Source organism: Ranitomeya imitator, chromosome 5, assembly GCF_032444005.1.
Source record: "Ranitomeya imitator isolate aRanImi1 chromosome 5, aRanImi1.pri, whole genome shotgun sequence".
Classification (NCBI taxonomy): Eukaryota; Metazoa; Chordata; class Amphibia; order Anura; family Dendrobatidae; genus Ranitomeya; species Ranitomeya imitator.
Window position 1 is genome coordinate 276,690,333 of NC_091286.1, and position 72,089 is coordinate 276,762,421.

The 72,089-nt window shown below is 42.5% G+C and overlaps 1 protein-coding gene across 1 annotated transcript; it reads right to left on the minus strand.

The window, feature by feature from the left end:
• Nucleotides 1-3,583: 3,583 nt before the first annotated feature.
• FAM162B (family with sequence similarity 162 member B) lies at nt 3,584-43,074 on the minus strand. Its single transcript, XM_069767975.1, has 4 exons — nt 42,906-43,074; nt 30,354-30,462; nt 16,760-16,868; nt 3,584-3,769 (listed from the first exon to the last, which is right to left on the minus strand). Exons 1-4 carry the CDS (start codon nt 43,048-43,050, stop codon nt 3,692-3,694), a joined length of 441 nt encoding a protein of 146 aa, XP_069624076.1. The 5' UTR covers nt 43,051-43,074; the 3' UTR covers nt 3,584-3,691.
• Nucleotides 43,075-72,089: the final 29,015 nt, after the last annotated feature.

Consider the following 72,089-nt stretch of genomic DNA (forward strand, 5'->3'; position numbering starts at 1 on the left):
TAATGGCCAGACCGAACAAACCAATCAGACCTTGGAAACCTATCTGAGATGCTTTGTTTCTGCCGATCAGGATGACTGGGTGTCCTTTTTGCCTTTGGCTGAGTTCGCCCTTAATGATCGGGCCAGCTCGGCTACCTTGGTTTCGCCATTTTTCTGCAATTCTGGGTTCCATCCTCGTTTCTCTTCATGACAGGTTGAGTCTTCTGACTGTCCTGGTGTGGATACTGTGGTGGACAGGTTGCAGCAGATTTGGACTCATGTAGTGAACAATTTGACCTTGTCCCAGGAGAAGGCTCAACGTTTCGCTAATCGCAGACGCCGTGTGGGTCCCCGACTTCGTGTTGGGGATCTGGTTTGGTTATCTTCTCGTCATATTCCTATGAAGGTTTCCTCTCCTAAGTTTAAACCTCGTTTCATTGGTCCGTATAGGATTTCTGAGGTTCTTAATCCTGTGTCTTTTCATCTGACCCTCCCAGATTCTTTTTCCATACATAACGTATTCCATAGGTCATTGTTGCGGAGATACGTGGCACCTATGGTTCCATCTGTTGACCCTCCTGCCCCGGTTTTGGTGGAGGGGGAATTGGAGTATATTGTGGAGAAGATTTTGGATTCTCGTGTTTCTAGACGGAAACTCCAGTATCTGGTTAAATGGAAGGGTTATGCTCAGGAAGATAATTCCTGGGTTTTTGCCTCTGATGTCCATGCTCCCGATCTTGTTCGTGCCTTTCATATGGCTCATCCTGGTCGGCCTGGGGGCTCTGGTGAGGGTTCGGTGACCCCTCCTCAAGGGGGGGGTACTGTTGTGAATTCTGTGGCAGAGCTCCCTCCTGTGGTCACAAGTGGTACTTCGGCTGATTCTCTCTGGGAGCTTCCGTTTGTGGAGGAAAGTGGTACTGCGGCTTCTGAGTTTCCTCCCTCAGGTGATCTGGTGAGGTCGTTAGGTGCTTCTCTACTTAACTCCACCTAATGCTTTGATCCATGCTTCCTGTCAATGTTCCAGTGTTGGACTTGTTTTTTCCTGGATCATTCCTGTGGCCTGCTGCTCTGCATAGCTAAGTTCTTCTTTGCTATTTGTTTGCTATTTTTTCTGTCCAGCTTGTCTAGTTGTTTTGCTGGAAGCTCTGGGACGCAAAGGGTGTACCTCCGTGCCGTTAGTTCGGTACGGAGGGTCTTTTTGCCCCCTTTGCGTGGTTTTATTTAGGGTTTTGTGTAGACCGCAAAGTTATCTTTCCTATCCTCGCTCTGTTAAGAAAGTCGGGCCTCACTTTGCTGAATCTATTTCATCCCTACGTTTGTCTTTTCATCTTAACTCACAGTCATTATATGTGGGGGGCTGCCTTTTCCTTTGGGGTATTTCTCTGAGGCAAGGTAGGCTTATTTTCTATCTTCAGGCTAGTTAGTTTCTCAGGCTGTGCCGAGTTGCATAGGTAGAGTTAGGCGCAATCCACGGCTGCCTCTAGTGTTGTTTGGAGAGGATTAGGGATTGCGGTCTGCAGAGTTCCCACGTCTCAGAGCTCGTTCTATTATTTTGGGTTATTGTCAGATCACTGTATGTGCTCTGACCGCTATGTCCATTGTGATACTGAATTGCCTATCACAACAGTCACCGCTCTGCTTTCCGGCCGCTGTGCTCACAGCCAGTACAGAGAAGCACAGCGCCGGGGACAAACGGGAAGGTAAGTATAAAGCGTTTGTTTTTTTACTTTTAGGATGGTATCCAGGGTAAACATTGGGTTACTAAGCGCGGCCCTGCGCTTAGTAACCCGATGTTTACCCTGGTTACCGGCATCGTTGGTCGCTGGAGAGCTGTCTGTGTGACAGCTCTCCAGCGACCAAACAGCGACGCTGCAGCGATCCGGATCGTTGTCTGGATCGCTGCAGCGTCGTTTAGTGTGAAGGTACCTTTAAGGTGTGGAGGGCAAATCTGCCTCCCAGAGCTTCCAGCAAGACAGAATTAATTCACACTGATAAGCTGGACAAACATAGAAAGCACAGAATGGATAAGTCCACAATCTATGGACAGAAAAGAGCAAGCAAAAACTTAGCTTAGCTGAACTGGTCAGGATAACAGGGAACTCCAAAGAGATGTGAATCCAACCAGGAACCATTTACAAGTGGCACTGGCTGAAGAAAGAGCCAGACTTAAATAGCCGAGCAGAAGAGACGATAAGTGGAGGCAGCTGATGACAGCTAACTCCAAGGAGCAGCCATACCACTAGAAACCACAAGAGGGAGCCCAAGAGCAGAACTCACAAAAGTGCCACTTACAACCACCGGAGGGAGCCCAAGAGCGGAATTCACAACAGTACTGGCTATTGGGCAAGCTGCAGCATGGTGATATAACTACTCCCACTCAGGCAGGAACAATGATTATCAACACCGCAGTCGCTACAACGACTCCCAAAGGCACAGCACACGGTATGCTGCCACCAGCTCGGTTTAAACGGGTCCGAAGCTAACCCAAAACAGTAGCATAATTCCCTTCAGAAGACTTTGGGTACATTTTAGAGCAGGAAGAACGAAAACTAGTAATTTATATATTTTACTCCGAAATTAAGGCAGTGTTTATAAAAAGGCATATAAAGATGTTACAATATAAAACAATTGAAAATATGTACAAAGGTAATTATAAAAATAACAGGGATTAAATAAGAAATCAACACTTACATGTGTTCAGATCATGGCAGGCAGAACCAGGCTAGTGGGCAGAGCTCCCATATGTCCCAGTTCATCAGGGCTAGCAGTCAGGGATCATCAGGTAAAACTAACTGCTGGGGGCCTGGCAGAAACTTATAAACCGCAGCCCATGACATCACCAACAGGACTGGTTTACTCAGACCCTCCTCTCTCCTCAGCCTTATAGTTTTCTCCAATAATTCTTATAATTTGTGTATTTTCGGTCCAGAACATGTCAGAATCATAACACACCCAGCATTCACCTTATTTTAAAACTGGCTTTCTAATGAGACCAAATTTGGGCTTGATGGGATGCATAGTTCCAGATAAATCCGTACTCTGTCCCTGTTGGAACTAGAAGCCCGTGTTTACCGTGGCGGATAGATCCGCCGATGGACGTTAACAATATGTACTTTTTATTTTCCTAGCCTAAATCGTTGGCCCAATATCTTGCAATATTAGGACAAAGAGCCTGATGTTTTAAAAGGGAGATCCGACCAGTTTCAGCTGGTACAACTGTCTATGCATCTATACCTATCGTAAAAATTCCTTTAGGAGGGGCATGAGGGGTTTGGGAGCTGAAAGTCAGGAATGTAGCAAGAAGCAATAAAAGCTCTTCTACACCCATTGAAAAGAAAAGCTAAACCCTGAAGTGAAGGGAGGTCAACGCCCACCCTATAGGTGCTGGCAGAGAAACTAAACTTATTATATACATTTTCCTCATACCTAGTTAGATATATTACACAGTTTGACGTATTTATATGTACTACGGGTTTCCGGAAAAAAAAAAGAAAAACCAATAATGAACAGCACACTTTAATTGTAGAAAAGTATAGTTTTGCATTGTGCATAGTGGAAGTATACCCAATGAGCTTTGAAGAGCAAATATATCATTGACCCTAAATAGGCAGAAACCAGAAATACTTTATTAAGTTGCAATATTGAATATGATTATAAAGTTGTGCTAAATTCAGGATTACTCTTTCTTTTTATCATGATCTATTGCACAGGTTTACTTTTCTGATTCTTTACGCCACTTTTCTTTCTTGGCTAGGTTCAGACTGGTGAGTGACTCATGACGTGCAGCAGCCTGCAATATAGAACCACATGTAAATTCAGAGATCAGGCTCGCTAGTTATCATTATTAGAGATGAGTGAATTTGTTCGGGTCCCTGCTTATTCGACAAGCTATAGCGCTTACCGAATAAGCTGCAACGGGAACCCGGATACCTGGATTGCGCCGGCTGATCAGCTGTGTGGCTCCACAGCTGCATGTGTTGCGGCTGTGTGACAGAAATTACACATGCATGGAGAGTCTGTTTGTTGGGCTCTCCATACATGTGCTGTGACAGTGACACAGCCATGACAAATGTAGCTGCGGAGCTGAACAGCCAGCACGTTCCATGTATCCGGGTTCCCGCTGCAGCTTATTCGGTAAGCGCTATAGCTTGCGGGATAAGCAGGGACCCGAACAAATTCACTCAACTCCAATCATTATTTTTATTAATAGAGATGTGCCTGGGTGTGGGTTACCACTAGAGTTTAGCGATTTAAAAAAAAAAATTTGGTTCTAATTACGATCGGTGGCAAATATTGAATTTGCAATATTCTCCGAACACAGAAAAAACGTAATTGGAGTCACTTGGAGTAGAAATGACTGAAGATGTTCTGAATTGATTGTCAAACATAAATTTGGCATGAATAGGGTACCAATATGGCACAAATAGGGCAAATTCTGATTTAGCAACCGATTCCGAACATATTCGCTCAACTTTAGTTACCACATATAAATACATACATAAAAGACAAAGATGGAAACTTGTGGTTGTCTTCATTAAAAAAGGAAATTATATCTCTGCAGAGCTGCAATGACAGTTCTGCTGACTTCTGAAATCAAATATTCTAAGATTTTCTGTTTTAATAAGGGCAGATTGAATACAATTTGGTCTACTAACTGGTGCTGAGCTAGTCTTCCTAATTTCTATTTGGGCAAATTCACTCAATAAGAATCTTATAATCTTGATGTGAATGGAATCTGGCGGGAATAAGTAAAACATATATATTCTTATATTCACTGCTCCTTGGCCTTCCCCCTTTGCTTCCCTTTGTTCCTATCAACTCCTTTTTGGCCATATTTTCCTTCTGTCCATTTTGCCGACCTCTTTCTTTTGATGCTGCCATTGACTTGGCCCTATGTGGTTACATACAGCCGGTGAAATTAGTGTTATTATTATTATTATTATTTATTATAGCGCCATTTATTCCATGGCGCTTTACATGTGAGACACGTCAACAATTTTCTAAGTAAATACATTTCTAAAGGTGCTAATGACATGAAATTCTCATCAGATGTCGGTAACATCTCATCCAATCCACACAGGCAAAGAAATAAAAAATGAAGATAATCGAGCTCAGCAAACCATGAATATGCTTTAATTCATACAAAGTGCATAAGAGAGGACTAGATCAGCAGTACAGCCAGAAGGAATGCAACATCAACACATTCCGGATGACGGCCCACCCTTAGTCATGATGCTTGACATTGAATGAGTATATCCTTATACGAGGAAACTCGTATGCTGTGTTCCGGTGAACACATCGGTGTACTAATTAATTTTTCTCAATTGAAACTTGTGATTGCACATACATGATATACAAAATTTACATTGAAAATACACATTAAAAAAATACAAAAGTGCAGAGATTACGTATTTTTTGCATGTGTATTTTCTATGTAAATTTTGTAAATCGTGTGTGCAGTCACGAGTTATAATTGAGCCAATTAATTAGTACACCAATGTGTTCACTGGAACACAGCACAACATATAAAGAAATGCTCATTCAATTTCAAACATCATAACTAAGGGTGGGTTGTCACTTGGCTGTACTGTGGATCCTGTCTCTGTTATGCACCTTATATGAATAAAAGCCTATTCTTGATTTGTTGACCTGGATTATCTTCATTTTTTTGTTCCACGCCTTGATTTTCCAGGCCCCAAACACCTTCACAATGTCCTCTACTGTGAGCTGGATCTTATCTTGCAAATAAATCAAACCATATATGTTAATAAATAAAGTTATATGTCATAATGAGTAATGACACAGCGAAAATGAATAAGCTTACTGACTTGTACTTCATATAAATGCTTGCATGTCATTGACATTAATGACGTGGGGCCTAGTCAGTGGCAGCAGAGGTGTATCTAGATTTTTCAGCACCCAGGGAAATAATTAAGTTTGTTGTCCCCCTTCCCAGGCACATATGCGATTTGCACACTTAGGCTGAAGTTACACTACCGTAGAATACAGGCAGGTGCTATGCGAGAAAACATTGCATAGCACTCAGACCAGTGTTAATCTATGGGGCAGCTCTCATCACCGTTTATTTTCTCGGGCGTATTCAGCATGCGTGTTAAATCACAGCATGCTGCTATCGTCACTGAGACTCGGCCAAGACTCGCCACTGCAAGCCTATGAGTGTGAGAAAAAAAAATAGCACAGCACTCGGACCATGCAAGTGCTGTCCGATTTTTACGCACCACTGTCCTTTGAAAAGCCGGCTATTCATGTGCCGCATACAGTAAAATCACACTGATAGGTTAGAATAGAATAGATATATACACATAGAATACATAGATATATAGATGTCAGTAACACAGACACACATATATATACAGTGGGGCAAAAAAGTATTTAGTCAGTCAACAATGTGCAAGTTCCACCACTTAAAAAGATGAGAGGCGTCTGTAATTTACATCATAGGTAGACCTCAACTATGGGAGACAAACTGAGAAAAAAAAATCCAGAAAATCACATTGTCTGTTTTTTTAACATTTTATTTGCATATTATGGTGGAAAATAAGTATTTGGTCAGAAACAAAATTTCATCTCAATACTTTGTAATATATCCTTTGTTGGCAATGACAGAGGTCAAACGTTTTCTGTAAGTCTTCACAAGGTTGCCACACACTGTTGTTGGTATCTTGGCCCATTCCTCCATGCAGATCTCCTCTAGAGCAGTGATGTTTTTGGCTTTTCGCTTGGCAACACGGACTTTCAACTCCCTCCAAAGGTTTTCTATAGGGTTGAGATCTGGAGACTGGCTAGGCCACTCCAGGACCTTGAAATGCTTCTTACGAAGCCACTCCTTCGTTGCCCTGGTGGTGTGCTTTGGATCATTGTCATGTTGAAAGACCCAGCCACGTTTCATCTTCAATGCCCTTGCTGATGGAAGGAGGTTTGCACTCAAAATCTCACGATACATGGCCCCATTCATTCTTTCATGTACCCGGATCAGTCGTCCTGGCCCCTTTGCAGAGAAACAGCCCCAAAGCATGATGTTTCCACCACCATGCTTTACAGTAGGTATGGTGTTTGATGGATGCAACTCAGTACTCTTTTTCCTCCAAACATGACAAGTTGTGTTTCTACCAAACAGTTCCAGTTTGGTTTCATCAGACCATAGGACATTCTCCCAAAACTCCTCTGGATCATCCAAATGCTCTCTAGCAAACTTCAGACGGGCCCGGACATGTACTGGCTTAAGCAGTGGGACACGTCTGGCACTGCAAGATCTGAGTCCATGGTGGCGTAGTGTGTTACTTATGGTAGGCCTTGTTACATTGGTCCCAGCTCTCTGCAGTTCATTCACTAGGTCCCCCCGCGTGGTTCTGGGATTTTTGCTCACCGTTCTTGTGATCATTCTGACCCCACGGGGTGGGATTTTGCGTGGAGCCCCAGATCGAGGGAGATTATCAGTGGTCTTGTATGTCTTCCATTTTCTAATTATTGCTCCCACTGTTGATTTCTTCACTCCAAGCTGGTTGGCTATTGCAGATTCAGTCTTCCCAGCCTGGTGCAGGGCTACAATTTTGTTTCTGGTGTCCTTTGACAGCTCTTTGGTCTTCACCATAGTGGAGTTTGGAGTCAGACTGTTTGAGGGTGTGCACAGGTGTCTTTTTATACTGATAACAAGTTTAAACAAGTGCCATTACTACAGGTAATGAGTGGAGGAAAGAGGAGACTCTTAAAGAAGAAGTTACAGGTCTGTGAGAGCCAGAAATCTTGATTGTTTGTTTCTGACCAAATACTTATTTTCCACCATAATATGCAAAAAAAATGATAAAAAAACAGACAATGTGATTTTCTGGATTTTTTTTTCTCAGTTTGTCTCCCATAGTTGAGGTCTACCTATGATGTAAATTACAGACGCCTCTCATCTCTTTAAGTGGTGGAACTTGCACTATTGCTGACTGACTAAATACTTTTTTGCCCCACTGTATATATATATATATATATATATATATATATATATATAAATATATATACAGTACAGACCAAAAGTTTGGACACACCTCACTTAAAGATTTTTCTGTATTTTCATGACTATGAAAATTGTACATTCACACTGAAGGCATCAAAACTATGAAATAACACGTGCAATTATATACTTAACAAAAAAGTGTGAAACAACTAATATTATGTCTTATATTCTAGGTTCTTCAAAGTAGCCACCTTTTGCTTTGATGACTGCTTTGCACACTCTTGGCATTCTCTTGATGAGCTTCAAGAGGTAGTCACCGGGAATGGTTTTGCCTTCACAGGTGTGCCCTGTCAGGTTTAATAAGTGGTATTTCTTGCCTTATAAATGGTGTTTGGACCATCAGTTGTGTTGGGCAGAAGTCTGGTGGATACACAGCTGGTAGTCCTACTGAATAGACTGTTAGAATTTGTATTATGGCAAGAAAAAAGCAGCTAAGCAAAGAAAAACAAGTGGCCATCGTTACTTTAAGAAATGAAGGTCAGTCAGTCCAAAAAATTGGGAAAACTTCGAAAGTGTCCCCAAGTGCAGTGTCAATAACCATCAAGTGCTACAAAGAAACTGGCTCACATGAGGACCGCCCCAGGAAAGTAAGACCAAGTGTCACCTCTGCTTCTGAGGATAAGTTTATCCGAGTCACCAGCCTCAGAAATCACAGGTTAACAGCAGCTCAGATTAAAGACCAAGTCAATGCCACACAGAGTTCTAGCAGCAGACACATCTCTACAACAACTGTTAAGAGGAGACTTTGTGCAGCAGGCCTTCATGGTAAAATAGCTGCTAGGAAACCCCTGCTAAGAACAGGCAACAAGCAGAAGAGACTTGTTTGAGCTAAAGAACACAAGGAATGGACATTAGACCAGTGGAAATCCGTGCTTTGGTCTGATGAGTCTAAATTTGAGAACCACCATGTCTTTGTGCGACGCAGTAAAGGTGAACAGATGGACTCTACATGCATGGTTCCCACCGTGAAGCATTGAGGAGGAGGTGTGATGGTGTGGGGGTGCTTTGCTGGTGACACTGTTGGGGATTTATTCAAAAAAGAAGGCATACTGAACCAGCATGGCTACCCCAGCATCTTGCAGCAGCATGCTATTCCATCCGGTTTGCGTTTAGTTGGACCATCATTTATTTTTCAACAGGACAATGACCCCAAACACACCTCCAGGCTGTGTAAAGGCTATTTGATCAATTTCACATGCTGTTGTGCAAATGGAATAGACAACAGATGAAAATTATTGGCAATTATCAAGACACCCCCTTTAAAGGAGTGGTTCTGCAGGTGGGGACCACAGACCACATCTTAGTACCAATGCTTTCTGGCTGATGTTTTGGTCACTTTTGAATCTTAGTTTTGATTTCACACTCATGGTAGCATGAGACGGATGCTACAACCCACACAAGTGGCTCAGGTAGTGCAGCTTATCCAGGATGACACATCAATGCGAGCTGTGGAAAGAAGGTTTGCTGTGTCTGTCAGCGTAGTGTCCAGAGGCTGGAGGCGCTACCAGGAGACAGGTCAGTACACCAGGAGACATGGAGGGGGCTGTTAGAGGGCAACAACCCAGCAGCAGGACCGCTACCTCAGCCTTTGTGCAAGGAGGAACAGGAGGAGCACTGCCAGAGCCCTGCAAAATGACCTCCAGCAGGCCACAAATGTGTGTGTGACTGCACAAACAGTTAGAAACCGACTCCATGAGGAAGGTCTGAGTGTCCGACGTCCACAGATGGGGGTTGTGCTCACAGCCCAACACTGTGCAGGACACTTGGCATTTGCCACAGAACACCAGGATTGCCACATTCGCCACTGGTGCCCTGTGCTCTTCAAAGATGAAAGCAGATTCACACTGAGCACATGTGACAGACATGACAGAGTCTGGAGATGCCGTGGAGAGCGATCTGCTGCCTGCAAGATCCTTCAGCATGACCGTTTGGCAGCAGGTCACTAATGGTGTGGGGTGGCATTTCTATGAAGGGCCGCAGAGCCCTCCATGTAATTGCCAGAGGCAGCCTGACTGCCATTAGGTACCGAGATGAGATCCTCAGGCCCCTTGTGAGACCATATTCTGGTGTGGTTGGCCCTGGGTTCCTCCTAATGCAGGACAATGCCAGACCTCATGTGACTGGAGTGTGTCAGCAGTTCCTGCAAGAAGGCATTGAAGCTATGGTCTGGCCCGCCCGTTCCCCAGACCTGAATCCGAAGAACACATCTGGGACCTCATGTCTCGCACCATCCACCAACGTCACATTGCACCACAGACTGTCCAGGAGTTGGCAGATTTATTTTTTTGAGCAGTGTATATTACATACATACATAGATAGAAGAAAAGCTGGCAATTCATCTGCTGTGATCTGTAAAATTACTGCAGGAGCCGACAGGATAGAAGAGACGGATCACATACAGTAAATGCAAAGGGAATAGGTAGATATATAGATGTCAGTGACAAATACAGCTAGATCAGTGTGTGTGTGTGCAAATTGCTGGACATGTATTTAATAAACGATTATTGGGCTCCCGTGCAATTTTCGTAACCAGCAGAGGGAAAGCTGAGGGCATTAGGGGAGATGTTTATAGCCTAGGAAGGGGGTATTACCCATGGAGCTTCCCAGGCTACTAATCCATCTCTTCTATCCTGTCAGCTCCTGCAGTGATTTTACAGAACACAGCAGATGCATTGCCGTATGTAAAAGCTCATGTTAAAAATCGCATTGCAATCTGATAGAAATCGCACTGCATTCAGATGTAAATCGGATGCTAGTTGTGAAAAATTGCATTGTACTTGCATGGCACTCGCTTGACACTCGTATACACTCATGTGACTCGGCAGGGAGACTCGGAACTATTTTTCATATGTTTAGTGTGACTACGGCCTTATTCACGTGCCGACGAGTTGCTCTCCCTAATTCTCTCAATGTTCAGGGAAAACTGAGAGAAGCAGGAAGAAAAGCTACTTGTCATATGACCATCAGTAGGAAAATCCCATGTGAGTGAAATTGCCATGTGATAACTGCTAGAACTAGCCATCAGTACTGAGTCGTTATAGTGAGTATATTACACGCTGTTAGGATTGGCATGCTACAGGGCTTCATTTTGTAATTATAGGGCTTGTCCAGGTCTGAGATGAAAGTCTTAATTTAGTCTATGTGACTGACGGCTTCTGAATTCTTACAGTGTATGCACTGCACACTTTTAGGATTCTCCCTTACCAGTGGCAAGAGTGGACGGTCATGTCAGCACAAGTATACAGTGGGGGAAAAAAGTATTTAGTCAACCACCAACTGCGAAAGTTCTCCCGCTTAAAAAGATGAGAGACGCCTGTAATTGACGTCATAGTTAGACCACAACTATGAGAGTCAAAATGAGAAAACAAATACAGAAAATCACCTGATTTGGCAAGATTTAATTTGCAAATTATGGTGGAAAATAAGTATTTGGTCACCTAAAAACATGCAAGATTTCTGGCTCTCAAAGACCTGTAACTTCTTCTTTAAGAGGCTCCTATGTCCTCCACTCATTACCTGTAGTAATGGCACCTATTTGAACTTGTTATCAGTATAAGACACCTGTCCACAACCTCAAACAGTCACACTCCAAACTTTACTACGGTGAAGACCATAGAGCTGTTGAAGGACATCAGCAATAATAAGAAAATGGAAGACATACAAGACCACTGATAATCTCCCCTGATCTGGGGCTCCACACAAGATCTCACCCTGTGGGGTCAAAATGATCACAAGGACGGTGAGCAAAAATCCACACGGAATGACCTGCATGGAGCTGGGACCACCGTAACAAAGGCTACCATCAGTAACACTACACCACCAGGGACTCAGATCCTGCAGTACCTGATGTGTCCCCCTGCTTAAGCCAGTACATGTCCGGGCCCGTCTGAAGTTTGCTTGAGAACATTTGGATTATCAATAAGAGTATTGGGAGAATGTCATATGGTCTTATGAAACCAAAGTAGAACTGTTTGGTAGAAACAAAACTTGTCGTGTTTGGATGAGACAGAATGTGAGTTACATCTAAAGAACATCATGCCTACTGTGAATCATGGGGGTAGCAACATCATGCTTTGGCACTGTTTATTTGCAAAGGGACCAGGATGACCGATCCGTGTGCATGAAAGAATGAATGGGGCCATGTATCATGAGATTTTAAGGGCAAACCTTCTTCCTTCAGCAAGGGCATTTAAGATGAAACGTGGATGGTTCTTTCAGCATGATAACAATCCCAAGTATACTGCCAGGGCAATGAAGTAGTGGCTTTGTAAGCAGCACATGAAGGTCCTAAAGTGGCCTACCCAGTCTCCAGATCTCTACCCCATAGAAAAGCTTTGGAGGGAGTTGAAAGTCCGTGTTGCCCAGCGATAGGCCCAAAACATCACTGGTCTAGAGGAGATCTGCATGGAGGAATGGGCACACATACCACCAACAGTGTGTGCCAACCTTTTGAAGACTTACAGAAAACATTTGACCTCTGTCATTGCCAACAAAGGATATATAACAAAATATTGAGATTAACTTTTGTTGATGACCAAATACTTATTTTCCACCATAATTTGCAAAATAAATCTTGCCAAATCAGACAAGGTGATTTTCTATATTTGTTTTCTCATTTTGACTCTCATAGTTGTGGTCTACCTATGATGTCAATTACAGGCCTCTCTCATCATTTTAAGTGGGAGAACTTGTACAATTGGTAGCTGACTAAATACTTTTTTTCCCCCATTGTATGATTTGTATACTTCTGGCAACATTCTGGCTAGATGTGGACAGCTTTGCTCCGTTAATTTTCATTGAGAGAGAACATGCATGTCTAGTCAGCACATGACCACATGCATGCAAATTGCCATCACCAGAGACTCCTGACAGCATGCTGTGTGCACTCTGATTGTTCAGAGGTTTGCAGTCACATAGAATGACTGCAGACATATCACAAACTTGGACATCCCCTTTAATACTACTAACATAAATAAAAATATTAGAATTGGTTAGCATCACCAAAAAACTGCATCCAGGTACCTGATAGATTACTTTGTCTCTGATTGGAGTAATTCTCTTTCTTTTCTTCATCTTGTACAGACTCCATGATGAGTTTTCTCATCCACAGCTCTTCTCTGCATACTTCCATTTTCTCCTGTATTCCATGTACAAAATATACCTCCCACACTGTCCCTCTTATGGTACATGCCCTGCACCCTGCCCCCTCTTCACACTGTCCTCTTTATACTTCACACCCTATAGGACCCAGTGTCTATATTGTGCCCCCCCATCAAACTCCCCCTCGTCGGTATACTGTCCTTTCTTGGTGGTGCCCTTAAACTGTCCGACCATGCTACCCCCAACCCCCAACACTACTCAGTCTTTATTCTGTCTTCTCAAACATTTCCCCTCCCTCTTCATACTGTCTCCTCTCACATCCCGCATGCTAACCAAACTATCTCATCATATATTTACCCCTTCACTCCATACTGCCTCCTCACACATCACCCTTACTCCCCACACTGTCTGCACACCTCCCATTATGCTTGTTCCCCGTACTGTGTCTGCACACATCCAATCACCCTTGCTCCCATACTGTGTCTGCATACATTTCTCTCTTCACTATTCATGCTGTATCTGTACTGTGATGCAGTGACCCATGTAACAGGTAGGGGGCGCTGCATGGTCTCCCCAGTATGCACACAGAGGTGTATTGAGGCCATGAGAGTGCATGGCAGTTGCATGCATGGCTGTGGTAATAAGACAATGCCGGCATTGTGATGAATGGATGATATGTGTGTCGCAGAGGAGAATACTCTGCGCTGCCAGCCTGAAGTGATGTGGTGTTCTGGGACCTATAGTCCCACAAGTATGATGCATGTTGTATAATAGTCATGGGAGGTTTGGCAGGGCTAGTTATGTGAAATGGGCGGGACAAACTAGCCACACACCCACACTCCCACCCAGGGGAGTGGTTCAAGGTATATAATGTGACCAGGGTGTGGGTCACATGGGCCTGTGGATGGTCGCTGTGAGTTTCCTGTTTGAAGCCTGTGTTGGAAGACCTGGGAGGAGGCTTCCTGAAGAGCACATGATGGGGCTTCAGACCTGGTGGCCTGGGTATTGGACAGTCCCGGCTGGGGATGGACGTCTTGAATAGTACCCGAACTGGCCACCTGAGTAACCTGGGTGTTGGGAGGTCCTGGGAGTAGGACCGGATCCCTGAACAGCATGAGGTGAGGACAGGTATCTGCAGAGCCAGTGACAGCTACTGTGTGGGGAAGCTACAGTTCTTCGGTGGGTCTGGACTGACTAATGTGTGACGACCAGGCAAGTTGGTGATCCCCGTGAGGCAGCCTTCCCAAGAGAGAGGACTGACAAGGAGTCAGCAGGTGGGGCAGGAGCTCCCAGAAGGTACCATAGTTTGTTGGTGCTAATTGTGATATGAACTGTGTGGTAACCCATGGCAACTGGTCAAAGGTGGACCAGCGTGTTTAGTTACCGCAGACTAAAGATCTGAGACTTGATGTTGTGTCCTGGTCCAGTGTGTAAATGGACTGCTCATGATGTGGTTTATGATACTTTAATAAACCAAATGAACTGTTTTGTTTGGAAAAACCGTGCCCGTGTACGTTAATCCCGTGCCTAGCGAGTGTCCCCCAACACACTCAGTAAGAGCAATCTTACAGTACCCATACCCCAACTCGCTTCCCACACTGAGTCCCTATACATTAACTCTTTGCTCCCTGTACTGTGTTCTCACCTGTCATCCCCATTTTGTGTCTGCACAATCCCCCCACTCACCATACTGTCTGCACCCATCTCCCCTACTCACCATACTGTGTCTACACCTGTCCCCCATACTATTTCCTTATACATGCCCCATCTCACCTCTTGCTTTTCACACTGTCTTCAAATTTCTCCCGATTTCCATATTGTGTCTGCACCTGTCTCTTCTTTGCTCCCCAAACTTGTGTCCTCAAATTTCCCCACTTGCACTAAATCTTTCCCAACCTGTTACGCCTAATCTCCCCACCCCTCCCCCACACTAAATTTCCCTAAGTCCTCTCCCCCACACAGTAAATATTCCTACACACAGTAATACTCCTCCACAAACAGTAAATCTCCCATCCAACAGTAAATCTCCCACAGGGCAAATCTCACCCACGCTAAACCCCCTTACACTAAATCTCCCCACACTAAATATCCCCCGTTACACTGAATCTTCACTGTCTTAAGCTCCACTGTAGCACTTACCATCAATGTTCTTCATGCCTCTGCTCGCCAGCAAGTGACGTCAGCACTGTAATCACATGATCTGATCACATCACATCACCCTTACCTGGCGGTCAGAGCTTCAATTGTACTTGTGCCTGAAAGACACTAGTACAGTTGTTCACTGGCAGCCGGCTCACTGCACCATCTCTTAGCTGGCTGTCAGCTTGACAGCCAGCTCAGAGAACGGTCGACTACCAGTTCGGGGGCGCAAAATGAAGCGGCACCCCCAGCCGGCTGTGCCAGGGGCAAATGACATGCCTGCCACCCCTAAATACGCCACTGAGTAGTGTCAACCATCAGAAAACCCAAAAGATTTAGAAGGCCAAAGAGGAGTTATCATAGGACTGGGTGGGGAGCTATGGCAGCAGTACAGGTAGAGAGGGGACAAGGAGAGAAGAGTATAACATTTTACTGCCAGATGGCTGATATTTTTTTGGATTCACACAAATCAAATTTGTTTTTTTTATAATTGAATATTTTAGAAAGTGCATAACAAAATCAGTTACTCTATTATCAATTTGCTCATGCCTACTTCTAACCTTCCTGGATGAAGGACATTATAAGATCTCATGAAAGCTTTTACTTATGTGTCTGTCGATAATCTGTCCACTCGTTTTAAGGCAGGTGGCATAACACATTCACAAGATATGATAAACAATGTAACACATGTTGGCACATACATAAACACATAATATTTAGGCAGCTTTATCGCTAGCAACCACTGACTTGCAGCAAATAGTCAAATGTATATGACCTTTAAGGTATGTTCACACTTCCCTTTTTTGCATGGAATTTTGGAGCAGATTCTTTTCCAAAATCCACATGAAAACCGTTTTGAATAAGCTTCCTATGAATTTCAATGGAAAAACTTGACTATATGTAAAAGTAAAGGTATGTTCACACAGGATTTTTGATGAGGAGTTTATGGTTGAAAAATCAAAATTCAGATACTACATTTTTTTAAAGGTTTTTGGAGAGGTTTTTTTTTTCATATGTTTTTTATTGATTTAGTAGTTATATTTGGCAAGTTTTTTTTTGTTAATCACCTCAAGGAATGATGTTGCTTTTCTCATGTGGGAAATAAAAACAGAACCATGTACATTGTAGTCGTGCTTTCTCATTGAAGTAAATGGAAAATTTATTCAAAGAGCCCTTGGAATAGAATCCGTTCAAAACTTCGCTTAAAATCTCTACACTTAACCGGAAAATTGAAATAAGTTGTCAGTTGTGAGTCAAAGCTGAAAGGCTAACATAAGTAATATTTTAATAGTCTAATTTTCATATACCAGCAGGTGGCGCTTGACATCATCAGATTTTACACTTCGGACCAAGCGGGTTTACGTTGTCTAATGGTGCTTAGTGATTTTTAAATCCTTTAATGTAGACTTGTTTACTGTGGGATTGTACGATGGCTAATAATTGTGGGCCGAGCTGCGCATCTAGCTGTACATCCAGATAAGATACATAGAGAAGTGAATGGCCTCTCAGTTTACTTACCTTCTTACCGGATGCAATCACAGCAAAGCAGGCTACGATAGTGATTGCAATCATAAAGTAGCAAGCCTGAATGCGTGCCTTGTTCCGAGCCCGGACCAGCATTTCCAACCTATATATAAGATGGAAGTATAAAGCAGTGAAGGCAACATTTACTTTATGTCTTTCTCTTAATTTATATATATATATATATATATATATATATATATATATATATATATACAAAATTACCCTACAAATATAGCTCTTATGGACAGGGTCACCATACTTTTTTGCTTTAATTATTGTATTTAAGTCTTTAACTTTGTTACTTATGACTTGTATATGAACTGTTGAATTGTAAAGTGCTGTGGAATGTTTGCACTATATAAAGTTTATTATATATGTTTGTATATACATTGCCGTTACAAAAAACTTTTTTAAAGGTCAGACTTTTGGGTGAGAGAATTTAACCTTATTGATGGAGTAAAAATACAGATATCTTCATTTATGTGATCAATTTAAATGACTGGAAAATGTGTTCTTAAAATATAGCATTTATTGAATGTATTAAGTGTTATTTTCCGCTGCTATTTTTGTTAATAGCAGACTGTAAATCGCTGTGAATATGATGGCGCTACATAAGTAAGCATAATAGATAAATGTTATGTTTTTTATTTTTTCACTCTACTGTAGGTAGGCTCTTAAAAAAGGATATGTGAGATCTAAAATTCAGAAAAGTGTTTAAACTCAAAAATTACAAAAACATTAATTATTTAATGACCGTCTCATAGACATCTTTACGGGGACCTTTTAACCCCTTGCGATATTCTGTTTTTGCATTTTCTTTTTTTCGCTCCCCTTCTTCCCAGAGCCATAACTTTTTTTTTATTTTTCTGTCAATATGGCCTTGTGAGGGCTTCGTTTTTGTGGGGCAAGTTATAGTTTTGAACGTCACTGTCAGTTTTACTATATAATGTTCTGGAAAATGGGGAAAAAATTCTAAGTTATTTATTATTATTATTATTATTATTATTTATTTAACTGACCTGCCATTATCATTCTCCAGGTCATTATGTGTTTGCATATACCAAATATTTATAGATTCTTTTTTATTTAAGTAGTGAAAAAAATAAAAAGATTGTTAGAAAAAACAAATTGGCGCCATTTTCTAAGACCCATAGCATTTATTGGAGACTGGGTGGGGCTTATTTTTTGCACGCTGAGCTGACATTTTTATTGATACCATTTAGGGGTAGATACAATGCTTTGATCACCTGTTATTACATTTTATTTCAATGATGCAATGACCAAAAAAAACATAATTTTTCGATTTTTTTTCTCATTATGCCTGGTTGCTAGGCAACCCCACATGTACTTATGCTGGCTAACAGATGTAAATCATTCAGCTGCGGCAAGAAAATCGAAATCTCCGAGCACTAAAAAATACTCGGAGGACCCCGGAGCGTGCTCAAGAAATCTCGGGTAACGAGTATATTCGCTCATCACTAGACTGTAGCCAACCTCCCTGGATGTGGCCGCAGGAGGAAAATTGATGCTAAATCGAAGAGATGGATAATACGAATGGTAACAAAAGAGCCCAGAAAAACTACTAAACAAATTAAAGGTGAACTTCAAGCTCAAGGAACATCAGTGTCAGAGCACACCATCTGTCATTGGATGAGCCTAAGTGGACTTCATGGGAGATGACCCAAGGAGGACACCATTGATGGAAAAATATCATAAAAAAGCCAGAGTGGAATTTGCCAAACTACATGTTGACAAGCCGCAAAGCCTCTGAGAGAATGTCCTATGGACAGATGAGACTAAAATGGAACTTTTTGGCAAGGCACATAAACTGTATGTTCACAGACAAAAAAATGAAACATATCAAGTAAAGAACACTGTCCCTACTATGAAACATGGAGGAGGCTCTGTTATATTCTGGGACTGCATTGCTGCATCTGGCACAGGGTGCCTGGAGTATGTGCAGGGTACAATGAAATCTCAAGACTATCAAGGGATTCTAGAGAGAAATGTGCTGCATAGTGTCAGAGAGCTTGGTCTAAGTTGCGGGTCATGGATCTTGCAACAGAATAATGACCCAAAGCACACAGCTAAAAACACCCAAGAATGTCTAAGAGGAAAACATTGCACTATTCTGAAGTGGCCTTCTATGAGTCCTGACCTAAATCCTAAAGAGCATCTTTGAAAAGAGCTGAAACATGCCATCTGGAAAATGCAACTTTCAAACACAAGACAACTGGATCAGTTTGCTCTTGAGGTGTGGGCCAAAATGCCTGTCGAGAGGTGCAGAAGTCTCATTGATAGTTGCAGGAATCGTTTGATTGCAGCGATTTCCTCAAAAGGTTGTGCAACAAAATATTAAGTTAAGGGTACCATAATTTCTGTCCATGCCTATTTCATGAGTTTTATTTAGAAAAAAAATTCTGTAGAAGCATGGTTGAAAAGCAATGTCTGACTTTCATTTGTTCATTTTCAAGTTTTTTTTAAATTTATTATTACCTTTGTCAGATTCAAGTTATTTTTGTGACCATTGTGGGTTTTTCTGTTATTAAACGAGGGGTACTAACAATTTTGACCATGTGTGTATAATCAATAAAGGGTTATATGTAGTCTTATAGTGCATAAGTTAGATATGGAGAATTATTTACAGTTTAAGGATAATAGTTTGAAATTACTATGGCATGCAAACAAGAGAAATAACAGTGTATTCCCTATAAATATATCCATAAACCAAATTGTAATGCTGTGATCTTGCCAAGAAATAACATGTGCTGGTATGAAGAAATGATTAAGTGCTTAGTGTCATTTTACCTCAGAAGACAGTAGCCAGGTAAGTCCTGTGGAGTGGTCACCTTAGCGTCCCCTCACGCAAATATGCCTACATGTGTACAGTCACTTAAAGACAGCCAGGTTAACCACTGATATCAGAGGGAGCATATGTCAATTTAAGCAGAGCTGCATGCTTTCGTGTTATTTGTCTTCCTGTTTCCAATTTTGAGACATATATGTTGTTTTTCATTTCATTTGTTTTTCATTTCATTTGATTTTCACAATTTTCATGTTTTGTACAGATAACCTTGATAAAGGCCAGAAAGACTGAAATGTTGACTTGCAATCTGTCTCACAAGTGTTGGCTCAAGAAACACACTACTTCAAATTTACTCTTATTTGATGCCAAAGGTTTTTTCTACATTTGGTTAAGCAGTATGTATGTAAGTGTAGGGGTTGCAAAAGACAGTATTATTACCCACACTCTTCCCGGTAAATTGATGACTCTTGTTTACTGTGTAAATACCATTGTAGTTTGCATACTGTAAGATGTGCATTATGTTGTATCTTAGGGAGAGTGCAGTTAGTAGTCAAGAAAAGCACATCCAGCCTATGAATGGCAGCGCTTCCCAGGACTCACATTCAAAGATGATATTTCATATTTTTTTATTTCATAACTTAAAATAGAAGAGATACAACGCGTTTCGGATACAGTATATATCCTTCTTCAGGTTTCATAAAAACACAGTACAAATCCTACTAGTATAAAATTCAATTGACAAAGGACACTAGATTGGGCACAATAGTGTATATAGTTAATTAATAGGAGGAGTCTGCTGTGGGTAAGGGTACCGTTACACTATACAATTTACCAACGATCACGACCAGCGATACGACCTGGCCGTGATCGTTGGTAAGTCGTTGTGTGGTCGCTGGAGAGCTGTCACACAGACAGCTCTCCAGCGACCAACGATGCCGAGGTCCCCGGGTAACCAGGGTAAACATCGGGTTACTAAGCGCAGGGCCGCGCTTAGTAACCCGATGTTTACCCTGGTTACCAGCGTAAAAAAAAAAAAACAGTACATACTTACATTCCGGTGTCTGTCCCTTGCCGTCTGCTTCCCGCACTGACTGACTGAAGGCCGTAAAGTGAAAGCACAGCACAGCGGTGATGTCACCGCTGTGCTCTGCTTTCACTTTACGGCCGACAGTCATAGTGCGGGAAGCAGACGGCAAGGAACCTGACGGACACCGGAATGTAAGTATGTACTGTTTGTTTTTTTTTACATTTACGATGGTAACCAGGATAAACATCGGGTTACTAAGCGCGGCCCTGCGCTTAGTAACCCGATGTTTACCCTGGTTGCAAGCAAACGCATCGCTGGATCGGCGTCACACACACTGATCCAGCGATGACAGCGGGAGATCCAGCGACGAAAGAATGTTCCAAACGATCTGCTATGACGTACGATTCTCAGCAGGGTCCCTGATCGCTGCTGCGTGTCAGACACAGCGATATCGTATGGATATCGCTGGAACGTCCTGAATCGTATCGTCGTAGCGATCAAAATGGCACTGTGTGACGGTACCCTAAGTCAGGAGCATTTCGTGAATGTAAGCAGAAAGCCAGGGAGCCCAAGACATCCTGTAGGGCTTTAGAGCCCGAGACAGTGACTCCGCAACGTTCAAGTAAAGAACCCAGTTGGTCCAGGGCCAGATAGTGTCTGAAGGCTACAGCAGGAACACGATGCAGGGCAGCACCAGGACGTGGTGGCTTACTACGTGGGCAGATGCCCTTATGTCTAGTGCGAAACAGACCGGGGAACCCCTAAAGTTAGTGAAGCTGCACAAGAGCGATGCTGCAGTACCGAATGGGTCGGTATGTCCCGGAGACACCCTGGGAGAAATGAGCGAAGGCACAGGGAAAGCGAAGGATGCATGCTGTGTGGCACCTTATGACATGGCTGTAACTGAAATGGACATAATGCATACTGAAGCAAGTAAATTTTGTCTCTTTCTGCATAACAATGCCAGTAGCAGAACTTCAGCCGAGCAGATGGGACCCTGATGGTGCAGAAGGTGTAGCAGAAGGTGCGCTGCAAAGGGGACATTATAATAATGTGGCGGGAGGCCAGGCCGTGATTGAGCAGTCTATGTCAGCCACGACTATGGCCCTAGCTCTCCCTCACACTAGTACTTGGATAAGAATAGAGTAATTAACCAAAGCCAGCATGGGTTTGTATAAAACAAGTCTTGTGTCAGCAAAGTATCTCATACTCCTTATTGAAAAATGACCAAATATGGGATTGACAACCTACGGTTACATAGATTCATAACTGGTTCAGTGATCATACTCAAAAAGCGGTAATAAATGGTTGCACATCAAATTGGAAGAGTGTTGCAAGTGGGTACCACAAGGCTCTGTCCTGGCCCCAGTGTTGTTTAACATTTTTATAAATGATCTAGATAATGGAACTGAAGGTAAACTAATCAAATTTGCAGATGATGCAAAGCTTGGAGGGATAGCTAACACTAAAGAAGACAAATTATTCAGGAGGATTTAGATAGGCATGTACAATGGTATTTAGCCTCGAGAAATGCAAGACTCTACATCAGGGTGAGAGAAATGAAAATTACATCTACAGAATGAGAGGAATAGAACTAAGCAATAGCACATGTGAAGAAGACTTTGGTAAACTAATAGATCACAGACTGCACATGAGTCAGCAGTGTGATTCAGCAGCAAAAAAGGCAAACACAGTTCTGGGATGTGTTAAGAGAAGCATAGAGTCTAGATCAAGTGAAGTAAATATTCCCCTCTACTCCTCCTTGGTTAAACCTTATTCTTAACCTTCGTCAGGCTGCATAATTTTACAACGTTAACAGGCTGCAGAGGTACAACTGTACCTTCATATATATTTTATTGAAATTTGGCCAATATATTCTGGACCAAAACTGCAGAGATGTCACAAAATTTCAGCCCTCTACGGCTTTTCGAAAAAAAAAAGTTATTGCAATTTTAAAACGGAATAGTTACAATTGTACCTACTCAGCCGGACGAAGGTTAATACAGTGTCCAGTTCTGGGCACATTATAAAAACTGGAGCAAGTTCAGAGAAGAGCTACCAGGATGGTGAACAGACTAAACTACGTCCTACGAGGAATGGTTAAAGGATTTAGGAATGTTTAGTTTGCAAAAAAGAAGGCTAAGAAGGGACTTAATAGCTGTCTACAAATCTGAAGGGATGACACAGTACAGAGGTATTATCCTTATTCTCATTTGGACATGGAAACACGAGAAACAATTAAATTAAACTGAAAGGGAGAAGATACAGATTAGATATTGGAAAAAACTTTGACAGTGAGCTTGATCAATGAGTGGAAGAAGTTGCCACAAGAGGTGGTGAGTTCTCTTTCAATGGAAGTCTTCAAACAGGCTGAACAGACATCTGTCAGAGATGGTTTAGTGAATCCTACATTGAGAAGGGGGTTGGACATGATGACCCTGGAAGTCCCTTTCAACTCTAACATTCAATGATTCTATGGACTCCTAAAATGCTCAGTGTAATTTTAAGGTGCAAAACTTAAAAAAAAAGATTGTGCTAGATGTGTTAAGAAATTACACCAACTTAATCAGGTCCAAGCTGTCCACTTTTTACTATATGGAGTTTGCATTGTGAAATAAACCGTCCAACTGCTTAACCCCTTAGTGACAGAGCCAATTTGGTACTTAATGACCAGGCCAATTTTTGCAATTCTGACCACTGTCACTTTATGAGGTTATAACTCTGGAACGCTTCAACGGATCCCGCTGATTCTGAGATTGTTTTTTCGTGACATATTGTACTTCATGTTAGTGGTAACATTTCTTCGATATTACTTGTGATTATTTATGAAAAAAACGGAAATATGGCGAAAATTTTTAAAATTTTGCAATTTTCAAACTTTGTATTTTTATGCCCTTAAATCAGAGAGATATGTCATGAAAAATAGTTAATAAATAACATTTCCCACATGTCTACTTTACATCAGCACAATTTTGGAAACAAAATGTTTTTTTGTTAGGGAGTTATAAGGGTTAAAAGTTGACCAGCAATTTCTCATTTTTACAACACCATTTTTTTTTAGGGACCACATCACATTTGAAGTCATTTTGAGGGGTCTATATGATAGAAAATAATGAAGTGTGACACCATTCTAAAAACTACACCCCTCAAGGTTCTCAAAACCACATTCAAGAAGTTTATTAACCCTTTACGTGCTTCACAGGAACTGAAACAATGTGGAAGGAAAAAATGAACATTTAACTTTTTTTTGCAAACATCTTAATTCAGAACCATTTTTTTTATTTTCACAAGTGTAAAAACAGAAATGTAACCATAAATTTTGTTATGCAATTTCTCCTGAATACGCCAATACCCCATATGTGGGGGTAAACCACTGTTAGGGCGCACCGCAGAACTTAGAAGTGAAGGAGCGCCGTTTGACTTTTTCAATGCAGAATTGGCTGGAATTGAGATCGGACACCATGTCACATTTAGAGAGCCCCTGATGTACCTAAACAGTGGAAACTCCCCACAAGTGACAACATTTTGGAAACTAGACCCCTTAAGGAACTTATCTAGATGTGTGGTGAGCACTTTGAACCCCCAAGTGCTTCACAGAAGTTTATAACGTAGAGCCGTGAAAATAAAAAATCGCTTTTGTTTACACAAAAATGATCTTTTCGCCCACAAATTCTAATTTCACAAGGGTAACAGGAGAAATTAGACCACTAAAGTTGTTGTGCAATTTCTCCTGAGTACGTCGATACCCAATATGTAGGGGTAAACCACTGTTTGGGCGCACCGCAGAGCTTGGAAGAGAAAGAGTGCCGTTTTACTTTTTCAATGTAGAATTGGCTGGAATTGAGATCGGACGCCATGTCGCGTTTGGAGAGCCCCTGATGTGCCTAAACAGTAGAAATCCCCCACAAGTGACCCCATTTTGAAAACTAGACCCCCCATGGAACTTATCTAGATGTGTGGTGAGAACCTTGAATGCCCAAGTGCTTCACAGAAGTTTATAATGCAGAGCCGTGAAAATAAAAAATATTTTTTTTTTCCACAAAAAAGATTTTTTAGCCACCAAATTTTTATTTTCACAAGGGTAACAAGAGAAATTGGACCCCAAAAGTTGTTGTCCAATTTGTCCTGAGTATGCTGGTACCCCATATGTGGGGGTAAACCACTGTTTGGGCGCACGGCAGAGCTCGGAAGGAAGGAGTGCCGTTTTGGAATGCAGACTTTGATAGAATGGTCTGCGGGTATTATGTTGCGTTTGCAGAGCCCCTGATGTACCTAACCAGTAGAAACCCTCCACAAGTGACCCCATTTTGGAAACTAGACCCCCCAAGGAACTTATCTAGATGTGTGGTGAGAACTTTGAATGTCCAAGTGCTTCACAGAAGTTTAGAATGCAGAGTCGTGAAAATAAAAAATATTATTTTTTTCCACAAAAAAGATATTGTAGCCCCCAAGTTTTTATTTTCACAAGGGTAACAGGAGAAATTGGACTGCAATAGTTGTTGTCCAATTTATCCCGAGTACGCTGATGCGCCATATGTGGGGGTAAACCACTGTTTGGGCGCACGGCAGAGCTCGGAAGGGAAGGAGCGCCTTTTTGGAATGCAGACTTTGATAGAATGGTCTGTGGGCATTATGTTGCGATTGCAGAGCCCCTGATGTACCTAAACTGTAGTAACCCCCCACAAGTGACCCCATTTTGGAAACTAGACCCCCCAAGGAACTTATCTAGATGTGTGGTGAGAACTTTGAATGCCCAAGTGCTTCACAGAAGTTTAGAATGCAGAGTCGTGAAAATAAAAAATATTATTTTTTTCACAAAAAAGATTTTGTAGCCCCCAAGTTTTTATTTTCACAAGGGTAACAAGAGAAATTGGACCCCAGAAGTTGTTGTCCAATTTATCCCGAGTACGCTGATGCCCCATATGTGGGGGTAACCCACTGTTTGGGCGCACGGCAGAGCTCAGAAGGGAGGGAGCACCATTTGACTTTTTGAGCGCAAAATTGGCTGTCGTATTTGGAGACCCCCTGATGTACCTAAACAGTGGAAACCCCCCAATTCTAGCTCCAACCCTAACCCCAACACACCCCTAACCCTAATCCCAACCTCATCCATAATCCTAATCACTAACCCTAACCATAATCACAACCCTTACCCCAAAACAACCCTAATGTCAACCCTAACCATAACCCTAATCAAAACCCTAAATCCAACACACCCCTAATCCTAATCTCAACCCTAACCTCAAACCTAACCCTAATCCCAATACACCCCTAATCACAACCCTAACCTTAACCCTACTCCCAAACCTAACCCTAATCCCAAGCGTAACCCTAATGCCAACCCTAACCCTAATACGAACCCTAATCCAAACCCTAACCCTAATCCCAGCTCTAACCCTAACTTTAGCCCCAACCCTAGCCCTAACTTTAGCCCCAACCCTAACCCTAGCCCTAGGGCTACTTTCACACTTGCGTCGTTTGGCATTCCATCGCAATCCGTCGTTTTGGACAAGAAACGGATCCTGCAAATGTGCCCGCAGGATGCGTTTTTTGCCCATAGACTTGTATTGCCGACGGATCGTGACGGATGGCCACACGTCGCGTCCGTCGTGCACTGGATCAGTTGTGTTTTGGCGGAGCATCGGCACAAAAAAAGTTCAATGAAACGTTTTTTTGTACATCACATCCGCCATTTCTGACCGCGCATGCGTGGCCGTAACTCCGCCCCCTCCTCCCCATGACATAGATTGGGCAGCGGATGTGTTGAAAAACTACAGCTGCTGCCCACGTTGTGCACAATTTTCACAACGTGCGTCGGTATGTCGGGCCGACGCATTGCGACGGCCCCGTACCGACGTAAGTGTGAAAGAAGCCTAACCCTAAGTTTAGCCCCAACCCTAACCCTAAATTTAGCCCCAACCCTAACCCTAAATTTAGCCCCAACCCTAACCCTAAATTTAGCCCCAACCCTACCCCTAACCTAACCCTACCCCTAACCCTAACCTAACCCTACCCCTAACCCTACCCCTAACCCTAACCTAACCCTACCCCTAACCCTACCCCTAACCCTAACCCTACCCCTAACCCTACCCCTAACCATAACCTAACCCTACCCCTAACCCTACCCCTAACCTAACCCTATCCCTAACCCTACCCCTACCCCTAACCCTACCCCTAACCCTAATTTTAGCCCCAACTGCTGTTCTCCTGCCGGCCGGCAGATGGAGACAGATGGCGGGCGCACTGGGCATGCGTCCGCCATGTTCTGCTGCCGGCGGCCAGGAGGAGCAGCAAGAGGATCCAGGGACCTAGGTGAGTATGCTAGGGTCCCCGAATCCCCCTATTTCTCTGTCCTCTGATGTGCGATCACATCAGAGGACAGAGAATTACACTTTACTTTTTTTTTTTTTTTTTTTGCGGTCGCCGGTAAACAGTTAATTACCGGCGATCGCAAAACAGGGGTCGGTAATACCGACCCCGATCGTGCTCTTTGGGGTCTCGGCTACCCCCGGCAGCCGAGACCCCAAAGATTCTCCCGGTGCCGGCCGGTGGGCGCACTGCGCATGCGCCCGCCATTTTGAAGATGGCGGCGCCCACCGGGAGACACGAGGAGCATCGGGGGAGCTAGGTGAGTATTGGGGGGCCACCTGGGACCCCTTTTCTCTGTCCTCCGATGTGCGATCACATCGGAGGACAGAGAAATTAAAAAGAGATCGCTTTTTTTTTTTTTTTTTTGCGATCGCCGGTAAACGGTTAATTACTGGCGATCGCAAATGCGGGGTGGGTTAAAAAACCCCCGAATCATGTTCTCTGGGGTCTCGGCTACCCTCGGCAGCCGAGACCCCGGAGAAAATCGGCCTCTGGGGGGCGCTATGGACTTTTTCCACAGCGCCGTTAATTAACGGCGCTGTGGTTTAAGTACCCTTAGCGGCCGCCGTTAAAAGGCGTATCGGCGGTCGCTAAGGGGTTAAACCAAATGTTTTAATATGGTCAGGTGGTCCACATTTGACTCCACAAAAATGTTTTACAATATCCTTGCCTTGTCATCGGCACCAGGAGTAGGGAGCCACTGTCAGACACAGCTAAATTCATGATGACAGACGCAGTTTTACCTGACCTCCCTTCTTGATTGCTTTATACACAGTACAGAAAGCGCTAATATTGTTTGTCCTCTTGTCCCAGTATGCAGGGGTTATTGGTCTTTGCAGACTCACTAGATCTCTACAGCCAGGAGACTGCATTTTTCCTGTAACTGGGGTAAAATTCCATCCACAGTTACTGGGGAAATCAGCACAAAAAAAATCATAAAAGTTAGGACTGTTAACACCAGAAATAAAGACACAATTTTTTTTGACTTAACAGACTGAGAAAAAAAAAATGTATGATTTAAAAAAAATCACTAAAATGTTCCTGGTTGAAAAGTAGTCCAGACTTGACATAGTTAAAAACTGTTTTGTATCATTTCCTTTGGATGGCATTGCAATGCAGTTAGTAGCATACACAAGATGATCCTGTACAGTGAACGCTACCATGTAATTCCGGGGGTCCAAAACTAACATTGATTTAACTCTAAATGCCCTTTGATGACATCTCGTTTGAGTATCCCAGCATGCACTAGGGATTCTCAAACAAAGTGTCAACAAAATGGAAGTACTGTAGATCAATAAAAATAAAGCAGTGAAAGTAAGGAGAAAATGGTTCGGACTTTGTAATTAAACTATATTTGAAAAGAGGTTAGATTATTAATTACATTAAATAGAGAGACTTTTAGGATTAAGTCACTGTTAGTTTCGGGCCACCCCTTTACGCCTTTTTAGGCTGCAAATTAATATCTGTGATTTTGAACATAGATTGTTACCATTACTGGAAATTGAGTTATTGGCTTTAGATGAAAGAGAAAATGTCCAAATAGAGGATGTGCTAAGATGAACGCAGCCTTTCATGTTTAGATAAGATGCAGATTTTGGCAAGATTTAAATGCAGACACAGCTGCTAATTGTACAGAAGGCAATGTGTCACAGTGATTGAGGAGACAGTCACCAGGAGTATTAGTGAAAGTAACAAGGAAGCTCCTTTTTAAATGTAAATATACCAAACTTGCATAAATAGAAATTCCATGAATTAAATGCATTATTCTATATAGCCAGACTGTTCAAAATGGACACACATGATTTTTTTTTATTTTTCTTTATACTCTACTGGAAACAAGGATTTTTTTTCAGGCCTTTCAGGACCAAGTGTTATTAAAGCATTTTGATTTTTGAATAACTCTTTGTAAAGTTAAATATTTATTTTCATACTCTGACTCAGATAAGACACAGTTATATCTTTTAGATACTGTATACCACCCTAGATTACAACACTAGAGGTAGTTTGCCTTAAAGGGGTTTTCCAGGACTATTTGACTTTTCCACTATTGGCCTATGATTACTTCCGGAACAGAGTAGTCACAGAACGCTCCTGCCGACGATTCAGTGGCTTCCGCTGATATCATGTCAAATGAGAAGTGGATTCTGCTCTGCTCTGCTCTGTTGATGGTTTGTGACTGCTGACATCATGCTGAATGATAGCCTGCTGTTCACTATCTGCAGGGAGCCAGCTGTCAATCAGCATGATGCCTGCAGTCATGCACCAACCGTTCAGCCCGAAAGATGAGCTGATGTGCTGACCTAGAGCAGCTGAATCGCCAGCAGGAGCGGTCAATGACTGCAAGCATCGGGTATAACAGGCAGGTAGTTAGCAACTTCCTGTCTGTTAGAATTTAAGCCCATATTAAAACAAAAAATGGATAACCCCTTAAGTGACTGGATTTCATTCACTGCTGAATATTCTGTGGTGCTTCTTGATGTTTCTTACATAGTTCTGCAGTCTATTAGCTTAGTAATTTTATATAGGAAGATGACCCACAGCTGACTATTCTAAAGGTACCTTCACACTGAACGATATCGCTAGCGATCCGTGACGTTGCAGCGTCCTTGCTAGCGATATCGTTCAGTTTGACAGGCAGCAGCGATCAGGCCCCTGCTGCGATGTCGTTGGTCGCTGCAGAAAGTCCAGAACTTTATTTCGTCGCTGGACTCCCTGCAGACATCGCTGAATCGGCGTGTGTGACGCCGATTCAGCGATGTCTTCACTGGTAACCAGGGTAAACATCGGGTAACTAAGCGCAGGGCCACGCTTAGTAACCCGATGTTTACCCTGGTTACCAGCGTAAAAGTAAAAAAAACAAACACTACATACTTACCTTCCGCTGTCTGTCCTCGGCGCTGTGCTTCTCTGCACTGGCTGTGAGCGCCGGCCGGCCGGAAAGCAGAGCACAGCGGTGACGTCACCGCTCTGATTTCCGGCCGCTGTGCTCACAGTCAGTGCAGGAAAGCACAGCGCCAGGGACAGACAGCGGAAGGTAAGTATGTAGTGTTTTTTTTTTTAACTTTTACGCTGGTAACCAGGGTAAACATCGGATTACTAAGTGCGGCCTTGCGCTTAGTAACCCGATGTTTACCCTGGTTACCGGCATCGTTGGTCGCTGGAGAGCTGTCTGTGTGACAGTTCTCCAGCGACCAAACAACGACGCTGCAGCGATCGACATCGTTGTCGGCATCGCTGCAGCGTCGCTGAGTGTGAAGGTACCTTAAGCCTGCATTACTTAGAAAGTTGTTTACGTCTGCTTTTTGATTATTATTCCATCACTTCTACAATGTATTAGTCTAGTAGGTGTCCCCTTATATATGAAGGTAACACATTTTGATTCTTACGGAATTGTTGATGGAATGTCATCTTCTGACTTGTATCTTCCAGTCCACTTTAGTATCTTCTTATCAAAACTATTTGGCTTGTAGCGAGAAATATTACTCTTTATGTCATCTGTAAATAAGAAGACATCAGGATAACTAGAGAAAAGGTCGAAGTTTGATTCTACTATCCCTATGTGCCTTCACTGACTATATGATCATAACTAATGCGTATGGTACCCACGCTGCATTATGGCACATGGAGTCCATTATTATTAAACTGTACCATGGAGCAATATAGGATTTCATGTGTCACAGTTCAATGCTCTGTGGGCTGATTATCTGGAGGATCTGTCATGTCTTGAGATACTGCTTTCATATTACTCCCAATAGCACAAATGCACTTTGCCTTTTGGCTAAAAGGAGTAATCAAAGATACATGAGATTCTCCCCTACTCATTATGCCCATCTCACAGTGATTGACAGACTCTTATGTATATTATAAGAGAGCAGACATAATGCTCTTGCATAAAGCAGAATATTCAGCTGACAGCTCCATTTAAATTAAGAAACACTTCATATATGGAGCATCTATTGGAACATGTCATCATTTTTTGTCCAAATTCCATATAAGCTACAATATGAAATGAGAGGCATATGATGGTATAGTTATTTGCTGAAATTACAGCAGGGCTAGGAAATTAATAAAACATAATTTTTAATGAGTTTGCCTAAAAGGTTATCAGCCAATATGTACACAGGACAAACAAACATTCACTAATCAAAGTGCAAGTGCTCATGTTTAATACTGCTCTAGTTAAAAAAAAATTGGTTTGATCTTGCCAACACGTCAATATTTCGTAAACCCACTTCAACCAATTATTTACTGAGATGGGAAAGCCATCACACATATGCACAAAAGAAAGGTATCCTGAAAGGGCAATACTTGAGCTTGAAGCAAAATTGCTCAGGTATTAAGGACTTTAAAGCCAGAGCAGATGACCTGAGAGAGAGGTTTTTGAGAAGGGGCTATCCTGATCGGGTGCTGAGGGAGGTAAATCAGTATGCACAACGACAAAAAAGGGAGAATTTATTGGTACCTAGAGAGAAGGACAATGATATAGACAGGAAAATTCATCATATTTCCACTTTTTACAGTGGAGCACCATCAGTGAGAAACACGGAGGCACAAGGTCCAATTCATTATAGAACCAATATATAACTTAACTAACTAAAATAAAAGACACAGACAAATTCATTGGATAAAATAGGCCGCGATATTTATTAAGGGTTACCAATAACAACTACTTTAATAACCAATTAAAATCAAATGCTTAAATCCATTAAGAATTCATAAATAAATAATAATCAAATAATTTATATGACCTTTAAAAAGAACCAAGTCCACCCAGCATTAGCTGGGCGACTATTCCTTCTAACAAATATCGCGACGGGAATTTTTACATTTATTAGGGAGGGAGGGAGGGGCACTTTTCTTTCTTGCTGCACACTGACTGACTGTATTGCGCAGAAGAAGGGCCTTATATACCTCTGATTTTCCCGCTCTTTTCAGTCCTGAGCCAATCAAATCAGCGTTTTTTCCCGCTCAAACCAACTGCCCCTTCTCGCATTTTCTCCTGGCAGTTGCTGGTGACCTGTAAAGGACTTCAAAGCTCGGTAAGTACCATTCACATCATAGCCCTAATAGAGAAGAGGGGGGAGTGGGAGAGACCAATAAGGAGGAACAATGGGGGGGGAAAACATAGTACCAGAAATAGACAGTAATGAATGGGCCTGTGCCCCCGTGTGTCCCCCTAGCTAAGCGCTTTGGGGGGCCTTTTCATTCTCATGAAATACTGGAATATACTGCAGATGGACAGGAATATACTGCAGATGGACAGGGATATTGTGGATGTGATTGGGGAATCACCACAGATCTACAGGAAGAGCAAGTCTCTAGGTGACAGACTAGTGCACAGTCACCTTTTGAAACCTTGTGGAAATGGAACCTGGTTATCTGAGAAACCAAAGGGGTTCTACAAATGTGGTACTTGCATAGCTTGTGACTTCATCCAAACTGGAAGGGAATCTTATAATGATAACACACATGAGAGATTTCAGGTGAAGCACTTCATTAATTGCCAAACAACAGGCATTATATACAAAGTAATATGTGGCTGCGGTAAATCCTATGTGGGTAAAACGTTTAGAGAATTTAGGAGATGGGTGGGGAGCATTTGGGGGACATACACAGTGGAAAGGATACACCATTGGCAAAGCACAGTAATGGATTTCATGGGGGAAATTGTGAGGCCATCAAATTTATGGAGATTGACAAAATGGAACTTCCAGTGAGAGGGGAGATTTTGATAAGATGGTGTTACAAAGAGAACGCTGATGGATATTTTGGCTAGATACACAGCAACTTCATGGATTGAATGAATAATTGAAATATAGTTGTTTTTTATAAATTGTTATCCATGGTTTGGGGAAAAGGAATGGGGAGGTTGGAATACCAAGAGAAATGTAATTGATCTCCTCCAATGCTACGGGGGAGGGGGGGAGGGGTTACAGCTTCCTGATCTCATTACTCCCACCCCTCCTTTCCTCCCCCTATTTAATCCCCATCCCCTTTCCCAACATCTCTTTTCTTCCTTTGACTCTGTGAACTAATTTATCTTACACCGGTCTGGTATCTGTGATGAAGTATTGGTTCTAGATGTTGGAGGTTAGGCTGTTTAAAACAGATTTGTTTATATCAGAAGAAAGCCCCGTTTCATGACAATACTGGACAGTATTTACAGTAAAATCCAGTATGGTAGCTTCATTCTCTTTTTACTGAAAACCAACTGTGAAACATGGGGATACACATATAATAATGGAAGAGTGAGGGTACCTTGCCAATGGGATTGTCCCACATAAGTTTGACATTTTCTTACTAGACTTAATTTTACAGGTATCCCCCATTTTTATGAAACATCCCTCATGCAGACTATACTTGCCTGAGAGGGATGTGCTGAGATACCGTTGAAGATATGCGCCGATCATGTGATTTATAAAGAAATATGATTTTAGGTGATCCGGCTGCAGACCCTGTGCTCATGTGACCGGAAGTGACGCCACCAGATATGCATGCGATCCACAGTGACAACGATGCGCCTCAGCAGGTGGAGAGGACATGAAGGACGCCGTATGCGTTCCACCAGTCAGAGGTTGAAAACCGGAAGTGGAAATGGAGGTACACGCTAGATGTGATTTGCGTTCCACCGGCAAAAGGCTGTGGATCGTAGACCAGAAGTGTAGATAGAGGTACATGCTATAAGTCCAGGTGCTGCACAGGAAAAAGGGCATGTAGCACAATAAGAGGATATGACATCAGATGCCGCTCTAGCATTGGGACATTTCACTGATCCTATTTAATGATAGCAGACAATTTGATGGGATGAAACCAATTTTCCCTAGATAGGGGTATTGACACAACTAGTTAGCCAGCTGGGTACACTTGTCACTGCAAGTGCCCTTGCCATATATTTTTCTTTTTCCCCAATGAACCCCCTAAACAGGGGGAGAAATGCGTTAGGAGGCTACGCCTTTCATATGGGTAACTGATGATTAGGTTTACACTTGGGTGCTGCCCTTGTTAGGGCGGGAGTAAAACAGAGGCATGACAAGAAGTAATATAGTGACTGGTATATTTCTCTTTTCCTTTTCTATTCCCTATTATTCAGAGAAATCACTACTGCCCCCACTCCCCCTTCCTTCTCCTCCATGGTGGACCTATAAAAGAAAGAATGAACAAGAAATTTTGTTGTGAGATTAAACCATTTTTTTTTAACTAGAGCACTGTTAAACATGAGCACTTGCACTTTGATTCGTGAATGTTTGTTTGTCCTGTGTACACATTAGCTGATAACCTTTTAGGCAAACTTATTAAAAGTTATATTTTATTAATTTACTAGCCCTGCTGTAATTTCATTGTATCTCATTGGGTAGGTCTATTTTGATCAGTTACAATTTCTGATCTTTTGCTGAATTATTATAGTTATTTGTTGGTATATTAAATATGATCTCCTCTTGGCAAAAACTTGAGTTATACCATGGGCTTTTTAGGCTATGTTGCAAATTGGTGTGCGGATTTTTCCACAGCGTTTTTGAAAAATCCATAGGTAAAATACACTGCGTTTTACTTGCGGATTAACCGCGCATTTACTGCTGATTTCCTGCTTTTTTTGTGCGGATTGCACCTGCATTTTTACATCTGCGGATTCCTGCGGAGCAGGTGTAAAATGCTGCAGAATCCGCACAAAGAATTTTCCACAGCATGGGCACTGCGGATTTTTTTTTTTCATAGGTTTACATGGTCCTGTAAACCACATGAAAAACTGCTGCGAATCTGCAGTGGCCAATCCGCTGTGGATCCTCAACAAAATCCGCAGCGTGTGCAGATTCCCTTAGAGGGCTAAAATATCTTAAAAATACATTTGAAAAAAAATATATATATTATATATGCATATATAATCACACACACACACGTTCTATTCTCTTCTATAGTATATAAGTATATATGGATATATATATATTAGTATGGCTATATACACAGTGGGGGAAAAAGACATGAACAGTCTATAATTTTAAGGGTAGGTTAATTTTAACCCCTTAAGCCCCGAGGGTGGTTTGCACGTTAATGACCGGGCCAATTTTTACAATTCTGACCACTGTCCCTTTATGAGGTTATAACTCTGGAACGCTTCAACGGATCTTGGCAATTCTGACACTGTTTTCTCGTGACGTATTGTACTTCATGTTATTGGTAAAATTTATTCTATATAACTTGCGTTAATTTGTGAAAAAAATTGAAATTTGGCGAAAATTTCCCAATTTTCCAACTTTGAATTTTTATACCCTTAAATCACAGAGATATGTCATGGAAAATACTTAATAAGTAACATTTCCCACATGTCTACTTTACATCAGCACAATTTTGGAACCAAAATTTTTTTTTGTTAGGGAGTTATAAGGGTTAAAATTTGACCAGCAATTTCTCATTTTTGCAACACCATTTTTTTTTTAGGGACCACATCTCATTTGAAGTCATTTTGAGGGGTCTATATGATAGCAAATACCCAAGTGTGACACCATTCTAAAAACTGCACCCCTCAAGGTGCTCAAAACCACATTCAAGAAGTTTATTAACCCTTCAGGTGTTTTACAGGAATTCTTGGAATGTTTAAATAAAAATGAACATTTAACTTTTTTTCACACATTTATTTCAGCTCCAATTTGTTTTATTTTACCAAGGGTAACAGGAGAAAATGGAAACCAAAAGTTGTTGTACAATTTGTCCTGAGTACGTTGATACCCCATATGTGGGGATAAACCACTGTTTGGGCGCATGGCAGAGCTCAGAAGGGAAGGAGCGCCATTTGACTTTTCAATGCAAAATTGACTGGAATTGAGATGGGACGCCATGTTGCGTTTGGATAGCCCCTGATGTGCCTAAACATTGAAACCCCCCACAAGTGACACCATTTTGGAAAGTAGACCCCTTAAGGAACTTATCTAGATGTGTGGTGAGCACTTTGACCCACCAAGTGCTTCATAGAAGTTTATAATCCAGAGCCGTAAAAATAAAAAATCATATTTTTTCACAAAAATGATATTTATGCCCCCAATTTTTTATTTTCCCAAGGGTAAGAGAAGAAATTAGACCACAAAAGTTGTTGTGCAATTTGTCCTGAGTACGCTGATACCCCATATGTGGGTGTAAACCATTGTTTGGGCGCATGGCAGAGCTCTGAAGGGAAGGAGCGCCATTTGACTTTTCAATGCAAAATTGACTGGAATTGAGATGGGACGCCATGTTGCGTTTGGAGAGCCCCTGATGTGCCTAAACATTGAAACCACCCAAAAGTGACACCATTTTGGAAAGTAGACCCCCTAAGGAACTTATCTAGATGTGTTTTGAGAGCTTTGAGCCCCCAAGTGTTTCACTACAGTTTATAACGCAGAGCCGTGAAAATAAAAATTCTTTTTTTTTTTCACAAAAATGATATTTAGTCCCCAGTTTTGTATTTTCACAAGGGTAACAGGATAAATTGGACCCCAAAAGTTGTTGTCCAATTTGTCCTGAGTACGCTGATACCCCATATGTGGGGGGGAAGCACTGTTTGGGCGCATGGCAGAGCTCGGAAGGGAAGGAGCGCCATTTGGAATACAGACTTAGATGGATTGGTCTGCAGGCGTCACGTTGCATTTGCAGAGCCCCTGATGTACCCAAACAGTAGAAACCCCCCACAAGTGACCCCATATTGGAAACTAGACCCCCCAAGGAACTTATCTAGATGTGTTGTGAGAACTTTGAACCCCCAAGTGTTTCACTACAGTTTATAATGCAGAGCCGTGAAAATAAAAATAATTTTTTTTTTCACAAAAATTATTTTTTAGCCCCCAGTTATGTATTTTCACAAGGGTAACAGGATAAATTGGACCCCAAAAGTTGTTGTCCAATTTGTCCTGAGTACGCTGATACCCCACATGTGGGGGGAAGCACTGTTTGGGCGCATGGCAGAGCTCGGAAGGGAAGGAGCGCCATTTGGAATACAGACTTAGATGGATTGGTCTGCAGGTGTCACGTTGCATTTGCAGAGCCCCTGATGTACCCAAACAGTACAAACCCCCCACAAGTGACCCCATATTGGAAACTAGACCCCCCAAGGAACTTATCTAGATGTGTTGTGAGAACTTTGAACCCCCAAGTGTTTCACTGCAGTTTACAACGCAGAGCCGCGAAAAAATAAAAAAAATCTTATTTTTCCCACAAAAATGATTTTTAGCCCCCCACATTTTTATTTTCCCAAGGATAACAAGAGAACTTGGACCCCAAAAGTTGTTGTCCAATTTGTCCTGAGTACGCTGATACCCCATATGTTGGGGTAAACCCCTGTTTGGGCGCACCGGAGAGCTCGGAAGGGAAGGAGCACTGTTTTACTTTTTCAACGCAGAATTGGCTGGAATTGAAATCGGACGCCATGTCGCATTTGGAGAGCCCCTGATGTGCCTGAACAGTGGAAACTCCCCAATTCTACCTGAAACCCTGACCCTAACACACCCCTAACCCTAATCCCAACGGTAACCCTAACCACACCCCTAAGCCTAACACACCCCTAATTCTAATCCCAACCCTAATCCCAACCGTAAATATAATCCAAACCCTAACCCTAACTTTAGCCCCAACCTTAACCCTAACTTTAGCCCCAACCCTAACCGTAACTTTAGCCCCAACCCTAACCCTAACTTTAGCCCCAACCCTAACCCTAGCCCCAACCCTAACCCTAGCCCTAACCCTAGCCCCAACCCTAGCCCCAACCCTAGCCCCAACCCTAGCCCCAACCCTAGCCCAAACCCTAGCCCTAACCCTAGCCCTAACCCTAGCCCCAGCCCTAACCCTAGCCCTAACCCTAGCCCTGATGGGAATATGGAAATAAATACATTTTTTTAATTTTATTATTTTTCCCTAACTAAGGGGGTGATGAAGGGGGGTTTGATTTACTTTTATAGCGTTTTTTATATCGGATTTTTATGATTGGCAGCCGTCACACATTAAAATACGCTTTTTTATAGCAAAAAAGTTTTTACGTCTCCACATTTTGAGACCTATAATTTTTCCATATTTTGGTCCACAGAGTCATGTGAGGTCTTGTTTTTTGCGGGACGAGTTGACGTTTTTATTGGTAACATTTTTGGACGCGTGACAGTTTTTGATAACTTTTTATTCCGATTTTTGTGAGGCAGAATGACCAAAAACCAGCTATTCATGAATTTCTTTTGGGGGAGGCGTTTATACCGTTTCGCGTTTGGTAAAGTGGATGAAGCAGTTTTATTCGTCGGGTCAGTACGATTACAGCGATATCTCATTTATATCATTTTTTTATGTTTTGGCGCTTTTATACGATAAAAGCTATTTTATAGAAAAAATAATTATTTTGGCATCGCTTTATTCTCAGGACTATAACTTTTTTATTTTTTGCTTATTATGCTTTGTGGCAGCTCGTTTTTTGCGGGACAAGATGAAGTTTTCAGCGGTATCATGGTTATTTATATCCGTCTTTTTGATCGCCTGTTATTCCACTTTTTGTTCGGCAATATGATAATAAAGCGTTGTTTTTTGGCTCGTTTTTTTTTTTTTTTCTTACGGTGTTCACTGAAGGGGTTAACTAGTGGGACAGTTTTATAGGTCGGGTCGTTACAGACGCGGCGATACTAAATATGTGTACATTTATTGTTTTTTTGTTTTTTTTAGATAAAGAAATGTATTTATGGGAATAATATTTTTTTTTTTATTCATTTATTTAGTAATTTTTTTTTTTTTATTTTTTTTTACATATGTGGAAAAAAAATTTTTAAACTTTTTTACTTTGTCCCGGGGGGGACATCACAGATCGCCGATCTTACAGTTTGCACAGCACTCTGTAAGATCGGCGATCTCACTGACATCGCTGCAGGCTTACCAGCACCTGCAGGCGACCCGGAAGTACTCCCTGCAGGACCCGGATGCAGCCCCGCGGCCATTTTAGATTCGGGGCCTGCAGGGAGAAGACGTTCGTTACAAGGTGAGCACATCACCTTGTACCGATCGTCTCAGGGAAGCCCGCAGGGAGCCCCCTCCCTGCGCGATGCTTCCCTGTACCGCCGGCACATCGCGATCATGTTTGATCGCGGTGTGTCGGGGGTTAATGTCCCGGGAGCGGTCCGTGACCGCTCCTGGCACATAGTGCCGGATGTCAGCTGCGATAGCTGACACCCGGCCGCGATCGGCTGCGCTCCCCCCGTGAGCACGCCTGATCGCATATGACGTACTATCACGTCACTGGGAATTAAGTCCCGGGTCACCTGGACGGGATAGTACGTCATATGGGATTAAGGGGTTAACATTGAGAGATAGAATATCAAAAATAAAATCCAGAAAATCACATTGTATAAATTATATCAATTTATTTGCATTTTGCTGTGAGAAATAAGTATTTGATCCTTCTAGCAAACAAGACTTAATACTTGGTTGCAAAACCCTTGTTGGCAAGCACAGCAGTCAGATGGTTTTTGTAGTTGATGATGAGGTTTGCCCACATGTCAGGAGGAATTTTGGTCCACTCCTCTTTGCAGATCATCTCTAAATCATTAAACTTCAACTTTGTCAATAAGTTTTCTATGGGATTGAGGTCTGGAGACTGGCTAGGCCATTCCATGACCTTAATGTGCTTCATTTTGAGCCACTCCTTTGTTGCCTTGGCTTTATGTTTTGGGTCATTGTCTTGCTGGAAGACCCAGCCACTACCAATTTTGAATGAAATGGCGGAGGGAAGAAGGTTGTCACTCAGGACTTTACGTACATGGCTCCATCCATTCTCCGATTGATGTGGTGAAGTAGTCCTGTGCCCTTAGTAGAGAAGCACCCCCAAAACATAATGTTTCCACCTCCATGCTTGACAGTGGGGACAGTGATCTTTGGGTCATAGCCAGCATTTCTCTTCCACCAAACATGGTGAGTTGAGTTAATGTGAAAGACCTCAATTTTTGTCTCATCTGACCACAGCACCTTCTCCCAGTCACTCATAAAATCATCCAGGTGTTCATTGGAAAACTTCAGACGGGCCTGCATATGTGCCTTCTTGAGCAGGGGGACCTTGCGGGCATTGTAGGACTTTAAACCTTTACAACGTAGTGTGTTACCAATGTTTTCTTGATGACTGTGGTCCCAGCTGCTTTGAGATCATTAACACTTTCTGCCCGTGTAGTTTTAGGCTGATCTCTCACCTTCCTCATGATCAAGGATACCCCACGAGGTGATATTTTGAATGGTGCCCCAGATTGATGTCGATGGACAGACATTTTTTTTCTTCCATTTTCTGACTTTTGCACCAACAGTTGTCTTCTTCTCACCCAGTGTCTTACTTATGGTTTTGTAGTCTATTCCAGCTTTGTGCAGGTCTATGATCTTCTCCCTGACATCCTTATAAATCTCTTTGGTCTTTCCAATGTTGTAGAGGTTAGAGTCTGACTAATTGAGTCTGTGGACAGGAGTCTTTGAAAAAGGCGACTATGCAAGACAGCTGTCTTTAATGCATGTAACGAGTTGATTAGCAGCATCTTTCTGGTCTGTAGGAGCAAGAACTCCCAATGGTTGGTAGGGGATCAAATACTTATTTCTCGCAGCAAAATGCAAATAAACTTATATTATTTATACAATGTGATTTTCTGGATTTTATTTTTGATATTCTATCTCAATGTTAAAATTAACCTACCCTTAAAATCATATACTGTTCATGTATTTGTCAGTGGGCAAATTTACAAAATCAGCAAGGGATTAAATACTTATTTTCCCCACTATATAAAGAATGGAGAGGTTTGTAATTTTTATCGTAGGTACACTTCAACTGTAAGAGACAGAATCTTAAAAAAAATTTCAGAGAATCCTATTGTACGATTCTTGCATAATTAATTTGCATTTTATTGCGCAAAAAAGTATTTGATGCAATAGTAAAGCAGAACTTAATATTTGGTACAGAAACCTTTGTTTGCAGTTACAGAGGTCAGATATTTCCAGTAGTTCTTGATCAAGTTTGCATACAATGCATCACTGATTTTGTCCCACTCCTCCATACTGATCTTCATCAGATATTTCAGGTTTCGTGGCTGTTGCTGGGCATCATTGAGTTTCAGCTCCCTCAAAATTATTTCTGCTGGGTTCAGGTCTGTAGACTGGCTAGGCAACTCCAGGACCTTGAAATGCTTCTTACGGAGCCACTCCTTAGTTGCCCTGGCTGTGTGTTTCAGGTCATTGTCATGCTGGAAGACCAAGCCACAACCCATCTTCAATGCTCTTACTGAAGGTTGGAGGTTGTTGGATAAAATCTCACAATACATGACACTATCTGTCCTCCCTTCAATATGGTGTAGTCATCCTGTCACCTTAGCAGAAGAGCACCCCCAAAGTATAATGTTTCCCCCACCATGCTTCATGGTTGAGATGGTGGTCTTTGGGTTGTACTTATCCTTCTTGTTCCTACAAACACGACGAGTAGAATTGATACCAAATAGTTCTATTTTTCTCTCATCTGACTACGTGACCTTCTCCCTTGCCTTCTATGGATCATCTAGATGGTCATTGGCGAACTGCAAACGGGCTTGAGCAATGTCTAGAGCGAGCAGAGAGGAGCTTGTGTGCCCTGCAGGATTTTAATCCATGACGGCATAGTGTGATACTAATGATATTATTTGAGACTGTAGTCCCAGCTCACTTCAAGTCATTGATCATGTCCTCCCGTGTAGCTCTGGGCTGATTCTCAGAATCATCCTTACCCCATAAGGCAAGATTTTGCATGGAGCCTCAGACTAAGGCAGATTGACATTCATTTTGTGCTTCTTCCATTATCTAATATTTGTGCCAACAGTTTTTGCCTTCTCAGCACTCACCAAGTTGCTTGTCTATTGTCCTGTAGCCCATCCAAGCCTTGTGCAGGTCTACAATTTTGTCCCTGGTGTTCTCAGATAGTTCTTTCATCTTGGACATGGTAGAGAGGTTGGAGTGCGCTTAATTGAGTGAGTAGACAGGTGTCTTTTAAACAAATAGCAAGTTCATTACAAGTAATGAGTGCAGAGTAGGAGGGATTCTTAAAGAAAAACAGGTTTGCGAGAGCCAGAATTTTTGCTGGTTGGTAGGTGATCAAATACTAATTTCATGCAATAAAATGCAATTGAATTATTTAAAAATCATACAATGTGATTTTCTGTTGTTTATTTTTAGATTATGTGTCTCACAGTTGGAGTGTACCTATGATAAAAATTACAGCCCTCTCCATTCTTTGTAGGTGGGAAAACTTGCAAAATTGGCAGTGTATTAAATACTTTTTTTTCACTGTATATACATAAAGTATGCTATATATAGAAAGATAAATACATAGATAGATATTATGCCATTTACAAATAGCCATGCTAATATGTGTATATACTGTATATATATGTATATATATCTCACAGCCACTTACATGTTGCCTTACTACCATGTATACATTTCAATGAGTGTTAACAGGCATAGAAACGTATATTTTATGTTTTGTGTTGATGGATAGCAGTAATAGATGGATTTTATTGTTAAATAAAAAAATTAAGATGAGATTATTGAACAACCCATACTAGAAATTAAAGTAATTTCCATGATACTATAAATGACTAAAGACTTTAGCTATGAAGCAAATATATATAATTATTGCATTTTACCTGCCTGTCCTTATTTACATGGTATTGCAACACAGTTTTTTTGCTTGATGATGCTATACTTGGCAGATGTAGAACAATATGGAGTAAAAGCTACTTGCAATATATTTACAATACTGTGAAACATATACTATAAAATAAATCCTTAAAAATGTTTAATATAATCAATATAAAATCTTAATTAATATTATTAATAAAGCAATAATATAATTATTAATAAGAATTGTATACTTTTTCTACTGTAATTTAGATATATTTTCATGCATTTTTGCTCAATTGCTTATGTTGTCTCATAGAAATACTTACTTCCAGTACTGAAGTTTGTAGAATAAAGAGAAGGAACAATCTTCCAATGTCTTGCTGGATTTAAGGTTACCATCTGGTGAGCAGATTTATACCTAATACTGGTTAATATTAAACGTTTGATCATTGACTCAATAGTGAACATCATTCTATTCTATGAACTGTTTGATTTGTCTTCATATTCCCAAGCTTGTAGCTAAATGGCATCATGGAAAAAAGCCAGATTTTTTTAAATCCTAAAATACGTCATTGCTGTGTAGCCCACCCTCTTCTCTCAAGACATTGTTTTTTCTGAGTCCTGAGAACAGAAGGGAATTTTTATTTGGTCTGTACTCAAAAGAAAATATTTTAATAAACAGACAAGAACACATAAAAAAATACTGTATACAGATTTACTACAATCTAGGACTCCTTATAAATGTAAAAACAGATGTAGCATTAAAATCACTGCGGAATAATAACCTTAATTATCTAATTGGCATCTGTCAATGGGTAGGATATACTACGCAGAAAATCAATAGTTCAGTTTTCAATGATTTGTTGGAAGAAATAAAAACATGATCAAACCTAAGGATATGTGCAAATTGAATTGAAGGAAACAAATTGTGATTCTTCCAAAACAAATGGGTTAAAGCATCTTAAAATTGGTGGTCTTCTAGGATGTTCCGCTATGCAGTGGTTAGTACCTAAAAAAGCAGTCCAAATGTAAAACTGGTGAATTGGAAACAGGGTCATGGGTGCCAAAGGATCATTAATGTGCATGGTAAACAAAAACTAGCCCAACTGATTTATTCCATGGAACACGGATATTTTGACAATGTTCTGCTTGGAAATCTTGTGTCCTGGCATTCATGTACTGATATGTACCACCTAACTAAACACTGTTGCAGAGTTAGTAGACACCTTCATGCCAGGGTTTGCAGTAAACTTACTATACTGATAAGAATGGTTTATGGAACATAAAAGAAAGTTCAAGGTTTTGACTTGGTCTTCAAATGCAAGAGATCTGTAGGATCTGCTTGAAAAACAAATCCAATCAATGGAGGCAACCTCTCATCTTTTAGGACTTAAATTCTTGATGCTAATGTCTTCGTGACATGTGCCTTCAGAACTCTTATAGAATCCATTCCCTGACATGCCTGGTGTATTTGGCATGGGAAACACTAATTAGACAGGTGGTTTCAACATGAGTTTTGGTGAGTTTTTGATACTGTATTTTCACTGTGCAAAAAACTGAGCATCTTAAAGTGGGAGGGATGTACAGAAATCTCAGGCCCATTGTGCTTTGTTTTTACACTGCGTAAACTGACATGCTGTGCGTGTTTGAAATTTGCAACATGTCAATTTTTCTTGCAGGTACACTGAGTTTTACTTGCGGATTTTCCCTGTAGAATTGCATTAAATGTGGAAATTCTGCAGGTAAAAAGTGCATGTGTTTTTAGTGCATTTCTGCTGCTGAAATACACTTAAAACATAGATAGCAAGGCTGAAAAAGACATTTTGTCCATCCAGTTCAGCCTATATTCCGTCATAATAAATCCCCAGATCTACGTCCTTTTAAAGAACCTAATAACTAAGATACAATATTGTTATGGAGATAAGAAGAGAAATGATCCAGCTGAAGGGGGAGGTGGTTCAAACTTTGTGAGACTTTATTAGACAACTAAAACGATATATTGTTCTTCAAAAAAGTCTTTGCATAGCAAACACCTGGCATACCAGTAAGGAGGATCAACGCGTTTCAACTATGAAGTCTTACTCAAGATCTACCTAATAGTGCAATGAAAACATATATATAGTGTTCACAAGATATTGATTGGACAGACAATTAAAAATGCAAACAAGCATGTATAAATGTATAAAGAAGTAATCACCGGTTAAGAATATCATAGAAATAACTTAAATTGACATAGTAAATACCCTTAAGGAACATTGCTTGAACATTACTTAAACATTAATTAATATTGCTTTATTAAATCATGTCTAGCATTAAGACCATAGGGAATACGTGTGTCAAGCATAAACATCCAATACGTTTCCCGATTGAAAAGTTTCTGCTGTAAATTACCTCCTCTCGGAGGCTTGTAAACCTTTTCTATTCCACAGAATCTGAGACTAGTTAAATTACCTTTGTGCACGTTGTAAAAGTGTCTGGAGACAGCTGAAGCAGAAAGGGCTTTAGAATTTACGGCATCTGATAGGTGCCGTCTCACTCGTACTTTTAGCGGACATGTGGTGCAGCCTATGTACTGAACTTTACATGTAATATATTCTATTAGATACACTACATTTTCAGTGCTGCAATTAATGTAATCATGTATATCAAATTGTTTATGATTATGAAAAGATGAGAATTTGTTTGTTTTATGCACGTAGTTACATGTTTTGCAGCGAGTGGCTCCACATCTATAAAACCCTGTGGCGTTGAGCCAAGTAGCTCTATTAGAATCCTGTAGATGGGTGCTCGTTTAGCAACAAATTTGATATCGTTCTTTGTTAGAATTCGTTTTAATTTCTCATCTTGTTTTAACATGGTAGATGATTTTTTACAATATCCACGATCTGCCTATATCGTGAACTATATGGGGTACTGAATACTACATTATTGTTGCTTTTCTGTGGACTATTATAAGTAGATTTATAATTTTTCGTCGTTAATAAATTTTTGTGATCTACTATAGAGATTTTTTTACGTGCTTTGTCCAGATTCCATTTAGGATATCCTCTATTAGAAAGACGCTCACAGTTTTTCTCTGTTTCTGCCAAAAAACCATCATTGTCAGAGCAATTCCTTCTTGTTCTAATAAGTTCACCCTATGGAATGGTTTTAATGACATGATTTGGATGGTAGGAATTGGCTCTAAAAATTGAATTACTTGAGGTCGGTTTTCTATAGGGGGTAATCTCAACAGTATGTTTTAATGTATTGCCTGAGAGACTCAAATCCAAAAAATTAATATGTTTTTTTCTGAAAAGAATGGGTGAATTTTAAATTAAAATTATTGTTATTTATATGATCAACAAATTTGGTCACCTCCTCCTGTGAACCCCTCCATACTAGGATCAGGTCATCTATATAGCGACCATACCACACAATGTGTTTGCATATATCATTATCATCATTGTAGATATGGCTCTCTTCCCATTTCAACATAACAGTATTCGCTAGAGAAGGCAAAAATTTAGCGCCCATACTCACTCCCGTTAATTGTTTAAAAAACCTATTGTCCAAACAAAAGTAATTATGGTTTAGCAAAAAATCCACTGCAGATATCCAAAAACTTTTTGTATCATTATTGTAGGCAGAGTATGTATCCAAATAATATGACAAACTCGACAATGCCACTGAATAAGGAATTGATGGATATAAACCTACCACATCACATGTAAGCCACGCATATTCTTCCTTCCAGTAAAATTGATCAAAAACTGAGGTTACATATTTTGAGTCCAGTATGAAACCAGGGGTATTTTGTACCAATGGTTGCAGGTAATGATCCACCCAAGATCCCAATCTTTCCCCTATGGAACCAATACCTGCAACTATTGGTCTCATTGGGGGAGGAAACACATTTTTGTGTATTTTAGGGAATGAATGATAAATTGATGTAACTGGATGATCGTTTTTTAAAAATTCTGCTATTCTATCGTCAATAACATTCATATGTATACCTTCCAGTAACAGGTTGTGCAGCAATGAATTAAATTTTTCAGTAGGGTTAGAGCTAAGTTCAGAATACATCTCCTTATTTTCCAAATCTAGTAGATTCAGTTTTTTATATAGCCCTGCGTCTAGTAATAATAATAATAATAATAATTTTATTTATATAGCGCCAACATATTCCACAGCACTTTACAAATTATAGAGGGGACTTGTACAGACAATAGACATTACAGCATAACAGAAATCACAGTTCAAAATAGATACCAAGAGGAGTGAGGGCCCTGTTCGCAAGCTTACAAACTATGAGGAAAAGGGGAGACACAAGAGGTGGATGCTAACAATTGCTTTAGTTATTCGGACCAGCCATAGTGTAAGGCTCAGGGGTTCATGTAAAGCTGCATGAACCAGTTAACTGCCTAAGTATGTAACAGTACAGACACAGAGGGCTATTAACTGCATAAAGTGTATGAGAATATGATGTGAGGAACCTGATTATGTTTTTTTTTTGTTTTGTTTTTTTTGTTTTTTTTATGATAGGCCACACAGGGATCGTTAGGTTAATGTGTTGAGGCGGTAGGCCAATCTGAACAAATGAGTTTTTAGGGCACGCTTAAAACTGTGGGGATTGGGGATGAATCGTATTAACCTAGGTAGTGCATTCCAAAGAATCGGCGCAGCACGTGTAAAGTCTTGGAGACGGGAGTGGGAGGTTCTGATTATTGAGGATGCTAACCTGAGGTCATTAGCGGAGCGGAGGGCACGGGTAGGGTGGTAGACTGAGACCAGAGAGGAGATGTAGGGTGGTGCTGAGTGTGGAGTGCTTTGTGGATGAAGGTAGTAGTTTTGTACTGGATTCTGGAGTGGATGGGTAACCAGTGTAATGACTGGCACAAGGTAGAGGCATCGGTGTAACGGTTGGTAAGGAATATGATCCTGGCTGCAGCATTCAGCACAGATTGGAGTGGGGAGAGTTTGGTAAGAGGGAGGCCGATTAGTAGAGAGTTACAATAGTCCTGACGAGAATGAATAAGTGAAACAGTAAGAGTTTTTGCAGAGTCGAAAGTAAGAAAAGGGCGAATTCTATAAATGTTTTTGAGGTGCAGATAAGAAGAGCGAGCCAGTGATCGGATGTGGGAGGTGAATGAAAGCTCGGAATCAAGGATGACCCCAAGGCAGCAGGCATGTTGCTTTGGAGTAATGGTGGAACCGCACAAGGAGATGGCAATGTCAGGCAAAGGTAGGTTAGTAGAGGGAGAAAACACGAGGAGTTCAGTTTTTGACAGGTTCACTTTCAGATAGAGGGAGGACAGGATGTTAGAGACAGTGGTAAGACAATCACGGGTGTTTTCTAAAAAGGTCGGCATGATAACAGGAGAAGAGGTGTATAATTGGGTGTCGTCAGCATACAGATGGTACTGGAAACCAAATCTACTGATTGTTTGTCCAATAGGGGCAGTATACAAAGAGAAGAGGAGGGGGCCTAGGACTGATCCTTGCGGAAGCCCAACAGTAAGGGGAAGGTGAGAGGAGGAGCACCAGCAAAACATACAGTGAAGGATCGGTCAGAGAGATAGGAGGAGAACCAGGAGAGAACGGTGTCCTTGAGGCCGATGGAGCGGTGGCGCAGTGGTTAGCACAGCAGCCTTGCAGCGCTGGGGTCCTGGGTTCTAATCCCACCCAGGACAACATCTGCAAAGAGTTTGTATGTTCTCTCCGTGTTTGCGTGGGTTTCCTCCGGGCACTCCGGTTTCCTCCCACATTCCAAAGACATACTGATAGGAATTCTAGATTGTGAGCCCAATCGGGGACAGTGATGATAATGTGTGCAAACTGTAAAGCGCTGCGGAATATGTTAGCGCTATATAAAAATAAAGATTATTATTATTGTTATTATATTGAGGAGGAGCTGATGATCCACAGTATCGAATGCTGCGGAGAGATCCAAGAGAATTAGCATGGAGTAGTGACCATTAGATTTAGCTTTAGTAGGTCATTAGAGACTTTAGTGAGGGCAGTTTCAGTAGAGTGTAAAGAGCGGAAGCCAGATTGAAGAGGGTCGAGAAGAGAGTTATCTGAGAGATAGTGGGACCAGGCGTTCGAGGAGTTTAGAGATGAAGGGAAGATTAGAGACAGGTCTATAGTTAGCGGCACAGTTTTGGTCGAGGGATGGTTTTTTTAAGTAATGGATGTATTATGGCATGCCTAAATGAGGAGGGAAAAATACCGGAAGTGAGAGAAAGGTTGAATATTTTTGTTAGGTGAGAGGTGACAGCCGGGGAAAGGGACTGGAAGAGACGTGATGGAATGGCATCACTGGTGCAAGTGGTTGGGCGAGAAGATGCAAGGAGCCTGATTACTTCTTCTTCTGTAACTGGTTCAAAGTCAGAGAGTGAACTAGATACAGTGGGGGAGGTAGGACAGTGCATGGTATGAAGAGATTGGGAGATGATTTCCTGTCGAATGTGGTCAATTTTTTCTTTGAAGTAATTGGCCAGATCGTCAGCATGGAGATCCGTGGTTGGGGCCTGCACTCTTGGGTTGAGTAGGGACTGGAAAGTGTCAAAGAGACGTTCAGGGTTATTTGACAGTGATGTGATGAGGGTGTTGAAATAGGTTTGTTTGGAGAGGTGAAGGGCAGAGTTGTATGTTTTTAGCATGAACTTATAATGGATGAAATCTTCGGGTAGATTAGATTTTCTCCACAGACGTTTGGCGCACCTGGAGCACCGCTGCAGGAAACGTGTTTGCAGCATGTGCCACGGTTGTCGCCGTCTGTGCTGAGTTGTTCTATGTATAGGAGGTGCAGCTTCATCCAGGGCACTTTGCAGGGTTTCATTGTAATGCTTCAGAGCAGAATCAGGGCATGAGATGGAGGAGATTGGGGCCAATGAGGACTGCAAGTTCTTCATAAGTTTCTGGGTGTTAATGGCCAGTATGTTTCTATAAGTGTGGAAAGTGGGGGTGACCTGAGCAGGATGGCAGTTCTTGATAGAGAATGAAAGAAGGTTGTGGTCAGAGAGCGGGAGAGGGGAGTTTGTGAAATCATCCACTGAGCAAAGCCGGGAGAAGACCAAGTCAAGGGAGTTTCCATCTTCATGTGTTGGAGAGGTAGTATGCTGCGAGAGGCCGAAAGAGGAGGTTAGAGATAAAAGGTGAGAAGCAGATGGGGAGAGGGGAGAAGCAATGGGGATGTTGAAATCACCCATGAAAGGGGGGGGGGGGTGTCACAGGAGAGAAAGTGTGGAAGTCAGGTGGCAAAGTGATCCAGGAACTGATGAGAGGGGCCGGGAGGACGATACACCACCGCCACTCGCATGGAGAAGGGGACGTAGAGTCTGACAGCATGGACCTCAAAGGAAGGGTATACAAGTGAGGGTACTTGGAGAATAATTTGGAAGGTACAGTTGGGTGAAAGGAGCAGACCAACGCCTCCACCTGCTCTGTTGTCTGATCTTGGGGTATGAGAAAAGTGTAGTCCACCATATGAAAGAGCAGCAGCAGCGGTGGTGTCTGACTGCTGGATCCAGGTTTCATTAAGGGCCAGGAGATTGAGACAGTTAGAAAGGAAGAAGCCATGAATGAAGGAGAGTTTATTACACACAGAGCGAGAATTCCAAAGGGCACAATTGAAAGATACAGAAGGCATGCATGGAATATTAATAAGGTTAGAGGGGTTTCTGAGTGTAGCAGTTGGGAGGTTTGACTGGCTATAACATGGGGGGCCGGGGTTGGGAGAGATGTCTCCAGCAACTAGGAGAAGGAGGATAGAAAGAGTGAGCAGATGGTTAAGTGATTTGTGAGAGCGTCTCTTGTGTTGGATGGTGGGACTGAATGGATCTGTGCTGTTAAGCAATGTGAACAGAGCATGAGTGCTATACATAGGAGAGGCAAGGACAGAGGGGCCAATATGGATGGAGTGTAAAGAGTTTATGGAAGGGCGGTGAATGTGAGTGAATGCAGCAGTCAGGATATATAATATACAAATACAAATGGTGAGTATTTGTTCTGTTTCAAATGAATAGGGAATATATTTAGTTTTTCTTACCTGTCTCCTGCCCTGTCTAACTGCCATGTTATGACTGCCGAAGTACTTAGAAAAAAAGTACTTTGAATAATGGTGCACGAATGCACCCCTGCATGAATGCTTCCCCAAAGTATGTCTACATTTATAGAAGGCTAGCTCTTAGATCTCTTTTTTTTTTGTTTCCCTCTCGTTAGCAATCAATCTAACTCAGTTGAGACAGCAGGACATAATAAATGTAGTGATCAGATAAACAAAAGTCCAGGTCTACATGGATCATAAACCGCTTTGAAACAGTTATGTGATCTCTCTGCATGAGGACAAGCATAAGTGAGTTAAATATCTATAAACAAAAACAATTGCATACTAAGATGGCTAACAAATATAGATATATGGAGGATTCAATGCCGAAGAAAGAATGACTCAGATACCATTCAGACTGCTTGCTGTCAATGACTGGAGCAGTGGGCATGCAGGGTATTTCAGTTCAGAGAATGAATGATAAGTTTACCATTCAGACTGCTTGCTGTAGTAGCACAATAGTGCCTCCTTTGTCTGATTGTCTTATTATAATATCCTGGTTATCATGCACTCTTTCAGCATTTTTCTTTCCTTTTTTTGTCAGGTTGGAATAGTTATTTTTGGAATCTAAAATAGATTTATTCAGATCGACTAATTCCTTTTCAACTAAATCCTGAAATTGATCCAAGACCGCTGGTCTGGATTTCAATGGATAAAAAGATGGGATACTGACAGGAAAAGAATCATTAAGAGAGAAGTAACCTAGAAAAGATTCTCTCTCCAACGCTTTTAGACTGAGAAATGCTTTCTGTTCATGAAACATGCGTATATTATCAGTAGTGGAATAATCAAGATTCTCAATGCATACAACGTTTTCACTGGCAGCATCTGAAAGAAAATGGCATTTTACTGTCAGGTTACGTGCAAATTTATTCAAGTCAAGTAAGGTTTTAAATATGTCAAAGTCGGTTGTTGGAGAGAAGCTTAATCCCTTGCTGAGAATTGCTATCTGTTCCTCCAAGATCATTTCTCTTCTTATCTCCATTTGCTGTGGGCGCTCACCCCGATCCGTGCTGGGCGTTGGCAGGTCTGGGGATTCCTTCTAAGACCGGTAAGCTGACTACATTCCTTTTTTTTTACAACATTGTTCTGCTCCAGGAAGACATCCAGGCCTCTCTTGAACCCCTCGGCAGAGTTCGCCATCACCACCTCCAGATTCTCACTGCCCTAACAGTAAAGAATCCTCTTCTATGTTGGTGGAAAAACCTTCTCTCCTCCAGACGCAAAGAATGCCCCCTTGTGCCTGTCACCTTCCTTGGTATAAACAGATCCTCAGAGAGATATTTGTATTATCCCCTTATAAACTTATACATGGTTATTAGATCGCCCCTCAGTCATCTTTTTTCTACACTAAATAATACTAATTTTGCTAATTTCTCTGTTTATTGTAGTTCCCCATCCCCCTTATTAATTTTGTTGCCCTCCTTTGTACTCTCTCTAGTTCCATTATATCCTTCCTAAGCAACGGTGCCCAAAACTGTACACAGTACTCCATGTGTGGTGTAGCGCATGTAATCTGCTCATAATCTGCTCATGACTCTATCAATAGAGTTTTATCAAAGCCAAATACCAGAAAGTTTCAAAAACAAAGCAGCTTTATTTATAACATAACATTCCAAAAAGTAACAAAAGCCATGGCTTTAAAAACATGTAAAAAGACATGTAAAAAAAAAAACACTTAAAAAGGCAATGAAAATAACCCGCATGTTAACTACTTTACATTATACATACAAAAATGCTGCAAAAAATCTGCAACATGAAAGACTCATCATGGGAACTTAACCTTAAGTAGCAACTTCCTTATTTTAAGCTTGATAGGTATTTTGTTATGTATCTTGACATATGCAAATAAAATAATTGCTGGAGTATTTAATGACTGTTTGATATTCTTTTAATACAACATGATTACTACCTTTACTTTTTATTACTTCCTTATCATGTAATTATTTAATTATCTAACAGTTTGATTGATAGAACTCTTTTCCTCATACAAAATATAAGTTGACATGACATATAGCCATGTCAGGCTACATCACCTTTTCATACTACATACAGTATCAACATGGAGATATATTTTTTACTTTTCTGCCTGATCCTAATACAAACGTTTGACGTTTCTTAGAATTTAGTCTTTCCATCATGGTAAATGAATTAAAGGTAGGCTGTCAGTTGACTTTCAAAGGAATATTATCTTCTTAATAACCTTTCCTGTAAAGCATGCAATTCCAACACTTGCAGTGGTGTAATGACCACGGTTGCAGCAGTCGCCACCATCAGGGTGAGGGTCCTGCAAGCTGCAGTCTCTACTTCAGCTGGATGTACATCCTCAGATGTACATCCAGCTGAAGTGTATCGCAGCACACAAGCTCGCCGGGTCCGTGCGCTCCAACACATACTGCTGGCCAATCAGAGGCCAGCAGATGATGTCAGCATGCACGTGAATTGGGGCACATGGCATTGACGTCATGCATTCCTGTCACTAGGATGCTGAAGTCAGCTGTTGGCTTCAGAAGACGCTGCCACGCTGCGGGGCAGTGGAGGGAAGGTGAGTAAGAGCGCTCATGGCATTTCTTTTTTAAGCATTAAACAACAGCAGCGCTGGCTGGATGACGGACATAAACAAGTTCAACTGTATTGGCATCCTGAAGTGCTGATACAGTTGAAAGCAATGATGAAAGAGGGAGCATTAGCTGACGCTTCCTCCTCCATCATTCTTCCTTGGCGTTTGATGTCTCCGCACAGCAAGTGCGATGTTGTCACTACATGGTGCCTGCTGTGCTGAGATGTGCAAGTGCTTCAGAACTCTCGCTGCAGAGACTGGGGCAGTTAGGGAATGAGGACGAGAAGTGAGTTTTGCTATTTTATTTAACATCAATGAGTACATTCTGATGGCCATAATATTGTATAGAGGACTATGGGGAGTGTATTTTTCTATGTGGAGAATTTTAGAGAGTACATTATACTGTATGAAGACTATGGGGAGTGTATTGTACTATATGGAGCAATATTGGGAGTGCATTATACTATATGGCAGACTATTGCGAGTGCAGTATACTGTATGGACTGTGGAGGAGTAGGGAGAGTGCATTGTACTATATAGAGGACTATGAGGAGTGCATTATACCAGTAGCATAGCTACCGGGGGGCGGAGAGGGCGGTCACCCCGGGCCGTGTGTTCTGAGAGGACCCACCTGGAGCTACGCTATGCAACTGTATCAGCTTGCACAGCGCGCCGATATGGTTATATTCTGCGGCAGAGCAGTTTTCCCTGCACTGCCGCCCGGCCACTATGGGGCCACTGAGGAGGCGAGGTGCCCGGTGCTAGCAGTGTCCCCCCACCCATTATCGTAAGTGCAACTGTATCAGCTAGATGCTGAAACAGCTGACTGCATTGATTAGAGAAGGAGTGTTACGCTCCCTCTCACATCATCCCCCTCTCAGCGTCTGATGTCACTGACGCAGACACTGACAGGGGTTGCAATGATGTCAGTACTCGATGCCCGCTGTCTGGAGATGTGCGGGTGCTCAGAGCACCACAGAAACAGGGAGGAGAGGAGAGGTGAATATTGGATTTATTTTTTTATCTGGGTGCATTATACTATACAGGCCTATGAGGAGTACATTATACTATAAAGGCCTATGGGGAGAGCATTATCTCATACAGGCCTATGAGGAATGCATTATACTATACAGGCCTATGGGGAAAGCATTATACTATACAGGCCTATGGGGAGTGCATTATACTATTCAAGAGTATAGGGAGAGCATTATGCTATATAGCCTATGGGGAGCACATTATACTATATTGAGGACTATCTGGTACATTATTCTATATGGAGGCTATCTAGGGGGCCATCATACAGTGTGGAGATTACAGTGAAGGTCACACAGTGTTGGGGCCATCAAGCAGTTTGGGGACTACTAAGGAGTCAGTATACTTTGTGGGGGCACATTACATTGAGGGGACATCATGTTATGTACAGTATAAGAGAGCATCATACTGTGTATTGGGGAGCTGTATAGGGGCGGAGACTCAGGACATTATTCAATATTAAGAGGGCACTTATTGTTATAGAGGAACTCCAGATTAGTGTGACTAGAAAAGGTGTGCACAGAAGGCATTACTTTCTAGGGGGCAAAGTGGTGGCACTGTTTTCCAGGGCACTTGTGCCCAGCATTACTATATTCTAGAGGGCTGCTTTAGAATTTACAGGACATGGAGAACCACACAGTAAGTGCAGTAATAGGGACACATACGGCAGCAGCGGCTCAGTATTGTGGTATCAGCAGGATAAGGTGTTTGTTCAAGTTGGGAATAGATGGGGATGGTGCTGAAGATATGAGAAGTGAAATGTGTCTTTGTAATCTCTGCAGACGAGTCCTGTGTGGAAGAATTTGTCATATCAGTCTGGGCCAGATGGAAAAGACCGGAAAAGTGAAAAATTCCATCAGAAAGAATGTCAGCTATAAGTCACCACCTGTAACTGTACTTTGATCTATATTGATTTATATGTTCTGCAGGACTGTATTCTACCACTGACCATATGGCAGTCATATTAATGTTGGTCTTTATATAGAGATTATTTTCAGTAACAGCATGGTCATCTGCTGAGGTTCTCCTACATCCACTATTAGGCTGCGTCACCCAGTTGTAATCAAGGTTACCTGGTTAAGGGCCCACTCAGAAGCTTCATCCCCCTGAACCAAAACCTTAGCTACGCCTCTGTGATATTATATGGAGGACTATGGTGTGCTGATTGTACTGTATGAAGGACTATGGGGAGCGAATTATTCTGTATGGAAGACTATACACAGAAGAGCAAAAAATCAATGATTGATAGTCCAAATATATGAAAAATTGATGTGTTTATTAACCCCTTCCCAACCTGTAATGCCACGTAGGCGTCATGAAATTCGGTGCCAATCCGACCTGTGACGCCTATGTGGCATCATGAAGGGATCGCATCCCTGCAGATCGGGTGAAAGGGTTAACTCCAATTTCACCCGACCTGCAGGGACAGGGGGAGTGGTACTTCAGCCCAGGGTGGTGGCTTTGCCCCACATGGCTATGATCGCTCTGATTGGCTGTTGAAAGTGAAACAGCCAATCAGAACAATTTGTAATATTTCACCTATGAAACTTGGTGAAATATTACAATCCAGCCATGACGGATGCTGTAATATCATCGGCCATGGCTGGAAACCGCGATCTGCCCCCGTCACCGACTGACAGCGGCGATCTGCCAGCGCTGTCACTCTTTCCTCCCCTCCATTCTGTGCTCTGCTGCCCTCTGCTGCCTTCCTCTCCCATCCGTCCTGTCCAGCGCCCCCCCCACTGTCCAATCCCACCCCCCATACCTCTGGAGTCCAGGGGTGCCTCCCAGTGTCCATCCGGCATCTAGGATGGGCACCGCCATCTTCCAAAATGGCAGGCGCATGCGTATTGTGCCCGCCGAATGTGCCGGCCGGCAGATTCATTACAGGTACATTTTGATCACCGTGATAGGTGATATCACAGTGATGAAAATAAAAAAAATAGTAAATAAAGCCCCCCTTAACACCCCCATAGGTAGGGAAAATAATGAAATAAATAAAATATTTTTATTTTTATTTTTCCACTAGGATTAGGGTTAGAACTAGGGTTAGGGCTAGGGTTAGGGTTGCAATTAGGGTTTGGGTTAGAATTTGGGTTAGGGTTGCAATTAGGGTTAGAATTAGGCTATGTGCACATGGTGCGGATTTGGCTGTGGATCCACAGCGGATTGGCCGCTGCGGATTCGTGGCAGTTTTCCATTACATTTACAGTACCATGTAAACCTATGGAAAACCAAATCCGCTGTGCCCATGGTGTGGAAAATACCGTTCGGAAACGCTCCGTTGTATTTTGCCGCAGCATGTCAGTTCTTTGTGTGGATTCCGCAGCGTTTTACACCTGTTCCTCAAAATGAATCTGCAGGTGAAATTTGCACAAAAAACACTGGAAATCCGCAGTAAATCCGCAAGTAAAATGCAGTGCGTTTTACCTGCGGATTTTTAAAAAACGATGCGGAAAAATCCGCACACAAATCCACAACGTGGGCACATAGCCTTAGGGTTAGGGCTGGAACTAGAGTTAGAGTTGGAATTAGGGTTAGGGTTGGAATTAGGGTTAAGATTAGGGTTAGGGGTGTGTTGATCTTAGGGTTAGGCTTGTGGTTAGGGTTATGTTTAGGGTTGGGATTAGGGTTAGGGGTGTGTTGGGGTTAGGGTTGTGGTTAGGGGTGTGTTGGGGTCAGGGTTGTGATTACGGCAATGGTTAGAGTTGGGATTAGGGTTAGGTGTGTGTTGGGGTTAGTGTTGGAGTTAAATATGAGGGGTTTCCACTGTTTAGGCACATCAGGGGGTCTCCAATCACGACATGGCGCCACCATTGATTCCAGCCAATCTTGCATTCAAAAAGTCAAATGGTGCTCCCTCCCTTCTGAGCCCCGACGTGGCCCAAACAGTGGTTTATCCAAACATGTGGGGCATAAGCGTACTCAGCAAAAATATGTACAACAATTTTTGGGGTCTAATTTCTCCTGTTACCCTTGGTAAAATAAAAAAATGGGGCTAAAAAATTATTTTTGTGGGGAAAAAAATGATTTTTTATTTTCACGGCTCTGTGTTATAAAATTCTGTGAAACACTTGGGGGTTCAAAGTGCTCAACACAAATCTAGAAAAGTTCCATGGGGGGTCTAGTTTCCAAAATGGGGTCACTTGTGGTGGGTTTCTACTGTTTAGGTATATCAGGGGCTCTGCAAACGCAACGTGATGCCCGCAGACCATTCCATCAAAGTCTGCATTTCATAACGTCACTACTTCCTTTCCGAGCCCCGACGTGTGCCCAAACAGTGGTTTACCCCCACATGTTGGGCATTAGCGTACTCAGGACAAACTGTACAACTACTATTGGGGTTCAGTTTTTCCTGTTACCCTTGTGAAAATAAAAATTTGCGGGCTAAAAATTATTTTTGATGAAAAATATGATTTTTTATTTTCACGGCTCTGCGTTATAAACTTTTGTAAAGCACTTGGGGGTTCAAAGTGCTTACCACACATCTAGATAAGTTCCTTGGGGGGTCTAGTTTCCAAAATGGGGTCACTTGGGAGTTTCTACTGTTTAGGTACATCAGGGGCTCTGCAAACGCAATGTGACGCACGCAGACCATTCCATCAAAGTCTGCATTTCAAAACATCACTACTTCCTTTCCGTGCCCAGATGTGTGCCAAAACAGTGGTTTACCACTACATATTGGGCATCAGCATACTCCGGACAAACTGGATAACAACTATTGGGGTTCAGTTTCTCCTGTTACCCTTGTGAAAATAAAAAATTGCGGGCTAAAAATCATTTTTGAGGAAAAAAAATTATTTTTTATTTTCACGGCTCTGCGTTATAAACTTTTGTGAAGCACTTGAGGGTTCAAAGTGCTCACTACACATCTAGATAAGTTCCTTGGGGGGTCAAGATTCCAAAATGGGGTCAATTGTGGGGGGTTTATACTGTTTAGGTACATCAGGGACACTGCAAACACAACGTGATGCCGGCAGACTATTCCATGTTATGGACCTGGTGGTTAGGAGCACCCGGCACGACCTGATAGTTAAACTCACACAGGACAAGCTCTGGGATGTGGGAGCTCTGCTGACCGCAGGCCCTAATCCTATCACAACAACTAGAAATAGCCGTGGAGCGTTCCTGACACTCCCTAGACGCCTCTTCACAGCCTAAGAGCTAGCTAGCCCTAGAGATAGAAAATAAAGCCTACCTTGCCTCAGAGAAATTCCCCAAATGAAAAGGCAGCCCCCCACATATATTGACTGTGAGTAAAGATGAAAGTCACAAACGCAGAAATGAAACAGGTTTCAGCAAAGAGAGACCAGACTTACTAAACAGACAGAGGATAGGAAAGGTATCTTTGCGGTCAGCACAAAAAACTACAAAAGACCACGCAGAGTGTGCAAAAAGACCTCCGCACCGACTAACGGTGCGGAGATGCCACTCTGCATCCCAGAGCTTCCAGCTAGCAAGACAAAATCATGATAACCAGCTGGACAAGGAAACAATGAACAAATAATAACTATCAGGAACTTAGCTTCTGCTGGAGAAGACAGGTCACCAGAAAGATCCAAGAGCGAACTGAACCAATGCAGGAACATTGACAGCTGGCATGGAGTAACGATCTAAGTGGAGTTAAATAGAGCAGCCAACCAAAGGATAAACCACGTCACCTGTGTAAGGAACCTCAGAAGCAGCAGCTTCACTCACAGCCACCAGAGGGAGTCCATGGACAGAACTCGCCGAAGTACCATTCACGACCACAGGAGGGAGTTCGACAACAGAATTCACAACAGTACCCCCCCCTTGAGGAGGGGTCACCGAACTCTCACCAGAGCCCCCAGGCCGATCAGGATGAGCCAAATGAAAGGCACGAACCAGATCGGCAGCATGAACATCAGAGGCAAAAACCCAGGAATTATCTTCCTGACCATAACCCTTCCACTTGACCAAGTACTGGAGTTTCCATCTCGAAACACGAGAATCCAAAATCTTCTCCACCACATACTCCAACTCCCCCTCGACCAACACCGGGGCAGGAGGATCAACGGAGGGAACCATAGGCGCCACGTATCTCCGCAACAACGACCTATGGAACACATTATGGATGGCAAAAGAAGCTGGAAGGTCCAAACGAAATGACACAGGATTAAGAACTTCAGAAGTCTTATATGGCCCAATGAAACGAGGCTTAAACTTAGGAGAGGAAACCTTCATAGGAACATGACGAGATGACAACCAAACCAAATCCCCAACATGAAGTCAGGGACCAACACAGTGCCGGTGGTTAGCGAAACGTTGAGCCTTCTCCTGGGACAATGTCAAATTGTCCACCACATGAGTCCACATCTGCTGCAACCTGTCCACCACCGTATCCACACCAGGACAGTCCGAAGGCTCAACCTGCCCTGAAGAGAAACGAGGATGGAAACCAGAATTACAGAAAAAAGGAGAAACTAAAGTAGCCGAGCTGGCCCGATTATTAAGGGCGAACTCAGCCAAAGGCAAGAAGGACACCCAATCATCCTGATCAGCAGAAACAAAGCATCTCAGATATGTTTCCAAAGTCTGATTAGTTCGTTCGGTTTGGCCATTAGTCTGAGGATGGAAAGCCGAAGAAAAAGACAAATCAATGCCCATCTTAGCACATAAGGACCGCCAAAACCTCGAAACAAACTGGGAACCTCTGTCCGAGACGATGTTCTCTGGAATGCCATGCAAACGAACCACATGCTGGAAAAACAATGGCACCAAATCAGAGGAGGAAGGCAATTTAGACAAGGGTACCAAATGGACCATCTTAGAGAAGCGATCACAAACCACCCAAATGACCGACATCCTTTGAGAAACAGGGAGATCAGAAATAAAATCCATGGAAATATGCGTCCAGGGCCTCTTCGGGACCGGCAAGGGCAAAAGCAACCCACTGGCACGAGAACAGCAGGGCTTAGCCCGAGCACAAATCCCACAGGACTGCACAAGCGAATGCACATCCCGTGACAGAGACGGCCACCAAAAGGATCTAGCCAAATCTCTGGTACCAAAGATTCCAGGATGACCAGCCAACACCGAACAATGAACCTCAGAGATAACTCTACTAGTCCATCTATCAGGGACAAACAGTTTCTCCATAGGACAACGGTCAGGTCTATCAGCCTGAAACTTCTGCAGCACGCGCCGCAAATCAGGGGAGATGGCAGACAAAATTACCCCCTCTTTAAGAATACCCGCCGGCTCTGGAACACCCAGAGAGGCACAAAACTCCTTGACAGGGCATCAGCCTTCACATTCTTAGATCCCGGAAGGTATGAAACCACAAAATCAAAACGGGAGAAAAAGAGCGACCATCGAGTCTGTCTAGGATTCAACCGTTTGGCAGTCTCGAGATAACTCAAATTCTTGTGATCCGTCAAGACCACCACGCGATGTTTAGCTCCTTCAAGCCAATGTCGCCACTCCTCGAATGCCCATTTCATGGCCAACAACTCTAGATTGCCAACATCATAATTGCGCTCAGCAGGCGAGAATTTTCTAGAAAAGAAGGCACATGGTTTCATCACCGAGCCATCAGAACTTCTTTGCGACAAAACAGCCCCTGCTCCAATCTCAGAAGCATCAACCTCGACCTGAAACGGGAGCGAAACATCTGGCTGGCACAACACAGGGGCAGAAGAAAAACGACGCTTCAACTCCTCAAAAAAACCTCTACAGCCGCAGAGGACCAATTGATCACATCAGCACCTTTCTTGGTCAAATCAGTCAACGGTTTAGCAATACTAGAAAAATTAGCGATGAAGCGACGGTAAAAATTAGCAATGCCCAGGAACTTCTGCAGGCTCTTCACAGATGTTGGCTGAGTCCAATCATAATTGGCCTGAACTTTAACAGGGTCCATCTCGATAGTAGAAGGGGAAAAAATGAAACCCAAAAATGAAACCTTCTGAACTCTAAAGAGACACTTTGACCCCTTCACAAACAAGGAATTCGCACGAAGGACCTGGAACACCATTCTGACCTGCTTCACATGAGACTCCCAATCATCCGAAAAGACCAAAATGTCATCCAAATATACAATCATGAATCTATCCAGGTACTCTTGGAAGATGTCATGCATAAAGGACTGAAACACAGATGGAGCACTAGAAAGCTCCAATGGCATAACCAGGTACTCAAAATGGCCCTCGGGCGTATTAAATGCTGTTTTCCATTCATCGCCCTGTTTAATTCGCACAAGATTATACGCCCCTCGAAGATCTATCTTGGTGAACCAACTAGCCCCCTTAATCCGAGCAAACAAATCAGACAGCAGCGGCAAAGGATACTGAAATTTGACTGTGATCTTATTAAGAAGGCGGTAATCAATAGAAGGTCTCAAAGAGCCATCCTTCTTTGCCACAAAAAAGAACCCTGCTCCCAATGGTGACGACGACGGGCGAATATGACCCTTCTCCAAGGATTCCTTTATATAACTCCGCATAGCGGCGTGCTCTGGCACAGATAAATTAAACAGACGGCCCTTAGGAAACTTACTACCAGGAATCAAATTAATAGCACAATCGCAATCCCTATGAGGAGGTAGGACACCGGATTTGGGCTCTTCAAATACATCCCGGTAATCTGATAAAAACTCAGGGACTTCAGAAGGAGTGGAAGGCGAAATTGACAACAATGGAACATCACCATGTACCCCCTGACAACCCCAGCCGGACACAGACATAGATTTCCAATCCAACACTGAATTATGGACCTGTAGCTATGGCAACCCCAAAACGACCACATCATGCAGATTATGCAACACCAAAAAGCGAATATCCTCCTGATGTGCAGGAGCCATGCACATGGTCAATTGAGTCCAATACTGAGGCTTATTCTTGGCCAAAGGCGTAGCATCAATTCCTCTCAATGGAATAGGATACTGCAAGGGCTCCAAGAAAAAACCACAGCGCCTGGCAAACTCCAAGTCCATCAAATTCAGGGCAGCGCCTGAATCCACAAATGCCATAACAGAATAGGACGACAGAGAGCAAATCAGAGTAACGGACAAAAGAAATTTAGACTGTACCGTACCAATGGTGGCAGACCTAGCGAACCGCTTAGTGCGCTTAGGACAATCGGAGAAAGCATGAGTGGATTCACCACAGTAAAAACACAGCCCATTCCGACGTCTGTGTTCTTGCCGTTCAGCTCTGGTCAAAGTCCTATCACACTGCATAGGCTCAGGCCTATGCTCAGAGAATACTGCCAGATGGTGCACAGCTTTGCGCTCACGCAAGCGCCGATCGATCTGAATGGCCAAGGACATAGACTCATTCAGACCAGCAGGCGTGGGAAATCCCACCATGACATCCTTAAGGGCTTCAGAAAGACCCTTTCTGAAAATTTCCGCCAGGGCACACTCATTCCACTGAGTAAGCACAGACCACTTTCTAAACTTCTGACAGTACACCTCCGCTTCATCCTGACCCTGACACAAAGCCAGCAAGATTTTCTCTGCCTGATCCACTGAATTTGGTTCATCATATAGCAATCCAAGCGCCAGAAAAAACGCATCAACATCACGCAATGCAGGATCTCCTGGCGCAAGGGAAAATGCCCAGTCTTGAGGGTCACCACTGTCATGATCCCAATGGCAGGGGATCACTAAAGGACAAGCACAGATACAAACAAGCTCTAGGGCGATGGAACCTGAGCTGACCGCGACCCTGAACCTAACACACAAATAAAAGTAGCCGGGGAACGTGCCTACGATGATCCTAGACGTCTCGCTCCAGCCGAAGATCTAACTTCCCCTATTAGAAGAAACACAGACCTCTCTTGCCTCCAGAGAAATCCCCCACAGAAATAGCAGCCCCCCACATATAATGACGGTGAAATGAGAGGAAAGCACATACGCAGTATGAAAACAGTTTCAGCAAAATGAGACCCGCTAAAGCTAGATAGCAGAGGATACAAAAGTGAACTGCGCGGTCAGCGAAAAACCCTTCAAAAACCCATCCTGAAATTACTTGAACTCATGTGCCAACTCATGGTACATGAGGAGCAATTTCAGCCCACTAGAGCAACCAGCAGCAAGAATCACATATCTGCAGGCTGGACTAAAAACCAAATAAAGCAAAACACCAAAACAGGAAAATCCAAACTTAGCTTGACCAGAAGGTTCTAGGAGCAGGGAGCAGAGGTAACAAGACACACTGGATACATTGATAACCGGCGAGGAAATGCCAGCAAAGCCAGGTTAAATAGGAAACTCCCATATCCTGATGGAACAGGTGGAACCCAGAGACCCAGGAAAGACAAGTCACCCAGTACCATCAGTAACCACCAGAGGGAGCCCAAAAACAGAACTCACAACAGTACCCCCCCCTTGAGGAGGGGTCACCGAACCCTCACGAGAACCACCAGGGCGACCAGGATGAGCCCTATGAAAAGCGCGAACCAAATCATCAGCATGAACATCCGAGGCAACCACCCAAGAATTATCCTCCTGACCATAACCCTTCCACCTGACCAAATACTGGAGTTTCCGTCTGGAAACACGAGAATCCAAGATCTTCTCCACAACATACTCCAATTCTCCCTCCACCAGCACTGGAGCAGGAGGCTCAAGCGAAGGAACAACAGGTACCTCATACTTCCGCAACAACGACCGATGGAACACATTATGAATAGCAAACGATGCCGGGAGATCCAAACGAAACGACACAGGGTTAAGAATTTCCAAGATCCTATAGGGACCGATGAACCGAGGCTTGAACTTAGGAGAAGAGACCTTCATAGGAACAAAACGAGAAGACAACCACACCAAGTCACCAACAAGAAGTCGAGGACCCACGCGGCGACGGCGATTAGCAAACTGCTGAGCCTTCTCCTGGGACAACTTCAAATTGTCCACCACATGACTCCAAATCCGATGCAACCTATCCACCACCATGTCCACTCCAGGACAATCAGAAGGTTCCACCTGACCAGAGGAAAAACGAGGATGAAACCCCGAATTACAAAAGAAAGGAGAAACCAAGGTAGCAGAACTAGCCCGATTATTAAGGGCAAACTCGGCCAGCGGCAAAAAGGTAACCCAGTCATCCTGATCAGCAGAAACAAAACACCTTAAATAAGTTTCCAAGGTCTGATTAGTTCGTTCAGTCTGGCCATTCGTCTGAGGATGGAATGCAGACGAAAAGGACAAATCAATGCCCATCTTAGCACAGAACGTCCGCCAAAATCTAGACACAAACTGGGATCCCCTGTCAGAAACGATGTTCTCAGGAATCCCATGCAAACGAACCACATTCTGAAAAAACAGAGGGACCAACTCAGAGGAGGAAGGCAACTTAGGCAAGGGTACCAGATGAACCATTTTAGAAAAGCGATCACACACAACCCAGATGACGGACATTTTTTGAGAGACAGGGAGATCCGAAATAAAGTCCATGGAAATGTGCGTCCAAGGCCTCTTCGGGATAGGCAAAGGTGACAACAATCCACTGGCCCGAGAACAGCAAGGCTTAGCCCGAGCACAAACCTCACAAGACTGCACAAAAGAACGCACATCCCTCGACAAGGAAGGCCACCAAAAAGACCTGGCCACCAAGTCTCTAGTACCAAATATTCCAGGATGACCTGCCAACGCAGAAGAATGGACCTCGGAGATGACTCTACTGGTCCAATTATCCGGAACAAACAGTCTCTCAGGCGGACAACGATCAGGTTTACCCGCCTGAAACTCCTGCAAAGCACGTCGCAAGTCTGGGGAGACAGCAGACAAAATCACCCCATCCCTAAGGATACCAGAGGGCTCAGAATTTCCAAGGGAGTCAGGCACAAAACTCCTAGAAAGAGCATCCGCCTTCACATTCTTTGAACCTGGCAGGTATGAAACCACAAAATTGAAACGAGAGAAAAACAGTGACCAACGAGCCTGTCTAGGATTCAGACGCCTGGCAGACTCAAGGTAAATCAAATTTTTGTGATCAGTCAAGACCACCACACGATGTCTAGCACCCTCTAGCCAATGACGCCACTCCTCAAATGCCCACTTCATGGCCAAAAGTTCCCGATTACCAACATCATAATTCCGCTCAGCCGGCGAAAACTTTCTAGAAAAAAACGCGCATGGCTTCATCACTGAGCCATCGGAGCTTCTCTGTGACAAAACCGCCCCCGCTCCAATCTCGGAAGCATCAACCTCAACCTGAAAAGGGAGCGAAACATCTGGCTGACGCAACACAGGAGCAGAAGAAAACCGGCGCTTAAGTTCCTGAAAGGCCTCCACAGCCGCAGGAGACCAATTAGCAACATCAGCACCCTTCTTAGTCAAATCCGTCAAAGGCTTAACAACACTAGAAAAATTAGTTATAAAACGACGATAGAAATTAGCAAAGCCCAAGAACTTCTGTAGACTCTTAAGAGATGTAGGCTGCGTCCAGTCACAAATAGCCTGAACCTTGACGGGATCCATCTCAATAGTAGAAGGGGAAAAAATATACCCCAAGAAAGAAATCTTCTGGACTCCAAAGAGACACTTTGAGCCTTTTACAAACAAGGAATTGGCCCGCAGGACCTGAAACACCTTCCTGACCTGCTGAACATGAGACTCCCAGTCATCAGAAAAAACCAAAATATCATCCAAATACACAATCATAAATTTATCCAGATATTCACGGAAAATATCGTGCATAAAGGACTGGAAGACTGAAGGAGCATTAGAAAGTCCAAAAGGCATTACCAAATACTCAAAATGGCCCTCAGGCGTATTAAAATGCGGTTTTCCACTCATCACCTTGCTTTATTCGTATAAGATTATACGCACCCCGAAGATCAATCTTAGGGAACCATTTAGCCCCCTTAATGCGAGCAAACAAATCAGTCAACAATGGCAAAGGATACTGATATTTTACGGTAATCTTATTCAAAAGACGATAATCTATACAAGGCCTCAAGGAACCATCTTTTTTGGCCACGAAAAAAAAACCTGCTCCCAAAGGGGACAAAGATGGACGGATATGTCCCTTTTCCAAGGACTCCTTAACATAATCCCGCATAGCAGTATGCTCTGGCACTGACAGATTGAACAAACGACCTTTAGGAAATTTACTGCCTGGAATTAAATTTATAGCACAATCGCAATCCCTGTGAGGAGGAAGCGAACTGAGCTTAGGCTCCTCAAAAACATCCCGATAGTCAGACAAAAACACAGGAATCTCAGAAGGAGTAGATGAAGCGATAGAAATCGGAGGTGCATCATCATGAACCCCCTGACAACCCCAGCTTAACACAGACATTGATTTCCAGTCAAGGACTGGATTATGAGTTTGTAACCATGGCAGACCAAGTACTAGAACATCATGCAAATTATACAGTACCAGGAAGCGAATCACCTCCTGATGAACGGGAGTCATACGCATGGTCACTTGTGTCCAGTACTGAGGTTTATTCATAGCCAAAGGTGTAGAGTCAATTCCCTTCAAAGGAATAGGGACTTCCAGAGGCTCCAGACTAAACCCACAGCGATTGGCAAATGACCAATCCATAAGACTCAGGGCAGCGCCTGAATCCACATAGGCATCGACGGAAATGGATGATAATGAACAAATCAGAGTCACAGACAGAATGAACTTAGACTGTAAAGTACTAATGGCAACAGGCTTATCAACCTTTTTTGTGCGTTTAGAGCATGCTGATATAACATGAGCTGAATCACCACAATAAAAGCACAACCCTTTTTTCCGCCTATACTTTTGCCGTTCACTTCTGGACTGAATTCTATCACATTGCATTATCTCAGGTGACGGTTCAGACGACACCGCCAAATGATGCACAGGTTTGCGCTCCCGTAAACGCCGATCAATCTGAACAGCCATAGTCATAGACTCATTCAGACCAGCAGGCGCAGGGAACCCCACCATAACATCTTTAATGGCCTCAGAAAGGCCATCTCTGAACTTTGCAGCCAGAGCGCACTCATTCCACTGAGTAAGCACCGACCACTTCCGAAATTTTTGACAATAAATTTCTGCTTCATCTTGCCCCTGAGAGAGGGCCAACAAAGCTTTTTCAGCCTGAATCTCTTGGTTAGGTTCCTCATAGAGCAAACCCAATGCCAGAAAAAACGCATCCGCATTAAGCAACGCAGGGTCCCCTGGTGCCAATGCAAATGCCCAATCCTGAGGGTCACCCCGCAGGAAAGATATAATTATCTTGACTTGCTGAGCAGGGTCTCCAGAGGAGCGAGATTTCAAAGAAAGAAACAACTTGCAATTGTTCCTAAAATTCAGAAAACGAGATCTATCTCCAGAAAAAAACTCTGGGACAGGAATTCTAGGTTCAGACATAGGAGCATGTACAACAAAATCCTGTATATTTTGAACCTTAGTGGCAAGATTATTCAGGCTGGAAGCCAAACTCTGGACGTCCATGATAAACAGCTGGGATCAGAGCCATTCAAAGATTAAGAGGAGGAGGAAGTAGCCAGGCTGCAATAAGGCTAGGCAGCGAACTCTGAGGGAAAGAGAAAGAAAAAAAAAAAAAAAAAAAACTTCCTCAGACTACTTATCCTCCTACTTCAGCCAATACAATTAACACTTTGTGGGCCGGTTATACTGTCATGATCCCAATGGCAGGGGATCACTAAAGGACAAGCACAGATACAAACAAGCTCTAGGGCGATGGAACCTGAGCTGACCGCGACCCTGAACCTAACACACAAATAAAAGTAGCCGGGGAACGTGCCTACGATGATCCTAGACGTCTCGCTCCAGCCGAAGATCTAACTTCCCCTATTAGAAGAAACACAGACCTCTCTTGCCTCCAGAGAAATCCCCCACAGAAATAGCAGCCCCCCACATATAATGACGGTGAAATGAGAGGAAAGCACATACGCAGTATGAAAACAGTTTCAGCAAAATGAGGCCCGCTAAAGCTAGATAGCAGAGGATACAAAAGTGAACTGCGCGGTCAGCGAAAAACCCTTCAAAAACCCATCCTGAAATTACTTGAACTCATGTGCCAACTCATGGTACATGAGGAGCAATTTCAGCCCACTAGAGCAACCAGCAGCAAGAATCACATATCTGCAGGCTGGACTAAAAACCAAATAAAGCAAAACACCAAAACAGGAAAATCCAAACTTAGCTTGACCAGAAGGTTCTAGGAGCAGGGAGCAGAGGTAACAAGACACACTGGATACATTGATAACCGGCGAGGAAATGCCAGCAAAGCCAGGTTAAATAGGAAACTCCCATATCCTGATGGAACAGGTGGAACCCAGAGACCCAGGAAAGACAAGTCACCCAGTACCATCAGTAACCACCAGAGGGAGCCCAAAAACAGAACTCACAACACACCACGCAACAAAGAAATAATGATTTTTACTTGTTGAACGGGGTCATCAGAGGAGCGGGGTTTCAAAGCTAGAAACAGTTTACAATTATTTTTGAAATTCAGAAACTTAGATCTATCCCCAGAAAATAAATCAGGAATAGGAATTCTAGGCTCTAACATCGGATTCTGAACCACAAAACCTTGAATGTTTTGTACCCTTGAATGTCCATATCTACACCTGTGTCCTGAACCACCCAAAGGTTTAGGGGAAAAGAAAGACAAAACAGGGTGCAAAGAAAAAAAATGGTCTCAGAACTTCTCTTATCCTTCTATTGAGATGCATTAATACTTTGGGCCAGCTGTACTGTTATGGACCTGGTGGTTAGGAGCACCCGGCACGACCTGATAGTTAAACTCACACAGGACAAGCTCTGGGATGTGGGAGCTCTGCTGACCGCAGGCCCTAATCCTATCACAACAACTAGAAATAGCTGTGGAGCGTTCCTGACACTCCCTAGACGCCTCTTCACAGCCTAAGAGCTAGCTAGCCCTAGAGATAGAAAATAAAGCCTACCTTGCCTCAGAGAAATTCCCCAAAGGAAAAGGTAGCCCCCCACATATATTGACTGTGAGTAAAGATGAAAGTCACAAACGCAGAAATGAAACAGGTTTCAGCAAAGGGAGGCCAGACTTACTAAACAGACAGAGGATAGGAAAGGTATCTTTGCGGTCAGCACAAAAAACTACAAAAGACCACGCAGAGTGTGCAAAAAGACCTCCGCACCGACTAATGGTGCGGAGATGCCACTCTGCATCCCAGAGCTTCCAGCTAGCAAGACAAAATCATGATAACCAGCTGGACAAGGAAACAATGAACAAATAATAACTATCAGGAACTTAGCTTCTGCTGGAGAAGACAGGTCACCAGAAAGATCCAAGAGCGAACTGAACCAATGCAGGAACATTGACAGCTGGCATGGAGTAACGATCTAAGTGGAGTTAAATAGAGCAGCCAACCAAAGGATAAACCACGTCACCTGTGTAAGGAACCTCAGAAGCAGCAGCTTCACTCACAGCCACCAGAGGGAGTCCATGGACAGAACTCGCCGAAGTACCATTCATGACCACAGGAGGGAGTTCGACAACAGAATTCACAACAATTCCATCAAAGTCTGCATTTCAAAATGTCACTACTTCCTTTCCAAGCCCTGGCGTGTGCCCAATTAGTGGTTTACCCCAAAATATGGTGTAAAAGCATACTGAGGACAAACTGGATAACAATTATTGGGATTTAGTTTCTCCTGTTACCCTTGTGAAAATAAAAAATTTTGGGCTAAAAAAATCATTTTTGAGGAAAAAAAATGATTTTTTATTTTCACGGCTCTGCGTTATAAACTTTTGTGAAGCACCTGGGGGTACAAAGTGCTCACCACACATCTAGATAAGTTCCTTGGGGTCTAGTTTCTAAAATTGGGTCTCTTGGGGGGGTTTCTGCTGTTTAGGCACATCAGGGGCTCTGCAAACGTAACATGACACCCGCAAACCGTTCCATCAAAGTCTGCATTTCAAAAAGTCACTAGTTCCCTTCCGAGCTCTGCCATGCACCCAAATAGTGGTTTACTCCCACATATGGGGTATGAGCGTACTCAGGACAAACTGGACAACCACTTTTGGGGTCCAATTTCTCCTGTTACTCTTGAGAAAATAACATATTGTGGGCTAAAATATAATTTTTGATGAAAGAAAAATGATTTTTTTGTTTTCATGTCTCTGTGTTATAAACTTCTGTGAAGCATTTGGGGGTTCAAAGTGCTCATCACACATCTAGATGAGTTCCTTGGGGGGTCTAGTTTCCAAAATGGTGTCACTTGTGGGGTAGTTCAAATATTTAGGCACACAAGGGCTCTCCAAATGTGACATGGTGACCGCTAACGATTGGAGCTAATTTTTCATTCAAAAAGTCAAATGGTGCTCCTTCCCTTCTGAGCTTTGCCGTGTGCCCAAACAGTGTTTTACCCCCACATGTGAGGTATCAGTGTACTCAGGAGAAATTGCCCAACACATTTTTTGATCCATTTTATCCTGTAGCCCATGAGAAAATGAAAAAATTGAGGCTTAAGGAATATTTTGGGGAAAAAAATTACTTTTTCATTTTTACGGATCAATTTTTGAAGCACCTGGGGGTTGAAAGTGCTTACTATGCATCTAGATAATTTCCTTGGGGGCGTCTAGTTTCACTTGTTTGGGAGCTCCAATGTTTAGGCACACAGGGGCTCTCCAAACACGACATGGTGTCCGCTAACGATTGGAGCTAATTTTTCATTCAAAAAGTCAAATGGCGCTCCTTCCCTTCCGAGCATTGCCGTGTGCCCAAACAGTGGTTTGTGACCACATATGAGGTATCGGTGTACTCAGGAGAAATTGTACAACAATTTTCGGTGTCCAGTTTATCCTTTTACCCTTGCAAAAGTAAAGAAATTGTTGCTAAAATTCATTTTTGTGACTAAAAAGTTAAATGTTCATTTTTTCCTTCCATGTTGCTTCTGCTGCTGTGAAACACCTGAAGGGTTAATAAACTTCTTGAATGTGGTTTTGAACACCTTGAGGGGTGCAGTTTTTAGAATGGTGTCACTTTTGGGTATTTTCAGCCATCTAGACCCCTCAAACTGACTTCAAATGTGAGGTGGTCCCAAATAAAAATGGTTTTGTAAATTTTGTTGTAAAAATGAGAAATCGCTGGTCAAATTTTAACCCTTATAACTTCCTAGCATAAAACAATGTGTTTACAAAATTATGCTGATGTAAAGTAGACATGTGGGAAATGTTATTTATTAAGTTTTTGTGTCACATAACTCTGGTTTAACAGAATAAAAATTCAAAATTTGAAAATTGCAAAATTTGAAAATTTCTTGCCAAATTTCCTTTTTTTTTTTTACAAATAAACTCAAAAATTATGTACCTAAGTTTACCACTAACATGAAGCTCAATATGTCACAAAAAACATTCTCAGAATCGCTAGGATCGGTTGAAGCGTTCCTGAGTTATTACCTCATAAAGGGACACTGGTCAGAATTGCAAAAAATGGCCAGGTCATTAAAGTCAAAATAGGCTGGGTCATGAAGGGGTTAATAAAAATGTATACACTTACAGGTCAAAGGGAGAAGACATAATTACTTACATGGTGACAGACTGTGAAAACTGGGGCACATAATATAGAAATGTCTGTATATCTATCATATAGTATGTATATATTTCAGAGTGCCAGACATGAGAACAATAGTAAGGTTAGCTGTATACAAATAGTCATCTCTTGGCATAATGGAATATAATAATATATCACTATCACAAGCCGTGGTATGTAAGTAATCATTGTGCATCAATATGGTGGCACACAATATTAAGATGTATAATACAGGGTGGGCCATGTGTATGGATACACCTGGGTGGGACTGTATATGGATACACCTAAATAAAATGGGAATGGTTGGCGATATCAACTTCCTGTTTGGGGCACATTAGTAT

Bases quoted from the DNA above. Each gene is read 5' to 3' on its own strand.
- FAM162B (XM_069767975.1), bottom strand. From the start codon at position 43,050: ATGATGTTCACTATTGAGTCAATGATCAAACGTTTAATATTAACCAGT. The intron at 30,463-42,905 runs GTAAGTATTTCT...TCTTATTTACAG, and splicing joins TACAAACTTCAGTACTGGAA to ATGACATAAAGAGTAATATT. The intron at 3,770-16,759 runs GTAAGTAAACTG...TCTATATTGCAG, and splicing joins TGATTGCATCCGGTAAGAAG to GCTGCTGCACGTCATGAGTC.